Raw genomic sequence first — 63,066 nt, 5'->3', positions numbered from 1 at the left:
GCCGTATAGTGGCAGATGTGGGTAGTAAATATTTGAGTGCATTGGGTCATATAGCTTTAGGATAAAGATAAAAGATCTGCGGTCACCGGTGATACACCTCCATCCCTGTATGCATATGCAGAAAAAGAGTCGCCCTTGGGACTTTAAATGAGGTGGTCACAGTTTGCCACTGAGTAACAAAAATAGTAACAGTATACATTTTTTATTAAAATAGATGTACATAAATGAATACTACAGCATGGTAGCTCAGCCAATGGATTTGCACATAATAAAAGGTAATTCAAATTGATACAAACGTTATACAATGCAGTATATACAAATGCACGCATCAGAGAACCCGACGCACGTTTCGCGAGATCATTGCTCGCTCATCAGGGGTGGATGCAGATGGAACGTATCTAAAATAGATAAAGAGATGTGTCACAGTGGTAAATGCAATGGTCACGGCCGACCCAAGAAAACAACCAGGTATCTTTCACCACTCGATCCGCACTGTGCTGGTAGCCCACAAGACTGGCGTGAAGCAAAAAACAATCGCTGGTCACTAGCGAAATAAGCCACTGCAATGGCCTCTCACGTTTGGTTTGGATGGTCAAAAGTCAAACTGTAGCCACGCCGTGACCGTAGTTCATCAGCCATACAATATTGAGGAAATTCTGCTGTGTTTTGATTCACAAGTTTTATTTTGGCCTTTTGTGAGTGCAATATTGCAGATTTTTTTATGTGGTGTGTTATTAAAACTGGTTTTACGTTATCACACTATTATATGCTTTTCTTCATTATTATGAGGGATCTTATTTATCACTCGGTTGGAAATGGAAGCTCGCTTAATGGTTTGAACAATTATTACATGCTATTATGCCGAAATACGAGAGTGTCAGGCAAATTGTTCTGGTGAGTGGCCAATCTTATTGGTGGAGGAATCACTTTTCACATCGGGTGTGGTGGAAGAATTCTTTGAAAAATTACTTTGAAGATTTCACATTCGAGAGAGAGAAAAAGTTATTTTTCCTTGTTGCTTTTTTATGAACTACTTTTTGCTTATGAACACTTTCAATCACTGGTTTTGCTCATTTGTTTATTTATTTATCACATTTTGTTGCTCTTTGTAACTTCACTGTGTGGGTCATACACACATTAGCGCTGTTTATATATAATTTAGTTTTATTTCATTATTGAACACGTTGGCCCAGATTCAAGTAGAATCGTGCAATATTTGCGTGGGCAAAGAGCAAATTTTTTTCTCTGCGCCCACGCAAATATTGCGCTTTGGCCCGCGATTCACGGAGCAGTTGCTCCGTAAATTGCGCGGGCAATATGCTAAGCAGCCGGGCGCAAGGCTGCCCTAATGTAAATGATTCCCGCCGGGGGCGGGAATCATTTAAATTAGGCGCGTTCCCGCGCCGAGGCGAACAGCGCATGCTCCGTCGGGAAACTTTCCGACGTGCATTGCGGCAAATGACGTCGCAAGGACGTCATTTGCTTGTAAGTGAACGGTGAATGGCGTCCAGCGCCATTCACGGTTCACTTACGTAAACGACGTAAAATTTAAACGTCGCGAGCGGGAGGCGCAGCTATACTTTAGCATTGGCTGCGCCTGCTATTAGCAGGAGCAACCTTATGCTAAAGGCGCCGTACGGAAACTCCGTACCTTGCGTAACGCAGGGCCCGCGCAACTCTTGTGAATCGGTGGTAGTATGCAATTTGCATACTACACGCCGATCACAAAGGCCGCGCCCCCCTAGCGGCCAACGCAAGAATGCAGCCTGGGATGTGAAGGCATAAGGAGGCTTATGTTTGTCACATCCTAGGCTGCATTCGGTGTAACGAGGTTCCTGAATCAGGAGCACTCGTTACACCGGAGCAAGTAAGCACTTGCGCCGCGCAACTATGGTTGCGCGGGGCGCAAGTGCTTCTTGAATTCTGGGCCGATATATATACTTTGTCACATTTTCACTTTAAAAAACAGCAGCTGTGAAACTTCCATTGTATTTAGTCCTAAGCGCAGATGGTGTGAGTCATTGGGGCGCGTTTATTGTGATCACATTTTTTCTATATATAGTATAAAAGTATTTTTGTGAGAGCATGTTGCTCTGACATGAGTATGTATATCAAACCTTACTAACTAAGCAAAGTAGACAAACGTTATTTGTATGAAACATGTATAGACTTGACTAATGTATAACAGATGGACTTAGAGTTCTATTACCTCAAATACCACCCCCCATAACCTTACTATAGTGTAACTAGCGATCCACACCTAGTGTTGGAGTTAAAAAAAGGCCGAGGCAGCTAATTTATGAAACATATATAATATATATTATATATATTATATATATAGGTATATATATATATATATATATATATATATGTATATATGTATATATATATAACATAACACTATAAAATACCATAATAACATAAACTCTGTTATACATAACCATAATTTAACTAGGTGTTGGTCTCGGCAGGCACTCATACCCCCTATTAGGGGAAAACCATAATGCCACTGCGGTACAAACAGTGTATAGATCGGCCTGCTCCTGCCGGACGAAACTGGCCCGTGAGACCGGCCACTGACCGCAGTGCCCCATACCACTGTTTCACGCTTAACCTCCGTTAGCCTGGAAACCGAATTTATCGGACCCATAGCAACGATTGGTCCCACATAAGACTCCTCCTTCTACCATATCTTCTTGTCTCCTGCCAAGACCAACAACCGCCACAGCACCCAAGGGGAACCACCTTACCCTTGGGAGCCCCTCCCACACTCCGAAGGGCTCTCTGCACTCCATCCTGCAACCCCAACACCCCACATGTCGATGCCCACTTCAGTCAGGTGCACCCCATTCACCCTCAAATGTCTCCACGTGTCCTGATCAGTTCCAGAATGTCTCACCGTCAAACCCCCTTTTTTCTCACAATAAACTTAATTATTTCACTGTTTATTGTTTTCCTCGCCCTATTAATCTCCTCAACAGACCTGGCCATCCTCCAAGTCGTCCTTGCCACAATGTCCGACCAGACAATGACCATGCCAGCAAAACTCCACCATCAATCGTCCACATACCCGCTTTGATGTCTCGCATGATGTCCCATCATAGTTCTCCCTTCCCAAATCATTACCGCCCACATGTAAAACTAAGACATCAGGCGGCCTATCCCTCTGTGCAAAACGTGAACTTCGGGAAACATCCTCTCCCATAAACCATACCAGGGACACCCAACACCCTACTACATGGCCTCCGTCTGGAAAAGCCCAATGTCTACCCTCCGGTCTGGCATCACCTCTCCGAGCCCCCCAGCAATGTAATGAATGGCCAAATATCCAGACCAATCCAGTCATCGCACCTGAAAATAAAAGAGGACAAAAAAACAGAACTGTGACCAAACGGCTCACTAAAACAAATTGTAATGAACATTGCACTTTCCCTCCCCCAACACCAAAATTCACAACCCACTGCTAAGTGAGGACCGAACATACAATTGTAACTCTTGGATTCCTTACCTACCAAACCCAAACCCCCCACACATTTTCTGAAAACCTGCACAACTGGAAACGTGACAGGGGGGGACCATCCAAATGGATCAAAAAGGACCCCAACGTCTGGGGCACAAAGCTAAGAAACCCCGTACTGCCCCTACAGGCATAAATTGGAACCGCCAACTGCAAACACCCGAACGGACCTGCCCCTACCCTGCTTGATCCGTCTTGGACCTGTGCAAAAACAACCGCAAATCCCCCTTCACTGCACACCACCTCCTGACTCCCCAATGCCACCCTTGAACCTTTTTGGAAGGATGACCAACTCCCCTAACCGAAAAGCCCCAAAAAATGCCAACAAAAATGCACCTTAAACAAGGCAACATCATAAGGAGACGAGCACACCCTCGGCAGCTGTTCCACAATGCCACAGAACATCGAATGTTACCGGTCTCCTGGTACTCCCTCCGTACTACAGCCCTTCCTGTATCCCTTCATCGCCTGGCGCACCCAGAAGTCCTTTGTAAAGTCAGGGCTTCCCCTGTAATTTAAACCAAAAGGCCAAACCAGCCAACGTCCTTATTCACAACAGATGCCAGACCCCCTTACTCAAGCAACCTGGGCAACATAACATAACACCAAGCCACCGTACCCGATCCCCAACCGGGTCCTCACCCGTCTCTTTCACAAAGTCCAACCAAGTCCGCCATACCTTCGTGTAAGGCGTGTACAGACGACCAAACAAGTACGATGAAAGCGGTCGCTGGACCGTTTTCACCGTACATGTCTGGACGGGGCTTTCTGTACGATGGCTGTACTAAACCATCGTACAGAAAGCCACGTGTAAACAATACGCGGGGCGTGTCCGCGGTGTCGCCGCGTCGAATGACGCGGCGACGTGGGCGGGCCTGCAGTTAAATGCTTCACGCATTCGTCGAAGTCATTCGACGCATGCGAGGGATGGCGGGACGCTCGGACATGTACGGTAGGTCTGTACAGACGAACCCGAACATGTCGAGGGGCAAAATTCCAGCGGACCTGTTTTAAACAAGTCCAGGAATATTTGCCCGCTGGAAAAAAGGACGGCGGGCAAATGTTTTGCTGGAATCATGCACGCCTCGTGCCTACACACGGACCGAACATGTCTGCTGAAACTGGCCCGCGGACCAGTTTCAGCAGACATGTTTGGTCGTGTGTATGGGGCCTAAGACGACCAAAGTGGCCGCGCTAAACCCGACTTCTGGATCCAGCCCGCTACGCAGTCAATGCTACCTCCCACAGCCATTCGGGACACGGGAACCCCTGCTGCTCTGCTGTCGGCACCAGCTCCCGAACCTGTCCCACTGGAAGCGAGACAAAGATGTCAGCAATGGCATTCTCCACCCCCGGGATGTGAACGGCATACAGAAAAATATTGAGTTGCCAAACATCGCAAAACCAAATGTTGTAAGAGCTTTATGACCGGCGGGAAGACCGCCGAGAAGTTGTTAATGAACTGGACCACGCCCATGTTGTCACCGTGGTACCAGACTTTCAGATCCCTACAAGACGTTCCCCCACAACTCTACTGCCTGAACCACCGGGAAAAGCTCCAGCAGAACCAGGTTTTTGGTTTATAACCAGCCTCCACCCAGGACCTTGGCCACGGAACCCGCACTCCAACGACCCTGAAGAAAGCTCCCGCAAGCCGAAGGATCCCGCGGCATCCGTAAACAATTCTAGGTCAAAATTGCTCAACGGACCCGCCATCCACAATGCACGACCATTAAAGGATTCAAAAAAAGGTATGCCATACCCTCAGATCCTCCCTGTGCTCTTTCGCCAGGCTCACAAAATGCGTCGGTGACCTAACGCCGGCTGTACTGGCTGCAAGCCTGCGACTGAAAATCCGCCCCATGGGTAAAATGCGACACGCAAAATTCAGCTTACCCAGTAATGACTACAACACTCGTAGCTGAACCTTGCAAATCCCATCAGCTCTGCCACCCCCCTTTTTAGGTCCACCAGTTTGTCTCCCGGTAGCCTGCACTCCATAGCCTCGGAGTCCAGTACAATGCCCAAAAACTTGATGACCGTACAAGGTCCCTCAGTCTTCTCAGGAGCCAACGGAATGCCAAACCTCTCTGTGATGTGTTCTAACGTAGCTAAGAGCACCCCACAGATTCTTGAAGAAGCAAGCTGGACCGATGCACAGGAAATCATCCAGGAGTGCATCACAGAAATCACCTGGAAAATCCCGCAACCAACCATTCCACAAATGATGCCTAAGAGCTCAAATAAGGCACAGGATACCGATGCAAACCCATTGGCAGACATTTGTCGACGTTAGAACTCCCCATTCCACATCCACCCATGCAACCGAAAACTGTCCGGCGTGCCCACAGGTAGCAGCCGAAGCGCTGATTCCACGTCCACCTTTGCCATCAACGCCCCGTGCCCATAACGCCGAACCCATCTCACCGCTGCATCAAAGGATGTTTAAGTCACCGAACACACCACCTTGATCAAACGCTGTCATTGACCGACCCGCCTTTAGGAAATGACAAGTGGTGAATGAGCCTAACTTATTGGGCTCCTTCTTGGGCACTACCCCCAACGGGAATACAACGAAGTCAGAAAGTGGCGCTGCTGGGAAAGGACCTCGCCATGCGACCCAAAGCAACCTCCTTCTGCAGCTTCTCCGAAACCACACTAGGATGCTGCAGGTGCCGGACCGAAGGCTACGAGCCAGAGGGGGACCACCTTCAAATTACATGGAATCCTGAAACCCACCGTGAACCCCTCCTCCAGCACTCGGGCAGACGGCCCTGTCCGGATACCTACCTAGAACCGGCAGCATCCTTTCCACCCTCACCGGCGTCTTCCCTCTTGTTACCAGAGTCGCCGGTCTTTCCCTTTCCCTGTTTGAAACACCTTGACCCCGAGTGGAACCCCCACACCCGGAACACTCATGCTTGTATCGGCAGGAACTGCCAAATTTGCATGAACAGAGTTGTATAGCCAGCACACCCCTTTTTTGTTTCCGGCCGACTGACCCTGGGCCGAAGGTCCACCGCCCCCCCCCCCCCCCTGAAAAAACTGATTCTGACCCGCGGAGCCAGTCATCAACCGCATCCACACCGTAATGTCCTTATGGTCCCAGCGCAGGTCAGGCCGTACGGCCCTACGCTGCCGAACTGTTTGTCATACCGGAGCCACCCTGTGCCCCCATAAACCCTATGTGCCTCAGCAATCGAGCCCTGATAGCAGAAAAGACGCAGAGCAACACTCCGGGTGCTTCTCCCCAATCACGCTGGCCATGATCCCGAAAGCCTGTAGCCAATTAGTAAATGTCCTAGGGATGAGCCTATACCTCTGTTTCTCCTCATCCATCCTTCTTGGAATGATCGGGTTTAATCCTATCCAAATTAACTGTTCCAGCGGCAGCAATGAAAAGATGTCAACATACTCACCTTTCCACAGCTTCTCCCGCACCTCAGGTTTTAAATGTGACCCTAAAGGTCCCTCATAGCAAAGATACACCTCGCACTTCGCCGCATCAGCCAGCCTGATGATGTCCTGCCTACCCACTGATTCCACCCGTACTCACCTTACTGGACCCCCTGCTGAACCACCGGCGCAGGGGAATCCACTACAGGAACAGCCACGGGGGCCGCCACGGACCCTGAGGGGCCCCCACCCCCCCTGTCTCGGTAGCACCCAGACTGGCTGGCGAGACCCATGCAGCTGCTGGACCCGCCCAGCGACCTCTCAGCCGTCTCAAAATTTTGCACCAACACCTTTTACCCTCCCAAAAATGCCAACATACCCCACGTTACCACCAATAGCTCCCCGAACACTGGAGCCACAACCCCCACCTGGCTACCCTTGCCCCACATTGCCAGACACACCACCCCCAGATAACGGTAAACTTGACTTACCAGACTGCGCAGGCGCTGACCCACCAGCCGATCGTCTGTTCTCCACCGCAGCCACCCTCCTGGGTGGGGGCTCTGACTCCGACTCCGCCAGCTCGCCGACCGACAGCGACCATCCGACTGCTCCTCATCCGAAACAGGCCTGCCGGGCATAAACAGCCACAGCTGCCGCAGGATCCGCTAACATCCGGTCCATCCTCCGCGTCGCGTAGCCATCCACCGACTTCCGGACAGCCTTGCAAGGGCCAGTGTGTGGGGCCTCAGCCCTGCCGCCTCCGCTCCTCCCGACCCGCCATCCAACCGATCGCCTCCTCTTCCGCCCCCTGCCGCAGTACCGGAAGGCCTGGGGACTCTTGCTTCAACCCTCCCCGGACTAGGCCTGGATCCCTGTGATGCAGAATGCAGGGGTGGAGCCTGCGCTTCCGCGCTCACTTGTCCTGCTAGACCGCACCGCCGCTCCCGAGCCCCCCCCTCGCTCCATCGCAGGCCTGCTGGTCTGGCCAGGGATCCGCACAGGACTCCCCGCCACTCTACCAGCCGATCGATTCGCCGGGGGACCTGCTTGAACCCCCGAACCGCCGCCCCCCACCGCGTGGAGGCCCCAAAACGATCCGGAGAAAAACGCTCAGGAGGCCTAGACCTCCGGACCCTGCCACCTGTGGGCGCCGTGGCCGGGCTTTCCTCCATCGGATGCTGCAGTACAGGCCCCAAGACCTCCTGCAGCCAGTCCTGTCCCCTCACCTCCGCCCGATCTCTAAGCTGAGAAAAAAGCTCCTCATACCTGACATGCTGCCTCACTGAAACTTTTCCCCCGCGCTGTGCTTGCCTGTGATGGGATGGGCCAATCTTTTATATGCCTCTCAACCCCTCCCCTAGGCAACTCCCCCCTGAAACTCCTGACCAGTTTACTTCCCCTGTTAACTCTGTCATGTCCGCCCTGCGCATATGCCATTGCATTCTATTGCTCCGGGCTTCTCTAACCTAAACCAATAATGGAGCAGACATAGAGACCATGGGTAAAAAGTAAATCCTCAAGCAGTGTGTTTGTCTAGGAAATCAATCCCTATAGTGTGAAAAAAGGAAAAAAGAACTTGGTTTAAAAAAGAGCAAAGAATGCAGATGAAGCACCAGGTGAGTGCTAGGGTGGGGAAAATATGTTTTACCTTAATGTGTGAAATCACTGAGCAGCAGTAGAAGTCCCTGTGATGTGCATGGTGTTGGTGAGTAAAGGAAATGATCTCAGCCATGTTTCACCACTGACTTATATCCCTGAAGGGGTGGGGTCTGCCCCTCCCCCAACGCCATGTGAGGATGGATAGGTATGGTGATGCCGGGTCGTCACCTGGCAATGGGAGTACGCATGCGCAGTAGACTCCCGTCCATCCAAGAAAACAAACTGCACTGCCACTAGGTGGCAGAGCTAACGCAGATGCCACCCAATGGGTGTACGAGCATGGCGCCTATATGCCGGTGCCCCCCCCCCCCCAAAAAAAAATGACGGGTGGGGGGGGAGGCAGCAGGAGACAGAAATCTCCCTTGGCATATCGCAGCTCCCATGCCAGACAGAAACAGCCAACCGGCAAAGGGGGCAGCAAAAGGACACAAGGCCACAAAACACCACCACTGTTGGGGGCAAAGTCAAAGGCTGAAACAGGTATGTGGAGTATATTTGTAAGGCACAGTGGCTAGTGGGGACAGCAGGCCAGTTTTTGGGCTAGATGGGTGTCTTCTACCCAGATTCAATTGAGATAAAGATAAAAGGTCTGCGGTCACCGGTGATACACCTCCATCCCTGTATGCATATGCAGAAAAAGAGTCGCCCTTGCCCCCAACAGTGGTGTATTGTGGCCTTCTGTCCTTTTGCTGCCCCCTTTGGCGGTTGGCGGTTTCTGTCTGGCATGGGAGCTGTGATATGCCAAGAGAGATTTCTGTCTCCTGCTGCCTCCCCCCACCGTCTTTTTTTTGGGGGGGGGGCACTGGCATATCGGCACCATGCTCCTACACCCATTGGGTGGCATCTGCGTTAGCAGTGCAGTGCAGTTTGTTTTCTTGGATGGATGGGAGTCTACTGCGCATGCGTACTCCCATTGCCAGCTGACGCCCCGGCATCAGCATACCTATCCATCCTCGCATGGCGTTGGGGGAGGGACAGACCCCACCCCTTCAGGGATATAAGTCAGTGGTGAGACATGGCAGAGATAATTTCCTTTACTCACCAACACCATGCACATCACAGGGACTTCTACTGCTGCTCAGTGATTTCACACATTAACCACTTAAGCCCCGGACCAATATGCTGCTAAATGCCCAGAGGCGTTTTTACAATTCGGCACTGCGTCGCTTTAAACAGACAATTGCGCGGTCGTGCGACGTGGCTCCCAAACAAAATTTGCGTCCTTTTCTTCCCACAAATAGAGCTTTCTTTTGATGGTATTTGATTGCCTCTGCGATTTTTATTTTTTGCGCTATAAACAAAAATAGAGCGACATTTTTGAAAAAAAATCTATATTTTTTACTTTTTGTTATAAGAAAAATTGAATAAACTAAATTTTAGTCATACATTTAGGCCACTGCATTCAGTGACAGTGTGACAGGGGGGGGGGGGGTGATCGGAAGGGGTTTAGTGTGCCTATGTGTGTGGTGTCAGTGTAGTGCTAGGTGCGACTTACTGTGACTCTTCTCTCATCTCGGTGGTTTGAAAATACCGCCGAGATGAGAGCTGCATCACTTCCTCTGCCTATGTTTACATTTTACAGGCAGAGGAAGTGAGACGGCGGCGGCTTACAGGATTGGCTGGAAGCGATCACGAGGGGGCGGACAGAAACGAACAGCCGTCCCCTCGAGTCGGATCGCTCCCGGAGGTAAGCCGCCCGCCGCACGCAGCGGAGGGGGTCCCAATCGGACCCCCGACCCGCTAGAAGGCAGGGACGTATATATACGCCCATCTGCCTGTACGTGCCATTCTGTGGACGTAAATAGTCGTGCGGTGGGCGTTAAGTGGTTAAGGTAAAACATATTTTCCCCACCCTAGCACTCACCTGGTGCTTCATCTGCATTCTTTGCACTTTTTATAAACCAAGGTATTTTTTCCATTTTTTTCACACTATAGGGATTGATTTCCTAGACAAACACACTGCTTGAGGATTTACTTTTTTACCCATGGTCTCTATGTCTGCTCCATTATTGGATCAGGTTAGTCTATACATGTTTCTATACAAATAACTTTTGTCTACTTTGCTTAGTTAGTAAGGTTTGATATACATACTCATGTCAGAACATACATGCTCTCACAAAAATACTTTTATACTATATACCTTGACATTTATCCTACTAATTTTGGCAAATCATTGAGACACATATAATTATCTTTACAGCTGATATCTATCAAGTCGCATACTGAGACAATTAGGACCATTCACCTTTACCCATGCCATGTCTGCCGCTTGATGTCCTCCCTGGGGGTATCTGTGTCTGCTTTCTCCCCCTCAGCTCCCGTGCCACACTTTGGTTGCTGCCGTCCATTTGGGGGTTCAGCAAGGGAGACACTGGCTTCGTTCATTGGTAAGTATTGGGCCAGTTTTTCCTGGCCCATTCTGCCATTGATCTTAAATTTACCACTGTGACACATCTCTTATCTATTTTAGATACATTCCATCTGCATCCACCCCTGATGAGCGAGCAATGATCTTGCGAAACGTGCGTCGGGTTCTCTGATGCGTGCATTTGTATATACTGCATTGTATAACGTTTGTATCAATTTTAATTACCTTTTATTATGTGCAAATCCATTGGCTGAGCTACCATGCTGTATTATTCATGTATGTACATCTATTTTAACCACTTCCTTACTGGGCACTTAAACCCCCTTCCTGCCCAGAGGATTTTTTGCGATTCGGCACTGCGTCGCTTTAACTGACAATTGCGCGGTTGTGCGACGTGGCTCCCAAACAAAATTGACGTCCTTTTTTCCCCACAAATAGAGCTTTCTTTTGGTGGTATTTGATCACCTCTGCGGTTTTTATTTTTTGCGCTATAAACAAAAATAGAGCGACAATTTTGAAAAAAAAAAAAAAATTTTACTTGTTGCTATAATAAATAGCTCAATTTTTTTTAAAAAAACAATTTTATCCTCAGTTTAGGCCGATACGTATTCTACATATTTTCAGTAAAAAAAAAATCGCAATAAGCGACTGGTTTGCGCAAAAGTTATAGCGCCTACAAAATAAGGGACAGAATTATTATTATATTTTTTTTACTAGTAATGGCGGCGATCTGCGATTTTTATTGGGACTGCGACATTATGGCGGACACATCGGACACTTTTGACACATTTTTGGCACCATTCACATTTATACTGCGATCAGTGCTATAAATATGCACTAATTACTGTATAAATGTGACTGGCAGGGAAGGGGTTAACACTAGGGGGTGAGGAAGGGGTTAAATGTATTCCCTATATAGTGTTCTAACTGTGTGGGGGGAGGGGTGTGACTGGGGGAGGTGACCGATCTGTGTCTCTATGTACAAGAGACACAGATCGTTCTCCTCTCTCCCCTGACAGCACCGCTGCCTGTGAGAGCCTGCAATGAGAAATGATCTCATATGTAAACATATGAGATCATCTCTCATTGGCCGCACAGATCACCTAGCAAACGGCCACTCCGATTGGCCGATCACGGCGATCTGTGATTGGCTGTGTCCAAGGGACACGGCCAGCACAGAAGTTCCCCGCTGCGCGCGCGGGGAACCTGGAAAGGGGCGGACGTCAATTGACGGCGCCTCAGAGATGTAGAACCACCCTGCGGCCGTCAATAGTCGTACGGCCGTCGGGAAGTGGTTAATAAAACATTTATACTGTTACTATTTTTGTTACTCAGTGGCAAACTGTGACCACCTCATTTAAAGTCCCATGGGCGACTCTTTTTCTGCATATATAGCTTTGGGATGATCCTCCACACAGGACAGCGGGGCTCTATGACTTTGTATCACATGGCTGTTGGGTGGTGACTTTCTTCATTTCTAGCTGTACTGTGTGTTACAGATTGTACCCCACATTACATCCACAGCAAAGTCAGCACCAGTCATGTGACACGAGGTGACAAAGCCGCAGAGCCCCCGCTGTCCTGTGTGGATGATTATCCTAGAACTAGAAGATGTTAGAAGGCACTGTGAGGACTTTGGATGATTCTTTTAGGATATCACAACGGGTGTGACCCCTCACTCACTGTGTGCTGCTCAGTGTCTGCCGCGCTACCCGCCGCCACTGCCGCTCCACTCGTATTTGTTTCACTGCTCCCTCTCTGTCAGCTCTCTCACTTCAGTCGCCACCTGAAAGAGCAAAGCAACCGCAGCACTTTACAGATCACTCCGCCAAACACTGACATCAGGGAAGAAATTCGGATTAAGAGCATTACGGGCCTGGTGCTGAGAGAGAGAGAGAGAGACCACACCATAGTATGTTACATGGGGAGGGGTAATAGCAAAGCACATTACATGGTTGGCAAAGCACATCACATTACAAGGTGGGCACAACACATTCAACGGTGAGCACGGAACAGCACATTGCATGGTTGGCATTGCACAACACAGCACATTACGTGGTGGGCACACCACATGACATGGTTGGTACGGCACATGACAGCACATTACATGGTGGGCACAACACAGCACATGCACACAGTGAGCACAGCACATTACTTGGTTGGCACTGCACATGACAGCACATTACATGTTGGGCACAACACAGCACATGCACACGGTGAGCACAGCACATTACTTGGTTGGTACGGCACATGACAGCACATTACATGGTGGGCACAACACAGCACATGCACACAGTGAGCACAGCACATTACTTGGTTGGCACTGCACATGACAGCACATTACATGTTGGGCACAACACAGCACATGCACACAGTGAGCACAGCACATTACCTGGTTGGCACTGCATATAACATGGTGGGCACTGCACATGACAGCACATTACATGGTGGGCATGACACAGCACATTACATGGTAGGCACTGCATGGCGCAGCACATGACATGGTGGGCGCAACACAGCAAATTACATGGTGGGCACTGCACAGCAATATACACAGTGGGCACTGTACGACATGGTGGCACTGCATGGCATAGCAAATTACATGGTGGGCAAAGCACATGACATGGTGGGCGCAACACAGCAAATTACATGGTGGGCAAAGCACATGGCATTGTGGGCAATGCACATTACATGGTAGGAACTGCACAATAGTGGGCACAGCACATGACAGTGGGTACAAGAGAGCACATTACATGGGGGGGGGGGCGGTTGAGCAGCAGTCTATCCCCTAGCACAATCATTACACCCACCCAGCTCAGTTTCTACACAATCCTCCCTCCCTAGTAAAGCGGGGGGTTCACCCTAAAAACAAATTTCTAACATTACATTCAGCTCACTACCGACATTGCAGATATGCAGATCTTTTTTTGCCGTACATTCCTCGTATAGTTATTTTCTTAGCCGGCTTCCGGGTAGTGAATCCCGCGGGAGTGGGCGTTCCTATGCAGCAGTGATTGACGTGATGACAAACACTACCCCACCCCCCCCCCCCCCACCGTCACATAAGGAGCATCACGAGTTGCCGAAAGAAGCCGAACGTCGAGTCGGCGCTATACGGCGCCTGCGCACCGACGTTCGGTTTCTTTCCAGGACGGCACACAGACAAGCCACTGCATGGACCTATATTGAGGGAGGGGCTTGGAGCTGAAGCTCCAATAGCCCTGCAGCCAGGAACTCTAGTCTAGAGCATGCAGCTGTGCACTGACTAATGTACATCCACCCGAAAATGAAAAAATAGTCCCTCAGCTCCCACCTTCTGGGCCCTGCTATTGAACTGATGGGGCCAGAAAAATATATAAATTCACCCCCTAAGCAAGAAGGAGTAGTACATGGTTACTAGGGGACAGGAAAAGTTCAGGGGCCCCTGGGCAGCTGGGGCCCCTGGTCCATGCCCAGGTTGTGCCCGCTCATTAAGACGGCCCTGATGACTACATCATGATGAAAAGGGATTTGGTTATGAGCTTACACTATACACGGCATATACTGCAGACTTTGTACCCCAAAAATATGTCTTCATTATTGTGCAACACCCCGACATGCAGAGAATAATGGTGGTATTCACAGCAGAGTCCTGGAGTGGGCTAAAGGCACCACATCCCCATGTAGAACAGGTGCAGTCTGTACTCCCCACTGCAGGGGGCGCCCACCAAAGCAGAAGGGGAAGGAAGTTGTGAGGAACTTGGTTCCTCTATGATTTCCTGCAGTCACCGGGAGATAGAGGTCCCTGATTGGCAGGGGCGGCTCCAGAAATTGGTTTGGTGGGTTCTGTGACTGGTGCTGGGAATGTAGGGGGGCTCTCTGGGAACCCTTATGTATAGAGCGCTCTCTGGGTAAAATGATGTAAGCAGGGCCTCTCTGGGGACCCTGATGTAAGGGGAGGCTTTCTTGTGACCCTGATGTAATAGGGAAGCTCTCTGGGGACCCTGATGTAATGAGGATGCTCTCTGGGGACCCTGATGTAAGGGGAGGCTCTCTGGGGACCCTGATGTAATGAGGATGCTCTCTGGGGACCCTGATGTAATGGGGAGGCTCTCTTTAGACCCTGATGTAAGGGGACACTCTATGGGGATCATGATGTAAGGGGCATCTCTCTGGGGACCCTAATGTAAGGGGAGGCTCTCTGGGGACCCTAATGTAAGGGGAGGCTCTCTGGGGACCTGATGTAAGGGGAGGCTCCTGGGGACCCTGATGTAATGGGAGGCTCTCTTTAGACCCTGATGTAAGGGGACACTCTATGGGGATCCTGATGTAAGGGGCATCTCTCTGGGGACCTAATGTAAGGGAGGCTCTCTGGGGACCCTAATGTAAGGGGAGGCTCTCTGGGGACCCTGATGTAAGGGGAGGCTCTCTGGGGACCCTGATGTAATGGGAGGCCTCTGTTCGACCCTGATGTAAGGGGACATCTATGGGGATCCTGATGTAGGGCATCTCTCTGGGGACCCTAATGTAAGGGAGGCTCTCTGTCGACCCTGATGTAAGGAAAGGGCTCTCTGGGGAGTCTGATGTAAGTGCGAATCCGCAGATATATAACGATATACACAGTACAGACCAAAAGTTTGGACACCCCTTCTCATTCAAAGAGTTTTCTTTATTTCCATGACTATGAAAATTGTAGAGTCACACTGAAGGCAGGAGAACTATGAAGGGACACATGTGGAATTATACATAACAAAAAAGTGTGAAACAAGTGAAAATCTATTTCATATTCTAGGTTCTTCCACCTTTTGCAGCAGACACATCTCTAGAACTGATAAGAGGAGACGGTGTGAATCAGGCCTTCATGGTAGAAGATCTGCTAGGAAACCACTGCTAAAGAAAGGCAACAAGCAGAAGAGACGTGTTTGGGATAAAGAACACAAGGGATGGACATTAGACCAGTGGAAATCTGTGCTTTGGTCTGATGAGTCCAAACTTGAGATCTTTGGTTCCAACCCCCGTGTCTTTGTGCGACGCAGAAAAGGTGAACGGATGGACTCTACATGCCTGGTTCCCACCGTGAAGCATGGAGGAGGAGGTGTGATGGTGTGGGGGGGCTTTGCTGGTGACACTGTTGGGGATTTATTCAAAATTGAAGGCATACTGAACCAGCATGGCTACCACAGCATCTTGCAGCGGCATGCTATTCCACCCGGTTTGCGTTTAGTTGGACCCATCATTTATTTTTCAACAGGACAATGACCCCAAACACACCTCCAGGCGGGGGAAGGGCTATTTGACCAAGAAGGAGAGTGATGGGGTGCTGCGCCAGGTGACTACCTCTTGAAGCTCATCAAGAGAATGCCAAGAGTGTGCCAAGCAGTAATCAAAGCAAAAGGTGGCTACTTTGAAGAACCTAGAATATGAAATATATTTTCAGTTGTTTCACACTTTTTTGTTCTGTATAATTCCACATGTGTTCCTTCATAGTTTTCATGCCTTCAGTGTGAATCTACAATTTTCATAGAAAATAAAGAAAACTCTTTGAATGAGAAGGTGTGTCCAAACTTTTGGTCTGTACTGTATATATATATATATATATATATATATATATATATATATACACACACATATATTATATATATGTGTAAGCCTGCCCAAGCGTATGGCTCTTTACTTTGCTGCTATGGGCTCTAGCCCCAGATCTTTTGTAGACCCAGCAATGCCCCTGGTCAGAAGAGTAACTCGGGAATCTCTTCCATAGCCAGGATAATTGGGGGGAAAAACACAAAAATAAATAAAGAATAATCATTACATGCAGTTCCATGTAAGGCCAGAGGGTGTCAGTGTTAGGACAATAATGAGTTGTATTCATCCAATGGGATTGTATTCTGGGACTTCATTGAGTAAAGAATGTCGGAGAAGACAATGTTGAGTGATGTAAATCTTCAGTTGGGGATCTCCCCGTATTTCCTCAGAGAATCCTCAATTCACCATGGAGCTTCATTATCAAACTGTCAGGATTGGTGAGGACAATACTGGACACATCTTTGGTCTGGTAATATATGTCGGGGGTTCCAAAAGTTGTGTAAAAAGGTGTAAATCTCCAGCAGAGCTCATATAAGAGATCTGATGGTTCTGGGCACCAGTCCTCAGGAAGGATGTACTGGAAATGGAGAGAGTACAAAGAAGGGCAACAAAGGTAATAAAGGGACTGGAGGAGGAATGGAGGATATTAGTGATGAGGAAAGGTTGTGAGCTCTGAACTTATTCTCTCTGGAGAAGAGACGATGAGAAGGGATATGATTTCAATTTACAAATATCGTACTGGTGACCTCACAATAGGGAGAAAACTTTTTCGCTGAAGGGAGTTTAACAAGACAAGACATGTGGCCACTTCTTCTTAAATGTCATATATGTTTTTTATCATTTGTAGAATAAAACTTTGACCTTTAATACAAATACATTGTACCTTTAAAGTCCTCTCTCTCATAGTTAGGTTTTTCTCTGTATATAGAGTTTAGTAAGGATGTGGCACCGGACGCTATGTGTCCAATAACAAGAAGGTCTCCTATTGGATTCCTTCCTCACATTAGCTAGTTTAACTATAAACAATGTTACTTTGTATCTCTCTATCTCCTGTCTGATCAATGTTTATAAACAATGTTACTTTGTATCTCTCTATCTCCCGTCTGATCAATGTTTATAAACAATGTTACTTTGTATCTCTCTATCTCCTGTCTGATCAATGTTTATAAACAATGTTACTTTGTATCTCTCTATCTCCTGTCTGATCGATGTTTATAAACAATGTTACTTTGTATCTCTCTCTCTCCCGTCTGATGAATGTTTATAAACAATGTTACTTTGTATCTCTCTATCTCCCGTCTGAACAATGTTTGTGAGTGTATCTCTCTTTCTTTCTAATTCTCGGTATCTGTTCTTATTCTGTATGTATGAACTCTGCACAGCTTTCCTTCCCATGCCCCGTGTTCTGGGTGTAACTGACATTTTTCAACAGCAAGGTGTAGTAATATGATTAGTTAATATGTTACTTTGCCACAAAAGGGAGGAATAGTTGTATGTTACATCACGCTCATTCTTCCTGCTATGTCATAAACTTGGCTCCAATTCAGGGAGAGAGGAAGATAAACCCCACTGCTAGACATCTGACCACAGAGGAGAGACAGCAGAGAGCGGAGGAGACTCCACCAGGAGACATCAGACCACAGAGGAGAGACAGCAGAGAGCGGAGGAGACTCCACCAGGAGACATCAGACCACAGAGAAGAGACAGCAGAGAGCGGAGGAGACTCCACCAGGAGACAGACCACAGAGGAGAGACGGCAGAGAGCGTAGGAGACTCCACCAGGAGACATCAGACCACAGAGGAGAGACAGCAAAGAGTGGAGGAGACTCCACCAGGAGACATCAGACCACAGAGGAGAGACAGCAGAGAGCGGAGGAGACTCCACCAGGAGACATCAGACCACAGAGGAGAGACAGCAGAGAGCGGAGGAGACTCCACCAGGAGACATCAGACCACAGAGGAGAGACAGAAGAGAGCGGAGGAGACTCCACCAGGAGACATCAGACCACAGAGGAGAGACAGCAGAGAGTGGAGGAGACTCCACCAGGAGACATCAGACCACAGAGGAGAGACAGCAGAGAGCGGAGGGAAGAGGTCACCTCAGAGAGGTAAGATGGAGTAGATGTGAGAACCTGATCCACCTGCTGTGAGCTTCAAGGCCAGCGGGTGTTGAGCCGAGGCTGGAGAGTTGGAGAGTGGCTTAGATCAGCCAGTACTGATTGTATTCCTATCTGACATCTCTGCTCGATCTGCAGGAGAAGGTCCGGTGCAATTGGTGATGTGCTGTTCTAGAACCAGTACCAGTATGAGTACGGGCAAGTAAGCTTGGCCAGGGGGTTATTCGGCTAATCATTCAGCTGATCAACTTCAGTGGAGCTTGAAGGGAGAGAGGTACGTTAGCCCTGAGTGACAGATTGGCAGTAGGGATGAGCCGAACACCCCTGGGTTCGGTTCGCACCAGAACCTGCGAACAGACCAAAAGTTTGTGTGAACTTTAGAACCCCGTTAAAGTCTATGGGACTCGAACGTTTGAAATCTAAAGTGCTAATTTTAAAGGCTAATATGCAAGTTATTGTCCTAAAAAGTGTTTGGGGACCCGGGTCCTGCCCCAGGGGAGTGTTTGGGGACCTGGGTCCTGCCCCAGGGGACATGTATCAATGCAAAAAAAGTTTTTAAAAAACTGACGTTTTTTTAGGAGCAGTGATTTTAATAATGCTTAAAGTGAAACAATAAAATTTAAATATTCCTTTTAATTTTGTACTTAGGGAGGTGTATAGTATGCCTGTAAAGTAGCGCTTGTTTCCTGTGCTTAGAACTGTCCCTGTACAAAATGTAATTTCTGAAGGAAAAAAGTAATTTAAAATCACTTGTGGCTTTAATGAATTGTCGGATACCAGCAATACAGAGAAAAGTCATTCATAAAAAAAGAATGCGTGGGGGTCCCCCCAAATTCAATTACCAGGCCCTTCGGGTCTGGTATGGATATTAAGGGGAACCCTGCGTCAAATAAAAAAAAAAAATATGTGGTGTTCCCCCCAAATATCCATTCCAGACCCTTCAGGTCTGATATGGATTTTAAGGGAAACTCCACCCCAAATTAAAAAAAAAATGCCGTGGACCCCACACATTTTTTTTTTATGAATGACTTTTCTCTTTATTGCCGGGAGCCGACAATTCATTATAGCGAGTGATTTTAAATTACTTTTTTTTCCCTTCAGAAATTACACTTTGTGCAGGGACAGTTCTAAGCATGGGAAACAAGCGCTACTTTACAGGCATACTATACATCCCCCCCCCCCAGGTATGAAATTTAAAGGAATATTTCACTTTTTTTGTTTCACTTAAAAGAATTATTAAAATCACTGCTGCCAAAAAAACTGCAGTTTTTAAAACTTTTTTTTGCATTGATACATGTCCCCTGGGGCAGGACCCGGGTCCCCAAACACTTTTTAGGACAATAACTTGCATATTAGCCTTTAAAATTAGCACTTTAGATTTCAAACGTTCGAGTCCCATAGACTTTAACAGGGTTCTAAAGTTCACACGAACTTGCCGCGAACACCCCAAATAGTTCGCTGTTCGGCGAACAGGCAATGTTCGAGTCGAACATGAGTTCTACTCGAACTCGAAGCTCATCCCTTATTGGCAGGGTTGAGCACATGGGACGTACCGAGCAAAGCACTGAGCAAAGCGTCAGTAAGTCTGTCAAAATTATGAGCAGAGGGAGAACAAAATCACAGAATAAGAGAAGACCGGGGCTGAGCACATTTGCCTGCAGATGAGAGGGGATTGAACCATTGTGGTCTCGGCGTAGGATGACTCAAGGTACAAGCAATACTAATAATAGACTTGTTAGCGTCTCTGATAACATTCCGGCCATTCTGGGCACTCTTAGTAGTATACCGGATAAGGATACGGACAGCTTGCATAAAAAACAACATAGCTAACAACACACCAAACAGTGTTCCTGACAATCTACTCAGCAGTACAGCAGACAGTAGGGATGAGCCTGATGTTTTCCCGATCGCAGAACAGCGAACATTATGGGGGGCGTTTGCGAGAAATTCAAGCACAGCGGAATGCCCCCATAATGCTCTGCGAGATCGTAGCGCATTGCTGTATGATGATTGGCCAAAGCATGCACCTGACCTGAATGCTTTGGCCAATCACAGCGCGCTCTGCTGAGAGCTGGCCTTTGGCCAATCATGGCTCAGGGGGACTAAGTCCATGCCCCACACTATATAAGGCTACTTACATAGCGGGCGTGTATAGGGTGTGGACGGAGAGAGATTGAGCTAGGTTAGTGGCGTGCCCGCAGTAAGTTAAATATATATATATATATATATATATATATATATATATACATTATATTTATACTCTGCATTTAGTGTAGACTTTATATTCAGTCAGTGCAGGCAGTGTAATATATATAACACATTGTATCTAAGTGGTTAAGGGGGCACAGTTGGCTGCATTTGATGGGCACAGTTGTCTGCATAAAATGGGCATAGTGGCTGCATATGATGGGCACATTTGGCTATATATGATGGGCACAGTGGTTACATATGATGGGTGCAGTTGGTTGCATATGATGGGCACAGTTGGTTGCATATGATGGGCACAGTTGGCTGCATTTGCTGGGCACAGTTGGCTGCTTATGATGGACAGAGTGGCTACATATGATGGGCACAGTTGGTTGCATATGATGGGCACAGTTGGCTGCATTTGCTGGGCACAGTTGGCTGCATATGATGGACAGAGTGGCTGCATATGATGGGCACAGTTGGCTGCATATGATGGGCACAGTTGGCTGCATATGATGGACAGAGTGGCTGCATATGATGGGCACAGTTGGCTGCATATGATGGGCAGAGTGGTTACATATGATGGGCGCAGTTGGTTGCATATGCTGGGCACAGTTGGCTGCATTTGCTGGGCACAGTTGGCTGCTTATGATGGGCAGAGTGGCTGCATATGATGGGCACAGTTGGCTGCATATGATGGGCACAGTTGGCTGCATATGATGGGAAGAGTGGCTGCATATGATGGGCACAGTTGGCTGCATATGATGGGCAGAGTGGTTACATATGATGGGCGCAGTTGGTTGCATATGATGGGCACAGTTGGTTGCATATGATGGGCACATTTGGCTGCTTATGATGGGCAGAGTGGCTGCATATGATGGGCACAGTTGGCTGCATATGATGGGCACAGTTGGCTGCATATGATGGGCACAGTTGGCTGCATATGATGGGCAGAGTGGCTGCATATGATGGGCAGAGTGGCTGCATATGATGGGCACAGTTAGCTGCATATGATGGACAGAGTGGCTGCATATGATGGACACAGTTAGCTGCATATGATGGGCAGAGTGGCTGCATATGATGGACAGAGTGGCTGCATATGATGGACAGAGTGGCTGCATATGATGGGCAGAGTGGCTGCATATGATGGGCAGAGTGGCTGCATATGATGGACAGAGTGGCTGCATATGATGGGCAGAGTGGCTGCATATGATGGGCAGAGTGGCTGCATATGATGGGCAGAGTGGCTGCATATGATGGACAGAGTGGCTGCATATGATGGGCAGAGTGGCTGCATATGATGGGCAGAGTGGCTGCATATGATGGGCAGAGTGGCTGCATATGATGGGCAGAGTGGCTGCATATGATGGGCAGAGTGGCTGCATATGATGGGCAGAGTGGCTGCATATGATGGGCAGAGTGGCTGCATATGATGGGCACAGTGACTGCAAGTGATAATTTTTTTTTTTTAAGAGACAAAGTAAAAAAAAAAAAAAAAAAAATAATAATAAAAAAAGTAAAGCGCCCCCATCCCGCTAGCTCACACAGCAAAGAAAACGTGCACATAAGTCGCGGCCGCTAATGTAAGCAGTGTTCAAATCACACATATGAGGTATCACTGCGATCCTCAGAGCGAGAGCAATAATTCTAGCACTAGACCTCCTCTGTAACTGCAACCTGGTAACCATATTTTTTTTAAAGCGTTGCCTCTGGAGATTTTTAGGTACCGTAGTTTGTCGCTATTCCACAAGTGTGCGCAATTTCAAAGCGTGACGTGTTAGGTATCTATTTACTCGGCTTAACATCATCTTTCACATTATACAAAAAAATTGAGCTTACTTCACTGTTTATTTTTTTTTTTAATTCATGAAAGTGTCTATCCCCCCCTCCTCCCCACCGCCTAAAAATTAAATTTGAAAGAATACCGTGCAAATACCGTGTGACATAAAATATTACAACAATTGTCATTTTATTCTCTAGGGTCTCTGCTAAATATATATATATATATATATATATATATATAAAATGTTTGGAGGTTCTACATCATTCTATAGCAAAACATACGGGGGGAGATTCACAAAGAGATACGACGGTGTATCCCCTGATACGCCGTCGTATCTCTGAGATCCGACGGTCGGATCTATGCGACTGATTCATAGAATCAGGTTACGCATAGATATGCCTAAGATTTCGTTTTTTTACGCGACGAATATGCAAATTCCGATTTCCGCCGATTCAGAAACGAACGCCCGCCCGCCGCTTTTTTTTTACGTTGTTTGCATTTTTCCGGTGTATACTTACCCCTGCTTTATGCGGCGTATCTTATGTTAAGTATGGCCGTCGTTCCCACGCCGAGTTTTGTTTTTGTACGTCGTTTGCGTAAGTCGGTCGTGAATACGGATGAACGTCATTGACGTTCACGCCGAAAACAATGACGTCCTAGCGACTTCATTTGGAGCATGCGCACTGGGAAAAATCGCGGCCGGCGCAGGTGCAGTACGATCGGCGCGGTGACGCGCCTGATTTAAATAATACACTCCCCCTAGCCGCGGAATTTGAATTCCGCAGGGGGAGTTACGATCCGCCGGCGCAAATTTCGAGGTAAGTGCTTTGTGAATACTGCACTAGCCTCACAAAATTGCGCCGGAGGATCGAAAAATCAGATAGATTACGCGGATCTAAAGATCCGCTAATCTATCTGAATCTACCCCACGGATTTTAACTTGTAAGCAACAAATGTCAGAAATAGGCTAATGTATGAAAGGGTTTTAAGGTCTGGTTGCATTATAGCCCGTAAAATGAAACTGAGGGACCTGCTCCTATAAGATGGTGTATGACGTGTTTTAGTTATTTGTAAAACGTAATAAAATCATAATTTGGTAGGATGGAGTAGACGTAGGAACTCTTCTATATGTTCAGAGAACACAGGAGGGGTCTATGACCCCCATACCCGGGCACTTTGTAGGGCTTAAATGTATGGTATTTTGTGGGTTGGGATGTATAGCGTTGATGAAGGAATCTATTCAACTACTTTTGTTTAGCCCAGGGGTGTCCAACCAGTGGCCCAGGGGTGTCCAACCAGTGGCCCGGGGGGGGGGGGGGGGGGGCACATGTGGCCCGCGGAAGCCCTCTGATGTGGCCCGCGACCTTCTGCTCTGGGATGGCTGGTTGGCAACCCCAGATCACGGATCGATGATCCGTCAGCCCAGAACATCAGTGTTGTGAATGAAGCCGGCGGCAGAGAAAGCAAGCGGCTGCGATAAGCCAATGCTTCCTGTATAGCACCGCCTCCTGTCACAGGCGGAGTGATACCAAATATGGGCATATCTGTTCTGCAGTGGTTACTGGGCTGCTTTCAAACTGATCAGCCGGTGCACCACCTACCTCCAATCCGATCCACTAAAGAAAAAAACAAAAGAGGATCCACCCCCTTCCGCCTGGGTCGATCGGATCGAAGGGCCCATAGAGTAGGGTTGCCACCTGTCCAGGATTCACCCGGACAGTTCGGGTTTGGGATCTTGTGTCCGGGTTTCAGTCTGCCTGAAACCCGGACACATTATTTAGACTGGGCTTTGGCTCCCCAAGTAACTGAGGTAGTCACACAAAAATCTGTTGCCATTCGGGAGATGCGGGCCGCTGTCTGGGGGCAGGTTTGGCATCACTGAGGGGGAGCCACAATGTCAGCAAGAGCAGTTTGGCCACACCCACTGTTTGCCGCAGCGCGCTGCATTACCACTCTCCTTGAGGCACCCAAAGGTGCCCCAGGTCTTTTATTATCCTATTGTGTATACTACGAAAAAAATGTGCCCTGTGCCTCTATAGTGTTCGAGTTTGGCTTGAAGAAAAGGTGGCAACCCTATCATAGAGTAGAGTGGGCTGTGTCTGTTCTCGATATGCAGAGTGGACACAGACCTGTCATCCGCCCGATCCACTCATTGTGGCCCACGACTGGTTACCAAGTCACTTAACCACTTAAGGACCTTGGCTGTTTTTCAGATTTGGCGTTTACAAGACTAAAACTGTTTTTTTTTGCTAGGAAATTACTTAAAGCGGGAGTTCACCCATTTATTTAATGTTTGCCCTTCTCCCCTTAGATTCCTGCTCGTTTTGTCTAGGGGAATCGGCTATTTGTTTTAAAATATGAGCTGTACTTACCCGTTTTCGAGATGCATCTTCTTCCGTCGCTTCCGGGTATGGGTCTTCGGGAGCGGGCGTTCCTTCTTGATTGACAGTCTTCCGAGAGGCTTCCGACGGTCGCATCCATCGTGTCACTCGTAGCCGAAAGAAGCCGAACGTCGGTGCGGCTCTATACTGCGCCTGCGCACCGACGTTCGGCTTCTTTCGGAAAATCGTGACGCGATGGATGCGACCGTCGGAAGCCTCCCGGAAGACTGTCAATCAAAATAGGAATGCCCAGTCCCGCAGCCCATACCCGGAAGCGACGGAGAAGATGCATCTCGTAAACGGTAAGTACGGATCATATTTTAAAACAAATAGCCGATTCCCCTAGACAAAACGAGCATCCATCTAAGGGGAAAAAGTGTCATGTGCGGGTGAACCTCCGCTTTAAAACCCCCCAACATTATATATATATATATTTTCTAACCACCTAGAGAATAAAATGGCGGTCATTGCAATACTTTTTGTCACACCGTATTTGCGCAGCGATCCTACAAGCGCACTTTTTTTGGAAAAAAATCACTTTTTTGAATAAAAAAATAAGACAACAGTAAAGTTAGCCTGATTTTTTTATATATATTGTGAAAGACAATGTTACGCCGAGTAAAATGATACCCAACATGTCACACTTCAAAATTGCGCCCGCTCGTGGCATGGCGTCAAACTTTTACCCTTAAAAATCTCCGTAGGCGATGTTTAAAAAATTCTATAGGTTGCATCTTTTGAGCTACAGAGGCGGTCTAGTACTAGAATTATCGCTCTTGCTCTAACGATCGTGGTGATACCTCACTTGTGTGGTTTGAACACCATTTTCATATGCGGGCGCTACTCACGTATGCGTTCGCTTCTGCGCACAAGCACATCAGTACGGGGCGCTTTAAAAAAATATGTTTTTGTTTTCTTATTTATTTTTATTTATTTTATTATTTTTTACACTGAAAGAAAAAAATGGGTCACTTTTATTCCTATTACAAGAAATGTAAACATCTCTTGTAATAGAAAAAAGCATGACAGGTCCTCTTATGTATGAGATCTGGGGGTCAAAAAGACGTCACGTCTCATATTTAGACTTAAATGCTATGCTATGGGGACAGGTGGGGGGGCCATCTTGCCCTCACTCGTATCTGGAGTGACAGAAGTCCCAATGTAGCAAATTGTGAATGGGAGCAAAATAACTCTCCCAATCCCCACTAACTTTAGCGTAGTGCCCATACTGAAAGTAAGGGGGCGCTACATATATATATATAAAATCAAAGTTTAGGAACCATATAAGAAGGTTCAAATTGATCCCAGGTTAAAGTGGACCTGTCATCAGGTAAACCTCCTTCTGCTATGTATTTGCTGGCCCCGAATCCCCAGCCATTTAAAAAAGCAGCCTCAAGAGTTAACAAAAATGGTGTCCCCCCCCCCCCCTCTTAAATTTATTCCAGGCCCTGTCCATTAGGGCATTGCTGTAATAACTTCCTGCCAGTGTGACCTGTAAAACTATTGATCTTTATTGTATATTGCAGGATATTATGGCCGGACGTCCTGTTGCTCCACCCGGACTGGAATATCTTCTTCAGGTGAGATATGTAAAGAGAACCTGTCTGGAGGGCAGATTACATACCCAGACACTGAATCTGAGGCAACAGCTGGTCTGTATAGGAAATCTTTAATGGGGAACTCCAGCCAAACCTGGATGTGGTGGGATAAGGTCGGTGCCTCTGTCAGGCAGGATATTATTATTGGCTGTGATTCTTAGTGACTTTGTCAGTCAGTGGTTATAAGTTTTGACCTATTGGAATTTCAATTCTCCCACTTCCTACCCCCGTGCCACATATACCTATCTCCCCACCTAGGCTCCCATTTCAGCACCCTAGTCACCCAAATACTCAACTCTAACACCCAGACATCACCCCAGACTCTTATCCCATCACCAAAGGCACTCATCTACTCAACCCTGACACCCATCCATCACCCCAGACTACCATCACCCTCATCACCCATCTACTCATCACTGACACCCATCCATCACCCCAGACTCTTATCCCATCACCAAAGGCACCCATCTACTCATCCCTGACACCCATCCATCACCCTAGACATATATTTTATCACCAAAGGCACTCATCTACTCAACCCTGACACCCATCCATCACCCCAGACTCACATCACCCATCTACTCATCCCTGACACCCATCCATAACCCCTGACTCTTATCCCATCCCCAAAGGCACTCATCTACTCATCCCTGACACCCATCCATCACCCCAGACTCCCATCACCCATCTACTCATCCCTGACACCCATCCATTACCACAGACTCCATCACCAAAAGCACCCATCTACTCATCCCTGACACCCATCCATCATCCTAGACATCTATTCCATCACCAAAGGCACTCATCTACTCAACCTTGACACCCATCCATCACCCCAGACATCTATTCCATCACCAAAGGCACCCATCTACTCATCCCTGGCACCCATCTATCACCCTAGAGATCTATTCCATCACCAAATGCACCCATCTACTCATCCCTGACACCCATCCATCACCCTAAACATCTATTCCATCACCAAAGGCACTCATCTACTCAACCTTGACACCCATCCATTACCCCAGACTCCCATCACTCATCTACTCAACCCTGACACCCATCCATCACCCTAGACATCTATTCCATCACCAAAGACACTCATCTACTCAACCTTGACACCCATCCATCACCTCAGACTCCCATCACCCTCATCACCCATCTACTCATCCCTGACACCCATCCATTACCCCAGACTCTTATCCCATCACCAAAGGCACTCATCTACTAATCCCTGACACCCATCCATCACCCCAGACTCCCATCACCCTCATCACCCATCTACTCATCCCTGTCACCCATCCATCACCCTAGACATCTATTCCATCACCAAAAGCACCCATCTACTCATCCCTGACACCCATCCATAACCCCAGACTCGTATCCCATCACCAAATGCACTCATCTACTCATCCCTGACACCCATCCATCAATCTAGACATCTATTCCATCACCAAAGGCACTCATCTTCTCAACCTTGACACCCATCCATTACCCCAGACTCCCATCACTCATCTACTCAACCCTGACACCCATCCATCACCCCAGACTCTTATGCCATCACCAAAGGCACTCATCTACTCAACCCTGACACCCATCCATCACCCCAGACTCCCATCACCCTCATCACCCATCTACTCATCCCTGACACCCATCTATTACCCCAGACATCTATTTCATCACCAAAGACACCCATCTACTCAACCCTGATACCCATCCATCACCCTAGAATTCTATCTTATCACCCTATGCACCCATCTATTCACCCCTGACACCCTTCCCTCACCCTAGGCACCTACCAATTCATCCCAGTAACCCCTCCACCCAGGATTCCTTGGCACTCCTCTATTTGCCCCAGACACCTATTAGTCATGGAGGTATTGATGAATATGGGAGTGTTGATGTTGGTTATGATAACTAAGAATATGCTGTTGGCTCATCTTTGTTCTGTTTAACAGGTCAATGGACTCTTAATGAAACAGACAAGTAAGTCCTGTTATTGTTTCTTTGTAAAACTCAAATATTTCCACCTTTCACCATTCCTTAAAGCGGGAGTTCACCCATTTGTAAAAAAAAAATGTTTCTCCCCTTAGCTTCCTGCTCGTTTTGTCTAGGGGAATCGGCTATTTGTATTAAAATATGAGCAGTACTTACCCGTTTTCGAGCTGCATCTTCTTCCGTCGCTTCCGGGTATGGGTCTTCGGGAGCGGGCGTTCCTTCTTGAGTGACAGCCTTCCGAGAGGCTTCCGACGGTCGCATCCATCGCGTCACTCGTAGCCGAAAGAAGCCGAACGTCGGTGCGGTTCTATACTGCGCCTGCGCACCGACGTTCGGCTTCTTTCGGAAAATCGTGACGCGATGGATGCGACCGTCGGAAGCCTCTCGGAAGCCTGTCAATCAAGAAGGAACGCCCATTCCCGAAGCCCATACCCGGAAGCGACGGAGAGGATGCATCTCGTAAACGGTAAGTACAGCTCATATTTTAAAATAAATAGCCGATTCCCCTAGACCGAACGAGCAGGAATCTAAGGGGGAAAAGTGCCCTCTAAGGGTGAACCCCCGCTTTAATTTGCCCCCGGGTGTCCATTAGTCTTTCACCAATTATCGGAATCCTCTACAAGTGTAGCCAGTTTTCCCTTCTTATCTTTAATACAATGAAAAGTTTACTGGAGAACCGTTCCTGCTGCTCTTATTGGCAGAGCTGATTAGATCTCCAGATATGACCCATTAACAATTTTGTATTAAATAGAATACAATGTGCTTTTGTATATTGCTTTATGTATTATGGTCAGATCTAAATGTTTTCTCTTTTCCAGTAAGAAATGTTTCACATTACTATTTTATATTTTATATTTCCATACCCTGCCAACAGGTGGAGCTGTAGGGCCAGATTCAGAAAGAGTTATGCCGGCGTATCAGTCATACGCCGGCATAACTCACACTTTGCGCCGGCTTATCTGTTTTTCTGTATGCAGAAAACAAGATAAGCTGGTTTGCAGCAAAGATCTGACAGGCGTAATTGTATTGCACCGTCGGATCTTAACTGCAATTTTAAAATGGCCGCTGGGGGCGTTCTCGCTGATTTACGCCGAGAATATGTAAATCAGCAAATTCACGAACGTACGCAGGCCCGACGCAGTCACTTTGCGCTGTTTACGTAAGGGTTTTCCCGGCGTAAAGATAAAGCTGCCCAAAGCAGGCGCATCCTATGTTAAGTATGGACGTCGTGACCGCGGGAAATTTGAAAATGTTTACGTTGTTTGCGTAACTCGTCCGTGAATGGGGATTTATGTCGATTGCGTTCACGTCGAAAACACCGTCATAATTCGGAGCATGCGCACTGGGATTTTTCTAAGGCCGGCGCATTCGCAGTACGTTCGGCGCGTGGACGCGCCTAATTTAAATAGGAGACGCCCCCTACCCGCCTATTTTGAATTAGGCCGCCCAATTTACGCTACGCAGCCACAACTTAACACGCAATTGATTTGTGAATACAGCACTTGCGTGTTAAGTTGCAGCGGCTTAACGTAAATAAGAAAAGTTACGCCGCCGCAACTTTGCGCGCGGCTTTCTGAATCTGGCCCGTAGTCTCCTTTGCTTACTTATCTTCACCTACCAGTAAGATGTATTACCAAAAAAGGACATAACATTGGTTCTAATATGTGTACCCAAGACCGTTTGAAGGAATTTGGGGGCCCCAAGCAAAATGGGGGCCCCCAAGCACCCCCCCGCATGCAAAGCCTACGTTAGCGCTTCACAATTTTTTTACACCCATGTTCTTACTCCCCCCCCCAGTCCCTATGTTTCTCTATTCTCACCTCCCCTTCTTCCCTGTAGGCTGCTGCTGTAGCATGACCGAGCTCCTCTTCCTCCTGTCAGTCCAGTGTTCTATCATTATTGGTCCCCAGTCCCCTATCAAATAGTGCCCGGGCCGGGTACCATGCGGTACAGGAGCTTCAGTTTCCTGTGTTCCTGGATGGACTGAAAGGAAGTGAGCACTCAGTGTGCACTTCCTGTTAGTCCGGCCGGGAACAGGAAACTGAATCTCCTGTACCACGAGTGGTAGCTGGCCGGAATGACAAGACTCCAGGAGGCAGGAGGAGGAGCTCGGACAAGCTACAGCCTGGCAAGGGGAAGTTAGGGGCCCCAGGTCAGCTCGGGGGCCCCAAGCAATTGTTTGTTTTGCCTGTCCTGTAGCGACGGGCCTGTGTGTACCTTCAGATATCTGGAATTCAGAAATGGTAGAAGTGTAGTTACATTGAAGAGGAGATGGATGTAGAAACATTTTGTGTATTTTCGCACAATCCCAGAGACGTTTTACCTCGTCCACTAAATTCTTCTTATAATTCTGTAATTTCAGGGAAAAGTATCTTCCAGATTGCTAGCACGTATGATTTGTTTGACACCAATGGCCAACTTGTGTACCAAGCCACTGAGAAGCGGAAGTTTTTTGGTCCTCGAATGGATTTAAGGGTTGCCAACACCAAAGGATATAATGTCCTCAACCTTCTTGTGCCTTTAAAGTGGTGCAGCTTGAACACCAAGGTATGAAATACTGACTGTCCGAACAGTGGGGTCCTGTGAAATGAGTGAAAACCCTAGAAGTAGCATTGATTCTAAGCTCCATTGTCCTTTTCTTATATGCTACAACCTTCTAATAAAATACAAGACATGGACCTCTAGCATTAGTTGCAGATCCCTATATTCACTGGGCTAGGAATGTGGTGATGAGTTCATTGTCCATAACAACATGGGGAGAAGGTGCCTAGTCACAGGCCATTGCTGCCCCATTCTTCCTGGCAAGTTACCCTCTCAATATCAGGAGCATGTTGTCTTATATGGTTCCAGAGGGAGGGGTGCACAATCACCACCCCCTTTGCTAGCCAGCAGGATGCATGCCTAGATAATGGACTTATATGTATTTTTAGGGGGGTTCCACACATTTTTTTTTAACCTGTGTGGGGGCCCCATTAAGAATCCGTATCAGACCTCTACCTAGGAGAAAGGCCTGATATGGATTTTGAGAACCCACATATATTTTTTTTTAATCAGCAGTGCATGTTGCCTGGTGTGTTTCACAAGGGGGCCATGTGCTCCCCCCTTTCCTGGCCACCAAGGTTTTATGCATTGACAGGCATATGGATTTTAATTCAAGGCATGAACCTCTAGGACTGGTAAGATACAAGACATGGTCCTTTAGGACTAGTGAGATACAAGATATGGTCCTCTAGGACTGGTGAGATACAAGACATGGGGCCATATTCTTAAAAGGCTTACAACGGCGCAATGCCATTTGCGCCGTCGTAAGTCGTAATCTGGTCCGGCGTATCTATGCAACTGATTCTTAGAATCAGTTACGCATAGATATCCCTTAGATCTGACAGGCGTAAGGCTATTACGCTGTCAGATCTTAAATGCAATTTTTTTTCCCGCCGCTAGGTGTCGCCTCGTCATTTTCCCAGTCGTCAATGCAAATTAGCTAGTTACGCGAGATTCCCGAACGTACGTGCGGACGACGCAGTGAATTTACGACGTTTCCGTAAGCGTAAACTTGCCCCTGCTTTAGGTCCGTCGTAAGTCATGTTAAGTATGGCGTCGGGTCAGCGTCGTCTTTTCCGTTGTTTACGTCGTTTTTGTAAGTCGTTCGCGAATACGACTTTAAGTCAATGACGCTCACGTCGGCGTCATTGACGTTTTCCGTCATGAGCTGGAGCATGCGCACTGGGCTATTTTTATGCCCGGCGCATGCGCAGTTCGATCGTCGCGGGGGCGCGCTTAATTTAAATACAAGCCGCCCCCTTTGAATTACACGGCCTTACGCCGGGCCATTTACACTACGCCGCCGCAAATTAACGGAGCAAGTGCTTGGAGAATACGGCACTTGCTCCAGTAATTTGCAGCGGCGAAGTGTAAATGGCTTACGCTACACCGCCGCAGATTCTACCAGAATCTGGCCCATGGTCTCTAGGACTAGTGAGATACAAGACATGGGGCTAGATTCAGGTAGACTTACGACAGGCATATCAGTAGATACGCCGTCGTAAGTCTGAATCCGCGCCGTCGTATATTTAAGCGTATGCTCAAATTGAGATACGCTTAAATGTTGCTAAGATACGACCGGCGTAAGTCTCCTACGCCGTCGTATCTTAGCTGTCTATTTACGCTGGCCGCTAGGGGCGTGTACGCTGATTTACGCCTAGAATATGTAAATCAGCAAGATTCGCCTATTCACGAACGTACGCATGTCCGTCGCAGTAAAGATACACTGTTTACGTAAGGCGTTTTCAGGCGTAAAGATAAACCACCAAAAACATGGTGCAGCCAATGTTAAGTATGGACGTCGGACAGCCGTCAGATTTTTCACGTTTTGCGTTGTTTGCGTAACTCATCCGTGAATAGGGCTGGGCCTAAGTTACGTTCACTTTGAAAGCATTGACTTTTTGCGACGTGATTTGGAGCATGCGCACTGGGATACTTTCACGGACGGCGCATTCGCTGTTCGTTCGAAGCGTCATTTACGCGAGGTCACGATTAATTTACATAAAACCCGCCCACCTCTTCCACATTTGAATTAGGCGGGCTTACGCAGGCCAATTTACGCTACGCCGAAAGTTAAGCCGCGGTATGTGAATCTAGCCAATGGTCTCTAGGACGGGTGAGATACAAGACATGGTCCTCTAGAACTGGTGAGATACAAGGCAAAGCCCTCTAGGACTGGTGAGATACAAGGCTTGACCCTCTAGGACTGGTGAGATACAAGACATGACCCTCTAGGACTGGTGAGATACAAGACATGACCCTCTAGGACTGGTGAGATACAAGGCTTGGCCCTCTAGGATATTAAATACGCTAAGGGGAGGAAGGAATCCAATGGGAGACCTTCTAATAATTGGACATATGATAAATGTCCCTCTAGGACTGGTGAGATACAAGACACAGCCCTCTATGACTGGTGAGATACAAGACATGGCCCTCTATGACTGGTGAGATACAAGACATGGCCCTCTAGGACTGGTGAGATACAAGACATGGACCTCTAGGACTGATGAGATACAAGACATGGCCCTCTTGGACTGATAAGATACAAGACATGACCCTCTTGGACTGATAAGATACAAGACACAGCCCTCTAGGACTGGTGAGATACAAGACATGACCCCCTAGGACTAGTGAGATACAAGGCTTGACCCTCTAGGATATTAAATACGCTAATGGGAGGAAGGAAACCAATGGGAGACCTTCTAATAATTGGACATATGATAAATGGCCCTCTAGGACTGATGAGATACAAGACATGGCCCTCTAGGACTGGTGAGATACAAGATATGGTCCTCTAGGACTGGTGAGAAACAATACATGGCCCTCTAGGACTGGTGAGATACAAGACACAGCCCTCTAGGACTGGTGAGATACAAGGCATGGCCCTCTAGGACTGGTGAGATACAAGGCATGGCCCTCTAGGACTGGTGAGATACAAGGCTTGACCCTCTAGGACTGGTGAGATACAAGACATGACCCTCTAGGACTGGTGAGATACAAGACATGACCCTCTAGGACTGGTGAGATACAAGGCTTGGCCCTCTAGGATATTAAATACGCTAAGGGGAGGAAGGAATCCAATGGGAGACCTTCTAATAATTGGACATATGATAAATGTCCCTCTAGGACTGGTGAGATACAAGACACAGCCCTCTATGACTGGTGAGATACAAGACATGGCCCTCTATGACTGGTGAGATACAAGACACAGCCCTATATGACTGGTGAGATACAAGACATGGCTCTCTAGGACTGGTGAGATACAAGACATGGCCCTCCAGGATTGGTGAGATACAAGACATGGCCCTCTAGGACTGGTGAGATACAAGACATGGCCCTCTAGGACTGATGAGATACAAGACATGGCCCTCTTGGACTGATAAGATACAAGACATGACCCTCTTGGACTGATAAGATACAAGACACAGCCCTCTAGGACTGGTGAGATACAAGACATGACCCCCTAGGACTAGTGAGATACAAGGCTTGACCCTCTAGGATATTAAATACGCTAATGGGAGGAAGGAATCCAATGGGAGACCTTCTAATAATTGGACATATGATAAATGTCCCTCTAGGACTGATGAGATACAAGACATGGCCCTCTAGGACTGGTGAGATACAAGATATGGTCCTCTAGGACTGGTGAGATACAAGACATGGCTCTCTAGGACTGATGAGATACAATACATGGCCCTCTAGGACTGATGAGATACAAGACATGGCCCTCTCGGACTGATAAGATACAAGACACAGCCCTCTAGGACTGGTGAGATACAAGACATGGCCCTCTAGGACTGGTGAGATACAAGACATGGCCCTCTAGGACTGGTGAGATACAAGACATGGTCCTCTAAGACTGGTGAGATACAAGACATGGCCCTCTAGGACTGGCGAGATACAAGACATGGCCCTCTAGGACTGGTGAGATACAAGACATGGCCCTCTAAGACTGGTGAGATACAAGACATGGTCCTCTAAGACTGGTGAGATACAAGACATGGCCCTCTAGGACTGGTGAGATACAAGACATGGTCCTCTAGGACTGGTGAGATACAATACATGGCCCTCTAAGACTGATGGCATGCAATACATGACCCCCTGTAGCTGTTCTTTATGGTTTTGCAAAAATAGAAGATATTTACTTCTTGGACTGGTAAGATTCAAGACATGATCTTCTACAACTGGTGTTATATCGGTACGGTCCTCTAGGACTAGTTGGATATGATGTACGGTTAACTAGTTAGATGATCTTCAACAACTGGCGAGATAAGACCTGAAACACTAAAGCTGTGATAATTAAAGCCTTTGTCTTCTAAGACTCATTAGATATACTGTAAGGCACAAACGTATAGAGCTAGTTATATCAAAGCCATGGACCTCTAGGACCAGTACAAAAGAGCGTATGGATTTTTAGGACTGATGACGTACAAGTCTCTGGTCTCTAGGACTGTTGTGATACAACATATGGTCTTAGACTGGTGAAAACAAATGCACAGCTTTGAAAACTAAAGGGACTGATGGAATATAAAACTTGGTATCTGGGTGGAGCTGGTTACAAGATTTGGTCCACTAAAGTTGGTTAGATATAAAATATGTTCCTCTTATCTTAGGACTGATAATGACAAGTAATGGACCCAGATAAACCTCCTGGACAGTCCAAGTGCAGTTCTGGATGCGGTGACCAAACTCATTAGACAACCTCTTGTGACAATGTATTATTATAGTTGCAGGTCTCCAGTTCCTCCGGGGAGCTCCTCGGCTACATAGTCGAACAGTGGACAAGTTTAACCTTAAGCTTCCACATCTTGGATCCATCGGGACTTGTTTGTCTTAAAGTGAAAGGTCCAGGATGGGGGGCCGGCTTCATGTCTGACCTCCATTATAAGGTCAGTCTATCAACAAGTGTCAAATGCTTTAGAAAAAAACTTGTAGATAATATCATCGGGGTACCACTGCCACGTGGTTGAGGTGAACATCTACCATGCTTCCTGCCCACTGTGGAATTTTATTGGTTTGTTGTCCTTGGAAAGGAGGGGGAAAATCTTCACAATTATTTTCCACACCTGTCACCCAGTTTTATAACCTGACTCTGATGTAAGAAAAAAACATGCCTTTTTTGTTTTTTGCAGTCTTTTTTTTTCAGAAAAGCTCAGCGCTAAAAAAATGCACAAATATTAGTAGTACCTAAGTAAACACAGTAATATAGCGTATACGTGAACACACTATTTGAGTGACAATATTCAAAGCATCAATAAAATTAAATGCAAGAAGGAATAATAAATCTAAATGAAGAGCCAAGGAAAGGTTGGTGACCTTCCCAGAGTGCAAAAAAAGGAGGAAAGGTGTAAGTGCCATTTGACCTCCAAGCCTCCACACAGCAAGGCCGCACATCACCTCAGTGCAACAAGAGGGGGTCTTAACGGAATAAAATTACCTCCAATCAAGAGTGCCCCCCCCCAAAAAAAATCCATACCAGGCCCTTTGAGTCTGGTATGGATTTTAAGGGAAACCCAATGCCAAAATTTGAACAAAATGGTGTGAGGTCCCTCCAGACCCTTATCCAAGCATTAAGCCCAGCAGGTCAGGAAAGTGGGGGGCGAGCGAGCAGAGGGGGAGTGCTTTGTCCCCAAATCACTTTGTCCCCATGTTGATAGGGACAAGGGCCTCTTCCCGACAACCCTGTGCTGTGGTTGTGGTGGTCTGTGAATATGGGGCTTATCGGAATCTGGAAGCCCCCTTTAACAAAGGGGCACCCAGACCCCAGCCCCCTTCTTATGTAACCTATTCACCAAAAAGTGTGAAAAATAAAGACAGGAGGCAATTTTTGACAATTCCTTTTATAAAAAAAAAACCAATGTCCCCCCACGCCATTTAAAAAAAAAAAATTCTATTGACAGTGTTGTGACGATAAAGGTCCCCCGTCGAATAATGCCCACCCTGTACTGTGCAGGGTCAGCGCTTGTGCAGTACAAAGGAATACAAAGCCGCCAAAAGGCTCCGAACATAAAGAGCTGTACACAGCACCTGAGCACAGCAGATGACTTTGTGCCACTTGCTCCCATGCGCTCCCAAAGCTCGTGGAACTCTGCAAGGGGCGGATATAATGTTGATTAAAGCGTGTGAGGGGCGGATGCCTACAGAAGAGGCCGCGTTTAATAATGATGGGCTGAGCTGATAAATTGGGGGTGGATTTCTCAGTAAACTACACAGGTTTCTCAATAAAACATCCGCCCCTTTGAGAAATCCACCCCCATCATATGAGCTCTGCCCATCATCATAAAATACGGCCTCTTCTGTATGCATCTGCCCCATTGCAGAGTTCAATGAATGATACACCCATCCCTTGCAGAGTTGTACGAACATCGGGAGCGTGCGGTAGCATGTGGCACAATGTCATCTTCATTGCGCAGGCGCTGTGTACAGCTGATTAACAGCTGTTCATGTTCGGAGACTTTCAGCGGCTTCGTAGTGCACCATACGGGGGGCAATATTCAACGAGGGGTCATTTATCGCCAAAACATTGGCAATTCAGCTGTCAGCGGGGAAGCCCATTGACAGCTGATGACTCATCCGTTGTTAAGGACGCTGCGGCCAGCTTTCCGGCCCGCTTTTTAACATCCAGCTATTCATTGTGCCCTGATTGGACAAAGCCTTGTCCAATCAGGGCTTAGAATGCACTGTGTGTTGTGGGTGTTCACCGAACGGGTCAACAGTCAATAATCGGGCCAAACTTTTGCTTGGTCCGAACAGTTCACCCATCTCTAATAATTACCACTTGGTTCTGGCTACCGGGAGGTTAATTAACTACACCCAGCTTTGCTGTCTGTGCCTTAGTATTTTACCAAAGTTCCTGACTTAGCCCCTGCCCACTGTGGCTTCTTGCTATCTGTTACCCCAGCTATTCTGTTCCAGTCCAACCCAGTCAATTCCTGTTCCTCCTTAGGCCCTGCTTCTTTGTTTGGCCACATTCTTGTATGTACAGCATGTGGCCACATTTATGTGGACTAGGGATGAGCTTCGAGTTTGAGTCCACAGTTCGGCGAACAGCGAACAATTTGTGGTGTTTGCAGCAAATTCGAAAAGCCGCGGAACACCCTGTAAAAGTCTATGGGAGAATTCTAAAGTGTTAATTTTAAAGGTTAATTTTCAAGTTATTGTCTTAACAAGTGTTTGGGGACCCGGGTCCTGCCCCAGGGGAGTGTTTGGGGACCCGGGTCCTGCCCCAGGGGAGTGTTTGGGGACCTGGGTCCTGCCCCAGGGGAGTGTTTGGGGACCTGGGTCCTGCCCCAGGGGAGTGTTTGGGGACCTGGGTCCTGCCCCAGGGGAGTGTTTGGGGACCTGGGTCCTGCCCCAGGGGAGTGTTTGGGGACCTGGGTCCTGCCCCAGGGGAGTGTTTGGGGACCCCGGGTCCTGCCCCAGGAGAGTGTTTGGGGACCCGGGTCCTGCCCCAGGAGAGTGTTTGGGGACCTGGGTCCTGCCCCAGGGGACATGTATCAATGCAAAAAAAAGTTTTAAAAACTGCAGTTTTTTCAGGAGCAGTGAATTTAATGATGCTTAAAGTGAAACAATAAAAGTGAAATATTCCTTTAAATTTTGTACCTGCTGGGTGTCTATAGTATGTCTGTAAAGTGGCACATGTTTCCCATGTTTAGAACTGTCCCTGCACAAAGTGTAATTTCTGAAAAAAAAAATGACAGGGGTCCTCCCCCCAGTCCATTACTAGGCCCTTTGGGTCTGGAATGAATATTAAGGGGAACCCCTGCCATTTTTTTATTTTATCTGTATTGCCGGGACCCGGCAATTCATTAATAGCGCAAGTAGTTTTAAATGACTTTTTTCCTTCAGAAATGACACTTTGTGCAGGGATTGTTCTAAACGAAAAATGCGCTACTTTACAGGCATACTATAGACACCCCCCAGGTAAGAAATTTAAAAGGAATATTTCACTTTTATTGTTTCACTTTAACCATTATTAAAACGGCTGTTTTTAAAATGTTGTTTTGCATTGATACATGTCCCCTGGGGCAGGACCCGGGTCCCAAAAAAACGCTTTATGACAATAACTTGAAAATTAACCTTTAAAATTAGCACTTTTGATTTTTCATGTTCGTGTCCCATAGACTTTAACAGTGTTCGCGTGTTCGATCAAAACTTTTGCCTGTTCACATGTTCTGGTGCGAACCGAACTGGGGGGTGTTCGGGTCATCCCTACTGTGGACCCACCTCCATCCATTGAATCCAGGTGTTTCCAGTGAATGGTACAGTTATTATGAGATTGTTCAAAAATTGTGGTAACAGTTTGGTGAAGACCCTTTTCTTTTCCACCATGACGGACCCGTGTACAAAATGACACGGTGTGACACGGAATGCATTGTAACACCAATGGTACCCCAGGTCTTCTTAACCAAAATTAAAGCGGGGGTTCACCCTTAGAGGGCACTTTTCCCCCTTAGCTTCCTGCTCGTTTTTACTAGGGGAATCGGCTATTTATTTTAAAATATGTGCAGTACTTACCCGTTTACGAGATGCATCCTCTCCGTCGCTTCCGGGTATGGGCTTCGGGAATGGGCGTTCCTTCTTGATTGACAGTCTTCCGAGAGGCTTCCGACGGTCGCATCCATCGCGTCACGAATTTTTGATGGAAAAAGTCTGACAGACTTTTTCCATTGGATATTCCGACCATGTGTATGCCCCATTGGACTTATTCCATCGTAAATTCTGAGGAATTCCGTCGGATTTCAGATAGAGAACATGTTCTCTCTTATGCCAATGGAATGCCGTGGGTGATTTTGGCCGGTCAAAAGTCCGACCATGTGTTATAAAAGAGAGATTAATGCTGAAATGTGCGAGGTGCTCTATTAACCACTTAAGGACCGCCTCCTGCACATTTACGTCGGCAGAATGACGCGGCTGGGCACAAGCACGTACCTGTACGTCCTCTTTAAGTGCCCAGCCGTGGGTCGCGGGCGCGCACCCACAACCCGGTCCGAAGCTCCGTGACCGCGGCCGCGGCACCTGCGGACCCGATCGCCGCTGGAGTCCCGCGATCGGGTCCCCGGAGCTGAAGAACGAGGAGAGCTGTGTGTAAACATAGCTTCCCTGTTCTTCACTGTGGCACTGTCATTGATCGTGTGTTCCCTGATATAGGGAAACACAATAAATGACGTCACACGTCCAGCCCCGCCCACCTACAGTTAGAAACACATATGAGGTCACACTTAACCCCTTCAGCGCCCCCTAGTGGTTAACTCCCAAACTGCCACTGTCATTTTCACAGTAAACAATACATTTTTATAGCATTTTATGCTGTGAAAATGACAATTGTCCCAAAAATGTGTCGAAATTGTCCGATGTGTCCGCCATAATGTCGCAGTCACGAAAAAAATCGCTGATCTCCACCATTAGTAGTAAAAAAAAAATATTAATAAAAATGCAATAAAACTATCCCCTATTTTGTAAACACTATACATTTTGCGCAAACCAATCGATAAACGCTTATTGTGATTTTTGTTTGACAAAAAATAGGTAGAAGAATACGTATCGGCCTAAACTTAGGGAAAAAAAAACGTTTTTATATATATTTTTGGGGGATATTTATTATAGCAAAAAGGAAAAAATATAGATTTTTTTTCAAAATTGTCGCTCTATTTTTGTTTGTAGCGCAAAAAATAAAAACCGCAGAGGTGATCAAATACCACCAAAAGAAAGCTCTATTTGTGGGGAAAAAATGACGTCAATTTTGTTTGGGAGCCACGTCGCACAACTGCGCAATTGTCAGTTAAATCGACGCAGTGCCGAATCGCAAAAACTGGCCGGGTCCTTTACCTGCATTTTGGTCCGGGTCTTAGGTGGTTAAACTGAATATGTCTCCTTAAAAATGGATAATTATGAGCTATGGGAATCATTTAGGGGAAGTTTCACATTTGTTCCAATATAAACAGAGCCAGTGATAATGGGAGAGTTTATTGGGAATAGGAACTGAAATATTTTAAACTTTATATAGAAGAAGTGTAATGTCCTGTCCTCTTATAATTGATCTTCTCCATGTAGACACTTTGGTGGTCATGATGATCTCCTGTCTTCTCCCTCCAGGTTCTATCTGCTGACAAAACCACACAAGTCGGGGTCATCACACATGTGTGGCGGGGGTTAGCCAAAGAGATGTTCAGCTCGAAGGACAACTATACTATTAATTTCCCAATGGACCTCCATGTCTCCATGAAAGCCATGCTGATGGCCTGCGCCTTGTTCATTGTGAGTTTGATCCTGTGAACACTGCAATGTGTGAGGGTGGAGAGAACACTGCAATGTCGGAGATTATCTGTGCTGTAGTCTCTTCCTATCTTCATGTCTTCTGCACACTTTCTGCTTGATCTGTCTGTCCCGTGGCCTCTATACATTTGCTCTGTGTTCTGTCCTACTTACTGAATGTTATCTGTTCAATTTGCTGTGTACACTTCCTGAGTCTTTTGTATTTCACACACGTGCCACCTGTCCTTTATCTTCCCAATGCTTAATGTGTGCTATCCTGTGTCCTCTGTACACTTCCTGGGTTATCTGTCCTGGGTCTTCTATACACTTCCTGTGTTATCTGTCCTGTGTCCTCTGTACACTTCCTGTGCTATCTGTCCCTTGTCCTCTGTACACTTCCTGTGTTATCTGTCCTGTGTCCTCTGTACACTTCCTGTGTTATCTGTCCTGTGTCCTCTGTACACTTCCTGTGTTATCTGTCCTGTGTCCTCTGTACACTTCCTGTGTTATCTGTCCTGTGTCCTCTGTACACTTCCTGTGTTATCTGTCCTGTGTCCTCTGTACATGTCTTGATTTATCTGTTCTGTGTCCTCTGTACACCTCCTATGTTATCTGTCCTGTGTCCTGGGTACACTTCCTGTGTTATCTGTCCCATGTCATTGGTTCACTTCCTGTGTTATCTGTCCCATGTCCTCGGTACACTCCCTGTGTTATCTGTCCTGTGTCCTCTGTACATTTCCTGTGTTATCTGTCCTGTGTCCTCTGTACATGTCTTGATTTATCTGTTCTGTGTCCTCTGTACACTTCCTATGTTATCTGTCCTGTGTCCTGGGTACACTTCCTGTGTTATCTGTCCCATGTCATTGGTTCACTTCCTGTGTTATCTGTCCCATGTCCTCGGTACACTTCCTGTGTTATCTGTCCCATGTCCTCTGTATACTTCCTGTGTTATCTGTCCCATGTCCTCTGTACACTTCCTGTGTGATCTGTCCTGTGTTTCCTTTGTACACTTCCTGTGTGATCTGTCCCATGTCATCTGTACGCTTCCTGTGTCCTCTGTACACTTCCTGTGTTATCTGTCCCGTGTCCTCTGTACACTTCCTGTGTGATCTGTCCTGTGTTCTCTGTACACTTCCTGTGTGATCTGTCCCGTATCCTCTGTACACTTCCTGTATTATCTGTCCTGTGTCCTCTGTACACTTCCTGTGTCCTCTGTACACTTCCTGTGTTATCTGTCCGTTTCCTCTGTACACTTCTTGTGTGATCTGTCCTGTGTCCTCTGTACACTTTCTGTGTTATCTGTCCTGTGTCATTTGTACACTTCCTGTTTTATCTGTCCTGTGTCCTCTGCACACTTCCAGTGTTATCAGTCCTGTGTCCTCTGTACACTTCCTGTGTTATCTGTTCTGTGTCCTCTGTACACTTCCTGTATTATCTGTCCTGTGTCCTCTGTACACTTCCTGTGTTATCTGTTCTGTGTCCTCTGTACACTTCCTGTGTTATCTGTCCTGTGTCCTTTGTACACTTCCTGTGTTATCTGTCCTGTGTCCTCTGTACACTTCCTGTATTATCTGTCCTGTGTCCTTTGTACACTTTCTGTGTTATCTGTCCTGTGTCATTTGTACACTTCCTGTTTTATCTGTCCTGTGTCCTCTGCACAATTCCAGTGTTATCTGTCCTGTGTCCTCTGTACACTTCCTGTGTTATCTGTTCTGTGTCCTCTGTACACTTCCTGTGTTATCTGTCCTGTGTCCTCTGTACACTTCCTGTGTTATCAGTCCCTTGTCTAATGTACACTTCCTGTGTTATCAGTCCCTTGTCTAATGTACACTTCCTGTGTTATCAGTCCCTTGTCTAATGTACACTTCCTGTGTTATCAGTCCCTTGTCTAATGTACACTTCCTGTGTTATCAGTCCCTTCTCTAATGTACACTTCCTGTGTTATCAGTCCCTTGTCTAATGTACACTTCCTGAATAGAGAAGTAAATAAAAAATAACACAAATTAACCTGCACAGTCCGAGTAGCGGAAAACACCAGAACTAGTCACACTGTCATGTGATGAAATATGGCGACACTCCATACATAATATAATAGAAAGCCAAAGATGGCCAATGTGTTACAACAGTTCCCCAATGGCAGCCGGGAAGAAGGTGACAACTGGTAACAATGTGGTCGGTCCCACCTCCCTCCTTTCATCCACCAATGTGTGTGTCTTACCAGAGCTGGAAAAGCTTGGTAGGAACCCAATCGAATGGGTCTAACCCTTCTCTGTTCCACCAATATCCTAAAAAAAAATTCCTTTCTATCATGTTGGAAGTCATGGAGCATTTATTTGGGGTGACCAGAACTATTTTTTTGTCTTTCAGGACCTTCTAAATGAAGAGCGCAGGCAACGGTCCCAAGCTTCGAGCCACCACTGATTGGAAGCTATGCCAGCCAATCCGCAGACTCCTCTTTTCCGAAAGATCATATGTGTTCTGTACCTGTCAAACATAGTATGAAGATCCTCTGGTTTTAATCCTCTTATGCCACGTACACACGATAGAATCCATCCGCTGAAAAATCCCAGCAAATGGGTTTCAGCGGATAGATCCTATGGTGTGTACACTCCAGCGGATCTGTTTCCGCGGATATTTCTCCCCTGGGATGGATTAAAGCAGATCGAATATTTGCTGACATGCAGAACAAATCCATCTGCTGGAGTCCATCCCAACGGATGGATCCGCTCGTCTGTATAGACTCACCGGATCCATCCGTCCAAAGGAATCCCCCGCATGCGTCGTAATGATTCGACGCATGCGTGGAATTCCTTATATGACAGCGTCGCGCACGTCGCCGCGTCATAATCGCGGCGACGGCGCGACACGTCATCGCCAGAAGATTTCGGCGCGGATTTCAATGCGATGGTGTGTACACTCCATCGCATGAAAATCCTCCGAAATCCTCGAGAGGATTTATCCGCGGAAACGGTCCGCTGGACCGTATTCGCGGATAAATTCTATCGTGTGTATGGGGCCTTAGGGCTGGGTTCACACTTATGCGAATTGGATGCTGGTTTCCTCCGCATCCAATTTGCATAGCAGGAGATTGTGATAGGCTCTCTATGGACACGGTTCACACCTCCCTGCAGCAGCTCCGATGCAAATTGCACAGGAGTCCTGTGCGTCTATTGGTCCATTTCAGGCCTGAATTCAGCCAAAATTTCAGGCTAAAATCTGAGCTGAAGCGGTGAATGGAGACGCACCGGACTCCCTGCTGTGGGCCGCTCCATGCAGCGGTGTGAACCCAGCCTAATATAAAAAAAACGAATAGGAAAAAAGGAGGTGGGGTTAATGGTATAATATTATTATATACATCACATGGCAAAGGACCCCCAGAGCTCTGTGTCTTAGCTAAAAAGACCGCACGGTACAACTGCCTGCTTTGTGACTCGGTCTGTCTGATTGAAACTTCCTACTGGGCCATGTGATAAGGGCGGAGTCACTGCTGTGATAAGGGCGGAGTCACAGCTGTGATAAGGGCGAAGTCACAACTGTGATACAAATTTTAAATTGTGTAAATAATGAGATTTTGCTTCAGCACAGCTGAGAGGGATGGAAGGCTTACAGGTAAAAAAAGGAGATTAGAGTGCCACCTGCTGCTATAAAATAAAACTAAAATGATTCACCTACAATGTGTCGTATTGGTCTGATTGATGAAGGAGATATATGTATATGTAGAGTATAGATGGATACAAATGTAGATTTCATTTATTTATTCTGATCAGAACTATAATTAATCTGTAAAATTGTAGCTCCACAGGATGGAAAGAAAAACTTGTTCTTGTTGTTCTTGTTCTTTTTTTGGTTATATGTAGAGGATGATAAGAGCATCAACAAAGGGTCCACCCGAGCGTGCGTGACAGAGAATGGTGTAGCTGTCCTATTGGTCAGTGAAACCACCCATCATAAAAAAAAACTCCTGCAGTGCTTCCATCTTTTCTTCTCTCCCCCCCTCCCCTGCAGTGCCTATATCCTTTTCTCTCTCCCCCTCCTGCAGTGCCTCCATCCTTCTCTTATCCCTCTCCTGTACTGCCTCCATCCTTTTCTCTCCCCTCTCCTGTACTGTCTCCATCCTTTTCTCTCCTGTACTGCCTCCATCCTTTTCCCTCCTGTACTGCCTCCATCCTTTTCTCTCCCCTCTCCTGTACCGCCTCCATCCTTTTCTCTCTCCCCCTCCTGCAGTGCCTCCATCCTTCTCTTATCCCTCTCCTGTACTGTCTCCATCCTTTTCTCTCCTGTACTGCCTCCATCCTTTTCCCTCCTGTACTGCCTCCATCCTTTTCTCTCCCCTCTCCTGTACCGCCTCTTCCTTTTCTCTCCCCTCTCCTGCCTCCATCATTTTCTCTCTCCCCCTCCTGCAGTGCTCCATCCTTTTCTCTCACCTCTCCTGTACTGCCTCCATCCTTTTCTCTCCCCTCTCCTGTACCGCCTCCATCCTTTTCTCTCCCCTCTCCTGTACTGCCTCCATCCTTTTCTCTCCCCTCTCCTGTACTGCCTTCACCCTTTTCTCTCCCCTCTCCTGTACCGCCTCCATCCTTTTCTCTCCCCTCTCCTGTACCGCCTCTTCCTTTTCTCTCCCCTCTCCTGTACTGCCTTCACCCTTTTCTCTCCCCTCTCCTGTACCGCCTCCATCCTTTTCTCTCCCCTCTCCTGTACCGCCTCTTCCTTTTCTCTCCCCTCTCCTGTACTGCCTCCATCCTTTTCTCTCCCCTCTCCTGTACTGCCTCCATCCTTTTCTCTCCCCTCTCCTGCAGTGCCTCCATCCTTTTCTCTCCCCTCTCCTGTACCGCCTCTTCCTTTTCTCTCCCCTCTCCTGTACTGCCTCCATCCTTTTCTCTCACCTCTCCTGTACTGCCTCCATCCTTTTCTCTCCCCTCTTCTGTACCGCCTCTTCCTTTTCTCTCCCCTCTCCTGTACCGCCTCTTCCTTTTCTCTCCCCTCTCCTGTCCTGCCTCCATCCTTTTCTCTCTCCCCCTCCTGTACTGCCTCCATCCTTTTCTCTCCCCTCTCCTGTACTGCCTCCATCCTTTTCTCGCCCCTCTCCTGTACTGCCTCCATCCTTTTCTCTCACCTCTCCTGCAGTGCCTCCATCCTTTTCTCTCCCCTCTCCTGTACCGCCTCCATCCTTTTCTCTCCCCTCTCCTGTACCGCCTCCATCCTTTTCTCTCCCCTCTCCTGTACTGCCTCCATCCTTTTCTCTCCCCTCTCCTGTACCGCCTCTTCCTTTTCTCTCCCCTCTCCTGCCTCCATCATTTTCTCTCTCCCCCTCCTGCAGTGCTCCATCCTTTTCTCTCACCTCTCCTGTACTGCCTCCATCCTTTTCTCTCCCCTCTCCTGTACCGCCTCCATCCTTTTCTCTCCCCTCTCCTGTACTGCCTCCATCCTTTTCTCTCCCCTCTCCTGTACTGCCTTCACCCTTTTCTCTCCCCTCTCCTGTACCGCCTCCATCCTTTTCTCTCCCCTCTCCTGTACCGCCTCTTCCTTTTCTCTCCCCTCTCCTGTACTGCCTCCATCCTTTTCTCTCCCCTCTCCTGTACTGCCTCCATCCTTTTCTCTCACCTCTCCTGCAGTGCCTCCATCCTTTTCTCTCCCCTCTCCTGTACCGCCTCTTCCTTTTCTCTCCCCTCTCCTGTACCGCCTCTTCCTTTTCTCTCCCCTCTCCTGTACTGCCTCCATCCTTTTCTCTCCCCTCTCCTGTACTGCCTCCATCCTTTTCTCTCCCCTCTTCTGTACCGCCTCTTCCTTTTCTCTCCCCTCTCCTGTACCGCCTCTTCCTTTTCTCTCCCCTCTCCTGTCCTGCCTCCATCCTTTTCTCTCTCCCCCTCCTGTACTGCCTCCATCCTTTTCTCTCCCCTCTCCTGTACTGCCTCCATCCTTTTCTCGCCCCTCTCCTGTACTGCCTCCATCCTTTTCTCTCACCTCTCCTGCAGTGCCTCCATCCTTTTCTCTCCCCTCTCCTGTACCGCCTCCATCCTTTTCTCTCCCCTCTCCTGTACCGCCTCCATCCTTTTCTCTCCCCTCTCCTGTACTGCCTCCATCCTTTTCTCTCCCCTCTCCTGTACTGCCTCCATCCTTTTCTCTCCCCTCTCCTGTACTGCCTCCATCCTTTTCTCTCCCCTCTCCTGTACCGCCTCCATCCTTTTCTCTCCCCTCTCCTGTACCACCTCCATCCTTTTCTCTCCCCTCTCCTGTACTGCCTCCATCCTTTTCTCTCCCCTCTCCTGTACCGCCTCCATCCTTTTCTCTCCCCTCTCCTGTACTGCCTCCATCCTTTTCTCTCCCCTCTCCTGTACTGCCTTCACCCTTTTCTCTCCCCTCTCCTGTACCGCCTCCATCCTTTTCTCTCCCCTCTCCTGTACCGCCTCTTCCTTTTCTCTCCCCTCTCCTGTACTGCCTCCATCCTTTTCTCTCCCCTCTCCTGTACTGCCTCCATCCTTTTCTCTCACCTCTCCTGCAGTGCCTCCATCCTTTTCTCTCCCCTCTCCTGTACCGCCTCTTCCTTTTCTCTCCCCTCTCCTGTACCGCCTCTTCCTTTTCTCTCCCCTCTCCTGTACTGCCTCCATCCTTTTCTCTCCCCTCTCCTGTACTGCCTCCATCCTTTTCTCTCCCCTCTTCTGTACCGCCTCTTCCTTTTCTCTCCCCTCTCCTGTACCGCCTCTTCCTTTTCTCTCCCCTCTCCTGTCCTGCCTCCATCCTTTTCTCTCTCCCCCTCCTGTACTGCCTCCATCCTTTTCTCTCCCCTCTCCTGTACTGCCTCCATCCTTTTCTCGCCCCTCTCCTGTACTGCCTCCATCCTTTTCTCTCACCTCTCCTGCAGTGCCTCCATCCTTTTCTCTCCCCTCTCCTGTACCGCCTCCATCCTTTTCTCTCCCCTCTCCTGTACCGCCTCCATCCTTTTCTCTCCCCTCTCCTGTACTGCCTCCATCCTTTTCTCTCCCCTCTCCTGTACTGCCTCCATCCTTTTCTCTCCCCTCTCCTGTACTGCCTCCATCCTTTTCTCTCCCCTCTCCTGTACCGCCTCCATCCTTTTCTCTCCCCTCTCCTGTACCACCTCCATCCTTTTCTCTCCCCTCTCCTGTACTGCCTCCATCCTTTTCTCTCCCCTCTCCTGTACTGCCTCCACCCTTTTCTCTCCCCTCTCCTGTACCGCCTCCATCCTTTTCTCTCCCCTCTCCTGTACTGCCTCCATCCTTTTCTCTCCCCTCTCCTGCAGTGCCTCCATCCTTTTCTCTCCACTCTTCTGCAGTGCCTCCATCCTTTTCTCTCCCCTCTCCTGTACTGACTCCATCCTTTTCTCTCCCCTCTCCTGTACTGACTCCATCCTTTTCTCTCCCCTCTCCTGTACCGCCTCCATTCTTTTCTCTCCCCTCTCCTGTACCGCCTCCATCCTTTTCTCACCCCTCTCCTGTACCGCCTCCATCCTTTTCTCTCCTCTCTCCTGCAGTGCCTCCATCCTTTTCTCTCCACTCTTCTGCAGTGCCTCAATCCTTTTCTCTACCCTCTCCTGCAGTGCCTCCATCCTTCTCTCTCCCCTCTCCTGTACTGCCTCCATCCTTTTCTCTCCCCTCTCCTGTACTGCCTCCATCCCTTTATCTCCCCTCCCCTGCAGTGCTTCCATCCTTTTCTCTCCCATCTCCTGTACTGCCTCCATCCTTTTATCTCCCCTCCCCTGCAGTGCCTCCATCCTTTTCTCTCCCCTCTCCTGTACTGTCTCCATCCTTTTCTCTCCCCTCTCCTGCAGTTCCTCCATCCTTTTCTCTCCCCTCTCCTGCAGTGCCTCCATCCTTTTCTCTCCCCTCTCCTGCAGTGCATGCATAATTTTCTCTCCTGCAGTACCTCCATCATTTTCTTTCCCCTCTCCTGTACTGCCTTCATCCTTTTCTCACCCCTCTTCTGCAGTGTCTCCATCCTTCTATCTCCCCTTCTGCAGTGCCTCCATCATTTTATCCCCCCTCTCCAGCAGTGCCTCCACCATTTTCTCTCCCCTCTCCAGCAATGCCTCCATCCTTTTCTCTCCCCTGTCATGCAGTGCCTCCATCCTTTTCTCTCCCCTCTCCTGCAGTGCCTACAACCTCTTCTCTCCCCTCTCCTGCAGTTTCTACATCCCTTTCTCCCTCCTGTCCTGCAGTGCCTGCATCCTTTTCTCTCCCTCTCCTGTAGTGCCTCCATCCTTCTCTCTCCACTCTTCTGCAGTGCCTCCATCCTTCCATCTCCCCTTCTGCAGTGCCTCCATCATTTTCTCCCCCCTATCTAGCAGTGCCTCCATCCTTTTCTCTTCACTCTTCTGCAGTGCCTCCATCCTTTTCTCTACCCTCTCCTGTAGTGCCTCCAACTTTTTCTATCTCCTCTCCTGCAGTGTCTCCATCCTTCTCTCTTCCCTCTCCTGCAGTTCACCTATCCTTCTCTCTCCCCTCTCCTGCAGTGCCCCCATCCTTATTCTTCCCCTCCCCTGCAGTACCCCTATCCTCACTCCACTTTACTGCAGTGCCCTCATCCTTCCCTTTCCCCTAACCTGCAGTGACCCTATCCTTACTCCCCTCCCCTGCAGTGCTCTCACCCTTATTCTTCCCCTCCCCTGCAGTGCCCCCATCCTTATTCTTCCCCTCCCCTGCAGTGCCCCCATCCTTATTCTTCCCCTCCCCGTGCAGTGCCCCCATCCTTCTCTCTCCCCTCTTCTGCAGTGCCTCCATCCTTCTCTCTCCCCTCTCCTGCAGTGCCTCCATTCTTATCTCTCCCCCGATTGAGCCCAGTGCCAAAAAAAGTTCCGCCACTTGGCTACACTAAGTTGCCTGGCAGGGGGGACACTGTTGTGGGCACCTGGGGACAATTTCCCCATATCTCTGGCAGAATGCCCGGGGTCCCTAATGCCACAAATGTCCCCTTTGTAGCGAGCAACATCTATTTGATTTGGAGGGTAAGAGGATACTGTATGTAGCACTGCTTCCTCGGGAACAGCTGGAATACTTGTACCCGGTCTTCCCACTGATTATCCTGCAGCCAGTTACACAGTATTCTTACTCAGCCAGGTGCACACCCTCTTCTGCTCTTTGTCTACAAATACTTCTTCAAGACATTAGCCAGTGTCCCCTTTAGCTCACACACACTCCCAGTATGCTGACTTCTAGGACCAGAGGGGGAATTTCAGCAACACACTCATTCTCGGTACTCACAAAATGTTCAGGGACAGCTGGTAGCCTCCTTCCAACTTCCAAGCGACACTCCACCAGTGACATAAGACCGGATCCATAGACTTCCTCCATCGGTCAGCTTGCACATAATACCTGGATTTCAGCTTTCAGGCTTCAAGCCCTTTACATCATGCATCAGAGGCAGGGCTGGACTGGGACAAATTTGGCCATGGTCTTCATCCAGACCGGCCCACTTTAGTTTTGCAAACACTAGGGTTGTCCCGATACCGATACTGGTATCGGTATCGGTACTGATACCAAGCATTTCCCCGAGTACTTGTACTTGGGGAAAATTCTCTGATGCTTCACCCGATACCTGATTGTCCGTGTATCCTCCTCCAGTTCCCCCCTCCATGCTGCTCTCCCCCTCCGCGCTCAGTGTCCCCCCTCCGTGCTGCTGCGGTCCTCCTCCATTATTCTGTTCTCCCCCTCCGCGCTCAGTGTCCCCCCCCGTGCTGCTGTCCTCCATTATTCTGTTCTCCCCCTCCACATTCAGTGTCCCCCTCCGTGCTGCTGCTGTCCTCCACTATACTGTTCTCCCCCTCCGCGCTCAGTGTCCCCCCTCCGTGCTGCTGTCCTCCATTATTCTGTTCTCCCCCTCCGCGCTCAGTGTCCCCCCCCCTCCGTGCTGCTGCTGTCCTCCTCCATTCTTCTCCTCTCCCCCTCCGCGCTTCATGTCCCCCCTCCGTGCTGCTGCGGTCCTTCATTATTCTGTTCTCCCCCTCCACGCTCAGTGTCCCCCCTCCATGCTGCTACTGTCCTACATTATTCTGTTCTCCCCCTCCGTGCTTAGTGTCCCCCCTCTGTGCTGCTCTCCCCCTCTGTGCTGCTTTCCCCCTCTGTGCTTAGTGTCCCCCCTCCACGCTCAGTGTCCCTCCTCCGTGCTGCTCTCCCCCTCCGCGCTCAGTGTCCCCCCTCCATGCTGCTGCAGTCCTCCTCACTTATTCTGTTCTCCCCCTCCATGCTCAGTGTCCCTCCTCCGTGCTGCTGCCATCCTCCATTATTCTGTTCTCCCCCTCCGTGCTCAGTGTCCCTCCTCTGTGCTGCTGCCATCCTCCATTATTCTGTTCTCCCTCTCCGCGCTCCTTGTCCCCCCTCTGTGCTGCTGCCATCCTCCATTATTCTGTTTTCCCCCTCCGCACTTAGTGTCCCCCCTCCGTGCTACTGCTGTCCTCCATTATTCTGTTCTCCCCCTCCGCGCTCCATGTCCCCCCTCTGTGCTCCTGCTGTCCTCCTCCATTATTCTGTTCTCCCCCTCCGTGCTCAGTGTCCCCCCTCCGTTCTGCTGCGGTCCTCCTCCATTATTCTGTTCTCCCCCTCCGCGCTCAGTGTCCCCCCTCCGTGCTGCTGCTGTCCTCCATTATTCTGTTCTCCCCCTCCATGCTCAGTGTCCCCCCTCCGTTCTGCTGTCCTCCATTATTCTGTTCTCCCCCTCTGCGCTCAGTGTCCCCCCTCCGTGCTGCTACTGTCCTCCATTATTCTGTTCTCCCCCTCCGCGCTCAGTGTCCCCCCTCCGTGCTGCTGTCCTCCATTATTCTGTTCTCCCCCTCCGCGCTCAGTGTCCCCCCCTCCATGCTGCTGCTGTCCTCCTCCATTCTTCTCCTCCTCCGCGCTTCATGTCCCCCCTCCGTGATGCTGCGGTCCTCCATTATTCTGTTCTCCCCCTCCACGCTCAGTGTCCCCTCTCCGTGCTGCTGCTGTCCTACATTATTCTGTTCTCCCCCTCCGTGCTTAGTGTCCCCCCTCTGTGCTGCTCTCCCCCTCTGTGCTTAGTGTCCCCCCTCCGCGCTCAGTGTCCCTCCTCCGTGCTGCTCTCCCCCTCCGCGCTCAGTGTCCCCCCTCCATGCTGCTGCAGTCCTCCTCCATTATTCTGTTCTTCCCCTCCGTGCTCTGTGTCGCTCCTCTGTGCTGCTGCCATCCTCCATTATTCTGTTCTTCCCCTCCACACTCCATGTCCCCCCTCTGTGCTGCTGCCATCCTCCATTATTCTGTTCTCCCCTCCGTGCTCAGTGTCCCCCCTCTGTGCTACTGCCATCCTCCATTATTATGTTCTCCCCCTCCGTGCTCAGTGTCCCCCCTCTGTGCTGCTGCCATCCTCCATTATTCTGTTCTCCCCCTCCGCGCTCAGTGTCCCCCCTCCGTGCTGCTGCTGTCCTCCATTATTATGTTCTCCCCCTCCGTGCTCAGTGTCCCCCCTCTGTGCTGCTGCCATCCTCCATTATTGTTTTCTCCCCCTCTGCGCTCAGTATCCCTCCTCCGTGCTGCTCTCCACCTCCGCGCTCAGTGTCCCCCCTCCATGCCGCTGCAGTCCTCCTCCATTGTTCTGTTCTCCCCCTCCGTGCTCAGTGTCCCTCCTCCGTGCTGCTGCCATCATCCATTATTCTGTTCTCCCCCTCTGCGCTCCATGTCCCCCCTCTGTGCTGCTGCTGTCCTCCATTATTATGTTCTCCCCCTCCGCGCTCCATGTCCCCCCTCTGTGCTGCTGCTGCTGTCCTCCTCCATTATTCTTTTCTCCCCCTCCACGCTCAGTGTCCCCCCTCCGTGCTGCTGCGGTCCTCCTCCATTATTCTGTTCTCCCCCTCCGGGCTCAGTGTCCCCCCCTCCATGCTGCTGCTGTCCTCCTCCGTTCTTCTGCTCTCCCCCTCCGCTCTCCGTGTCCCTCCTCCATACTGCTGCTCTCCCCCTCTGCATTCGGTGTCACCCTCCATATCCCTTTTTGAGCTCTGTATCACGCTCCATATCCTCCTCTGCCTCCTCTGTCAGGATGGAGAGCGGAGGTAGGAGCCGCGGCTCCTACCTTTTCCGAATGAACAGAGTCAGTGATCACTGACTCTGTCCATTCATATAACTGAAACATCGTAACCTGTGTTTACGATGCTTCAGTTTATGAATGTAGAGGAGCCTCTGTCTCCTGTCCATTCATTTTCAGTGCAGCTGAGAAAGGGACTGGGGAATCTGTGTCCATAGTCCCTTTCTCTGTCTCAAAGGGGAGATGTCAGAGGTCTGTTAAGACCCCTGATATCTCACCAAACCCCCCAACAGGGCTAAAAAAAAAAAAAATTAAATTAATTGTAAAAAAAAAAAAAAAAAATTAAAATAAAAAACACACTGACACCATCGACCCCCGCCCCCAAGAAAGCATTGTAAAAAAACATAACAAAAAGTAGTAAAAAAAAAATACTCGGTATCGGCGAGTACTTGAAAAAAAGTATCGGTACTTGTACTCGGTCTTATAAAAGTGATATTGGGACAACCCTAGCAATCACGTACAAAAACAGTATATAAACTATACACAATTGCACAAAAAAGCCTCCCCCTTACATCAGAGTCCCTAGAGAGCCCCCCCTTTCATCAGGGTACCCAGAGAGCCCTCCCTTACATCAGTGTCCCCAGAAAATCCCCCTATACATCAGAGTCCCCAGAGAGCCCCCCTTACATCAGAGTCCTCAGGGAGCCTCAGCCTTGCATCAGGGTGCCTAGAGAGCGCCCCACTTACATCAGGGTCCCCAGAGAGCCCCCCTTAAATCATGGTCCCAGATTTCCTCTCACTTCCTGTTGTCTCCTTCCGTTTGCAAGTAGGAGTCGTTTGTAATTTGGATGTTTGAAAGTAGGGGCTTGCCGTATATACTCTGCAGAAATTTGGGACCTAGGTGTTGCCACAACACTGTAAGCCCTCACAGTTAGTCTTGGTGGGCGCTGAAACGCCCTGCTGTGAAATATTAGATCAAGAATTGTAATTACACGCCCCTGTTGAACAGGGGCAGAAAAATTGGGCCTTAGGCACTGGTGGCGGGGCAAAAAACACTGCAACCCCTCCCAGATACTGTAATTGGAGCACAGCAAAGAGCCACATGCAAAGAATTGCATCAAAAATTGTTATTATACGCCCCTGTTAAACAGGGGCAGAAAAACTGGGCCTTAGGCACTAGTGGCGGTGCCACAACACTGCAACCCCTCACAGATAATGTAATTGGAGCGCAGCAAAGAGCCACATGCAAAGTATTGCATCCAAAATTGTTAATATACGCCCCTGTTAAACAGGGGCAGAAAAATTGGGCCTTAGGCACTGGTGGCGGTGCCCAGAACCAATAATGTTCTTACTAGCTATCAGCAAGATCATTGAGGAGGAAAAGTATATTCTGTCAGCATAACAGGACAGTCACTCAGCATCAGCATAGGCAGTCTCCAAGGGATCTGACATTTCCAAAAAATCATTCAGTTACATCATCATCAGGTGCTTGGTAGCTGGTGTTGATCCAAGCCTGATTCATTTTTATGAAGGTCAGTCGATCGACGGAGTCGGTGGAGAGGCGCACCCTGTAATCGGTCACAAACCCTCCAGCAGCACTGAATATGCGTTCTGAAAGAACGCTGGATGCAGGACAAGCCAGTAGCTCAATTGCGTACTGTGCAAGCTCTGGCCAGTGAGCCATCCTCAAGACCCAGTAAGCCAGAGGATTTTCCGATGGGGAAGGTGTCCAAGTCTGATCTTGCCCCTAGGTACTCCCGCACCATGTAAACCAGACGCTGGCGATGGTTGCTGGAACCGGTCATACCTTGGGGCTGCGGACTAAAAAGAATTCTGAACGCATCGGTCAGATGGCCACCTTCTCCACCGCTCCTTCTTTGACTCACCGAAGCCTCAGCAACACGTTGTCCAGGACCAGGATTTGGTAATCCCCTAGGCTCTGGGAACGCGTTGCACAGACCTTTCTGCAAGGCCTCCCGAAGATGTTCATCTTCTGCTCCCTCTGCGACGGCAAGATAAGGTCCACAACCTTACTCTTGTAACTTGGATCAAGGAGAGTTGCCAGCCAGTAATGATCCCTCTCCTTGATACCACGAATACGAGGATCCTTACGCAGGCTTTGCAGGATCAGGGAGGCCATGCAGCGTAGGTTTGCTGAGGCATTCGGGGCACAGTCCTCTGTGTCACTGAGGATGACAGGATCCGCAGCCACCTCATCCCAGCCACGTAAAAGTCCATGGGTTCCTTGGGACTGTAAATGATCCCTTGAAGACTGCTGCTGCTGATGCTGAGTGCTAGGCTCCACCTCCATGCTGATGATACAATCCTCCTCCTCCTTGTCCTCTTCCTGTGTGCTAGGCGGGCAAGCAGGACCACTGTCTGGATAAAGGGGGCCTTGAGAGGTAAGGAAGTCCTCCTCTTCCTCCCTCTGTTCTGCCTCAAGGGCCCTTTCCATTATTCCACATAGCGTGTGCTCCAACATGTGAATAAGAGGGACAGTCTCACTGATGCATGCACTGTCACTGCCCACCATCCTCGTGGCCTCCTCAAATGGTGACAGGACAGTGCATGCATCCCTGATCAAGGCCCACTGGTGTGGGGAAAAAAAACAAGCTCCCCTGACTCAGTTCTGCTGCCATATTGGCACAGGTACTCATTGATGGCCCTCTGCTGCGTGTGCAGCCGCTGCAGCATGGCCAATGTAGAGTTCCATCTGGTGGACATGTCACAGATTAGGAGGTTCTTGGGCAGGTTGTATTCCCTTTGGAGGTCTGTCAGCCGAGCACTGGCATTATATGACCTTCGGAAATGCACACAGACTTTCCTGGCCTGCTTCAGGACATCCTGTAAGCCTGGGTACCTGCCCAAGAACCGCTGCACCACCAAATTCAGGACATGAGAAAAACAGGGCACATGGGTCAGTTGTCCCTGTTGCAGGGCAGAGAGGAGGTTGGTGCCATTGTCGCTAACCACCATTCCTGGCTTAAGCTGGCATGGCGTCAACCACCTCTGAGCCTGCCCCTGCAGAGCTGACAGAACCTCTGCCCCAGTGTGGCTCCTGTCTCCCAAGCACACCAGCTCTAGCACTGCATGGCATCTCTTTGCCTGCATTCCTGCGTAGCCCCTCGTACGCCTACGGAGCATGGCTGGTTCCGAGGACACATCAGCACAGGAAGAGGCCACAGAGGAAGAAGAGGAGGGGGTGGAGGAGAGAGGTGTGTCACAACCGGTAGGAGTGTTTTGGAGGCGTGGTGGCGGAACAACCTCCAACACTACTGTACCTTGCCCTGAGTCCTTCCCAGCTGCCAGCAGAGTCACCCAATGCGCCATGAAAGAGAGGTAATGTCCCTGTCCATGCCTGTTGGACCATAAATCAGCGGTGATATGCACCTTACCACTGACCGCCCTGTCCAGCGAGGCATGGACATTGCCTTCCACATGGCGGTAGAGAGCCGGAATCGCCTTCCGTGAGAAAAAGTGGCGTTTGAGAACTTGCCACTGAGGTACCGCACATTCCACAAACTCACGGAAGGGGGCAGAATTTACCAACTGAAAAGGCAGCAGTTGAAGTGCTAGCAATTTCGCTAAGCTAGCATTCAACCACTGGGCATGTGGATGGCTGGGAGAGTACTTCTTTCGGCGCTGCAGCAGCTGGGGCAGGGAAATTTGCCTGGTACAATCTGCCATTGGTGTACCGATAGTAGATTGCCCGCATGTACTACTAGGTTGTGACACACCTAATTCTACACCTTCAGTCCTATCAGTGCAGGCTTCAGAGAGGACTGAGGGTATAGTGGGGTTGGAGATCCCAGCTGATGAGGGGCAAGGGGAGGTCTGCTTTGTTCTTTGGTGTGGGTCTTTCAGGTATGCTTGCCAATGAACTGCATGGCAGGTCGACATATGTCTGGTCAAGCATGTGGTGCCCAAGCGGGTGATGTTTTGGCCACACGAGATACGCTTGAGACATATGTTGCAAATAGCAACGGTGCGATCTGATGCACATGTCTCAAAAAAGGCCCACACCAAAGAACTTTTGCAATAACGCTGAGACACAGCAGCGCCCTGCACAGGCGTAGCTCTGCGAAGTAATGTAGTTGGTGTGCTGCCCTTAAGCTGTGCCCTGGAGGGCATCCTGCCTCTTTGGAGATGTGCATGTGCCTCCTCCTCCTCCTCTCAGGCACCCACATAGAGTCACTGACCTCATCACCCTCTCCCTCCTCATCACTGTTGAAAACCTGGCAGTATGCTGCAGCTGGGGAAACATGACTGCCAGATTGCTGTCCCTCTCGGGCACCCCCTCTCTCTGGGCTCACGTTACTGCCTTCCTCCATCTGTGTTCCATCATCGGAGCCTTCAAAACCCTGCGCATCTTCATGCAGCATGTACCCAACACTGTGTTCAAACAGTTCGGGGGATTCCTCAGGAGGACATGGTGGGTCTAGGGAGGGAGTAAGTGATGCCATTGAGCAGAGGGAAGAGGACGCCTTGGCAGCTAATTTGCCAGACAAAGTACCCTGAGCCTGGGTGAGAAAGGATGAGGAAGAGGATAAGGATGGCTTGGTCATCCACTCTACCAATTTGTCTGCATGTTGAGGCTCAACACGGCCAGCTCCCGAAAAGAAGGATGAGCCTATGCAACAGCCACGTGCTAAAGAGGATGCACCGTGTCCACCACCGGCACTGTTGCCTCTAGATGCAGAGCCTGCTTGCCCTTGTGACTCTCTGCCTTTCTTTGTTGTCCTTCCAGACATTATAATGGCCTGCACAGGACAAAATCAGTACACACACCTCGTAGCTTTAGGTGCAAATTGCAGAGGACAGGGGCAGTACACACCAAGTGGGTTTAGGTGCACTGAGCACACGGGCAATACAACACGTGAGAACACTGCAGCTGGCACAATCAACTGCCTGACAGATTAGGAACAACCAATCTAACTAAACTATACAGTGTATAAATATATGTACAACTCCTGGGATGTATATACATCCTCTACACACTGTAAATTTAACTAACTAGCCTGCCTGCTCTACCTAGGAAAAAGACAATCTCTCTCTCTGTCTGATCTTTAACCAGTGCTGCAACACACTACACGAGTCCGCCCAGCAGGCGGCCTTTTATAGTGTGGGGCGTGTGCTAAAGCCCTGAGCCATAATTGGCCAAAGCCACCCTGGCTTTGGCCAATATGGCTCTCCGTTTTTTGCACGCTGTGATTGGCCAAGCATGCGGGTCATAGTGCATGCTTGGCCAATCATCTAATGCAGCAGTGGCCATCACTCAAATTTGGCGCGAACCACCCGTTTTGTTAGAATTTCGACGAACAGTCGAACAGGCAATTCTTATTCTGTATGTATGGACTCCGCACAGTACCACTTCTCCTGTCCTGTATGTCGGGTGTCATGCCGAAAAATCATCGTGTGTACGCGGGATAATTATCGGCATGGGCGTCCGCTCCATAGGGCAAGGGGGAGCAATTGACCCCCCCTGGAAAATCGAGAAGGTGTTGAAGAGTTTTGCAGCCGCGGGCTGTCTGAGCGGTCCTGGGCTGGATGTCACACAGGCACAGCGAGCAGAGTGAAGCCGCCTCCCCCTCCAGTGTTTGTGTACACAGGGGGAGGGAACCTGCTGTGCCTGTGCAGCGCTGAAGGCTGACCTGAGGTACTGGATGGGGGTGGGGGAGTTTGTGCTGAATGAGGGGTCCATCGGTGCTGAAGGGGGGTCTGTGCTTAAAGGGGGTCTATCTGTGCTGAAGGGGGGTCTGTGCTGAATGGAGGGGTTTGTGCAGAATGGGGGGTCTGTGATGAAGTTGGGTCCATCTGTGCTAAATGGAGGGGTCTGTGCTGAAGGGGGGGGTCTGTGCTGAAGGGGGGGTCCATCTGTGCTGAAGGGGGTCTGTACATTCTCTAGGCTATATTTATATGGGCATGGAGTGAAGCTGAATTATCTCAAGAGCTATTTCACACTGCCAGCTGGCCGTATCGCTTTACGATCATTTTAGCTGCGCTATTCGGTCGCTAGCGGGGCGCTTTTAACCCCCGCTAGTGTTTAAAGAAAGGGTTAAATGCAACTGTATCGACTGTAGCCATGTGGATGCAGAAGGTGGACGACATCAACACAATGGAAGACCTGATTCTGACAAAACAAGACAGGACCGAACTGTATTCTCAGACATGGAGGCTGTGGAACCTATTTAAGTACTCGACGGAGGGCCAGGGCCTCAAAGGTAACCCTTAAACAGAGACGATCGGACACGGTTATCGATTAAGCCGGAATACAGACTACCGGAGAGACCTCCTGGAGTGGACCACCAATGCCCGGCTGCTGCCCGGACTCGTGGTTTCCATACCCGTGACTCCCCCCCTCCCCCCCCCTTCTCCCACCTCTTTTTCGCTATACAACTCTTTCTTGATTTCCTCTAGCCGCTCCCTTTGCGGCACCTGAACTCCACTTCCTTCTTTTCTCTCTATTTGCTGGCACTTAGAAAAAGGAAAATGGGTAGAACTGTGCCCACTGTTCCTTATTGACATGCTGCACCTCATCAGCTCTGAACTCTCGCCAAGAGTTGTGCGGGGATTGTGCTGCTGAGGGCGAGGAGATGGGGCGTTGAAGGGTTTCACCTCGATGTACCTGCTTCCCTACTTGTGACAAATAATGTCCCGAAATGTCGTCTTCCTCTGTATGTATGTTCTTGACGGTGCAATCATTGTAATGTACATGTTATGGTTCATGTGGACCGGTTTCTTGCTATGTATAAATAAACATTTAAAAAAGTAAATAAATAAATGCAACTGTATCGTTGCTGCCGAAGCGCCCCACCCTGAAAAAATTTCAGCGGACGCCCATGATTATCGGTATCTGTTCTTATTCTGTATGTATGGACTCTGCACAGTACTAATTCCCGCGCCCCGTGTTCCGGGTGTAACTCATGTTTTACATCAGGAAGTTGCAGTCATGTAATTGGTTAAAATGTTACTTTGCAACAATAGGGAGGAGAATAGTTTTATGTTTCCTCACTCTCCTTCTTCCTTCTATTTCATAAACTTGCTTCACCCCGGGGGAAGAGGAAGAGAAACTCCAATAATATAGTACATTACGGAGGAGAGACAGCAGAGAGAGGAGGAGACTCCACCAGGAGACATCAGACCACAGAGGAGAGACAGCAGAGAGCGGAGGAGACTCACCAGGAGACATCAGACCACAGAGGAGAGACAGCAGAGAGCGGAGGAGACTCCACCAGGAGACATCAGACCACAGAGGAGAGACAGCAGAGAGTGGAGGAGACTCCACCAGGAGACATCAGACCACAGAGGAGAGACAGCAGAGAGCGGAGGAGACTCCACCAGGAGACATCAGACCACAGAGGAGAGACAGCAGAGAGCGGAGGAGACTCCACCAGGAGACATCAGACCACAGAGGAGAGACAGCAGAGAGCAGAGGAGACTCCACCAGGAGACATCAGACCACAGAGGAGAGACAGCAGAGAGCGGAGGAGACTCCACCAGGAGACATCAGATCACAGAGGAGAGACAGCAGAGAGCGGAGGAGACTCCACCAGGAGACATCAGACCACAGAGGAGAGACAGCAGAGAGTGGAGGAGACTCCACCAGGAGACATCAGACCACAGAGGAGAGACAGCAGAGAGCGGAGGAGACTCCACCAGGAGACATCAGACCACAGAGGAGAGACAGCAGAGAGCGGAGGAGACTCCACCAGGAGACATCAGACCACAGAGGAGAGACAGCAGAGAGCGGAGGAGACTCCACCAGGAGACATCAGACCACAGAGGAGAGACAGCAGAGAGCGGAGGAGACTCCACCAGGAGACATCAGACCACAGAGGAGAGACAGCAGAGAGCGGAGGAGACTCCACCAGGAGACATCAGACCACAGAGGAGAGACAGCAGAGAGCGGAGGGGACTCCACCAGGAGACATCAGACCACAGAGGAGAGACAGCAGAGAGCGGAGGAGACTCCACCAGGAGACATCAGACCACAGAGGAGAGACAGCAGAGAGCAGAGGGGAGAGGTCACCTCAGTACATTGGAGAGGTAGGATGGAGTAGACAAATACATAAATAAAATCAAAGTTTAGGAAAAATATCAGAAGGTTGAAACTGATTCCAGGTTAAAGTGGACCTGTCATCGGGTCAACCTCCTTCTGCTTTCAAGGTTGTTAGGGAAAATGCGCCACACCCTTCGCAACAAACGCGGGAGACCCTGATCTGGGAGGGGCATCTTTGTACGTACTTTCCATATCCACTTCTTCTGTATTTACTGTAAATAAGCCAAATACAGCTTTGGCCCGAATACCGATCCACCATATATGACAGCTTCCTTTGTCAACGGTTGTTAGGGAAGCAGCGGGTGCCGGCACCTGCTGTGTCATCAGCAACCATGACCTCACCCGACCCCATTATTTACTGGCCAGGAATCCCCAGCCTTGTAAACAAAGGGGCAGTTATAGCGTGACATCACTGACCACATGACCACATTTGGCCAATGAAATTTAATTATTTGCTTTATGACCATGGCCATAGCTGTAAATGACCTCACTGAGTATAAACCCCGCCCATTTGTTTACATTCAGCCATGGGGCCCTAGGACATGTCATTCATGGCGAGAGTAGTCAGGCCTGTTCCTCGGTCGCTGGGTCGAGTCGGCGGGTGTCATTCATAGTAATAGATGAGTATCTCCATCTCTTGGACAAGATGACTGACATTGGATTACAGAGGGGCACATTTTTGGGGTTCTTTTACTTTTCAACCACTCGCCATCCAGCGCACGACGATATACGTCGGCACAATGGCACGGCTGCACAAATGGGCGTACAGATACGTCCCCTTTAAATCGTGGCATTGTGGGCGCGTGCGTACTACATGACTGTGCCTGCGGGACCCGCGGACTCGATGTCAACCGGTGTCCCGCGATCGTGTCACGGAGCGGCAGAACGGGGAGATGTCTATGTAAACAAGGCATTTCGCTGTTCTGCCTAGTGACAGGACACTGAAATACTGCTCCCTGTCATCGGGAACAGTGATCACTGTGATGCCACTTATAGCCCTGCCCCCTCACAGTTAGAATCACTCCCTAGGACACATTTAACACCTTCCTCGCCCCCTAGTGTTAACCCCCTTCCCTGCCAGTGTCATTTACACAGTAATCAGTGCATTTTTATAGCACTGTTCGCTGAATAAATGCCAATGGTCCCAAAATAGCGTAAAGTGTCCGATGTGTCCGCCATAAAGTCGCAGTCATGATTACTAGTAAAAAAAAAAAAATAATAAAAATGCAATAAAAATATCCCCTATTTTGTAAACGCTATAACTTTTGTGCAAACCAATCGATAAACGCTTATTGTGATTTTTTTTACCAAAAATAGGTAGAAGAATACGTATCGGCCTAAACTGAGGAAATTTTTTTTTCATATATATATTTTTGGGGGATATTTATTATAGCAAAAAGGAAAAAATATTGCATTTTTTTTTCAAAATTGTCGCTCTATTTCTGCTTATAGCGCAAAAAATAAAAACCGCAGAGGTGATCAAATACCACCAAAAGAAAGCTCTATTTGTGGGGAAAAAAGGACGCCAATTTTTTTGGGGTACAAAGTAGCACGACCGCGCAATTGTCTGTTAAAGCGACGCAGTGCCGAATTGCAAAAAGTGCTCTGGTCTTTGTGCGGCAGCCAAATCTTCCAGGGCTGAAGTTGTTAATAAAAGATTTGGC

General features: G+C 48.8%; 2 protein-coding genes across 2 annotated transcripts in view; both read left to right on the top strand.

The window, feature by feature from the left end:
* Positions 1 to 18,520: 18,520 nt before the first annotated feature.
* LOC120921712 (phospholipid scramblase 3-like) lies at positions 18,521 to 43,962 on the top strand. The gene is made up of 7 exons (XM_040334252.1): positions 18,521 to 18,616; positions 26,503 to 26,556; positions 28,530 to 28,557; positions 30,932 to 31,116; positions 35,838 to 35,999; positions 41,206 to 41,367; positions 43,732 to 43,962. Exons 2-7 carry the CDS (start codon positions 26,509 to 26,511, stop codon positions 43,783 to 43,785), a joined length of 639 nt encoding a protein of 212 aa, XP_040190186.1. The 5' UTR covers positions 18,521 to 18,616; positions 26,503 to 26,508; the 3' UTR covers positions 43,786 to 43,962.
* A 17,327-nt stretch (positions 43,963 to 61,289) lies between these two features.
* Positions 61,290 to 63,066, top strand: part of LOC120921713 (phospholipid scramblase 1-like) — an 18,645-nt gene continuing 16,868 nt past the window's right edge. The window contains exon 1 of the mRNA XM_040334253.1: positions 61,290 to 61,389. The gene's annotated coding sequence lies outside the window, so the exon portion shown is untranslated. The remainder of the gene's footprint in view (positions 61,390 to 63,066) is intronic.

This window comes from Rana temporaria (assembly GCF_905171775.1).
Source record: "Rana temporaria chromosome 3 unlocalized genomic scaffold, aRanTem1.1 chr3y, whole genome shotgun sequence".
NCBI classification, from domain to species: Eukaryota; Metazoa; Chordata; class Amphibia; order Anura; family Ranidae; genus Rana; species Rana temporaria.
The sequence above is the reverse complement of the archived record's forward strand: the minus strand, read 5'-3'. Positions and strand labels throughout refer to the sequence as shown.

Bases quoted from the DNA above. Each gene is read 5' to 3' on its own strand.
- LOC120921712 (XM_040334252.1), top strand. From the start codon at position 26,509: ATGGCCGGACGTCCTGTTGCTCCACCCGGACTGGAATATCTTCTTCAG. The intron at 26,557-28,529 runs GTGAGATATGTA...TCTGTTTAACAG, and splicing joins GACTGGAATATCTTCTTCAG to GTCAATGGACTCTTAATGAA. The intron at 41,368-43,731 runs GTGAGTTTGATC...TTTGTCTTTCAG, and splicing joins TGGCCTGCGCCTTGTTCATT to GACCTTCTAAATGAAGAGCG.